This window comes from Pollicipes pollicipes, unplaced genomic scaffold, assembly GCF_011947565.3.
Source record: "Pollicipes pollicipes isolate AB1234 unplaced genomic scaffold, Ppol_2.1 Scaffold_6686;HRSCAF=7923_pilon_pilon_pilon, whole genome shotgun sequence".
In the NCBI taxonomy this organism is placed as follows: domain Eukaryota; kingdom Metazoa; phylum Arthropoda; class Thecostraca; order Pollicipedomorpha; family Pollicipedidae; genus Pollicipes; species Pollicipes pollicipes.
This window is the reverse complement of record NW_023596921.1, coordinates 9653080-9703899: the sequence shown is the minus strand read 5'-3', so window position 1 is coordinate 9703899 and position 50820 is coordinate 9653080. Positions and strand designations below refer to the sequence as shown.

The following is a 50820-nucleotide window of genomic DNA, read 5'->3' as shown; positions in this document are numbered from 1 at the left end:
GACCCAAATACCTCTGTTAGACGCAGACGCAAGTGGCGCTCTACGCCAGAATGGAGCAAGACATCTCATCAATCTGCTGTCGTTTGGGGATCACTTAATAATATTTCTGAGAGTAGCAGTTCTGGGCGTGAATTGCCATATGTAGTGCACTTTCCAGTATGTCTGTGTAATAAAGATGCATTTGAAATTATGACATTACGATGACCAATGAAATTCAGTGACACATAAAAACATACGATAATCCAAGAATTACAAAAGATGCTGGAAAACCTACATCAGGGTATTACACACGTCAAACTCATATAGGAGCTTCGTAATAAACATAAAGTATGCCCAATGCAACCACACAAAATATTATGGGCGTGAAATGCACTTTATAGTGCATTTCCCAGTATGGATGAGTAATGACATCTGTGACATCTCATCAATCTGCTGTGGTTTGGGGACGACCTAGGAATATTCTGAGTAGCAGTCATGGGCGTGAATTGAACTTAATAGTGCATTTCCCAGTATGGTTGTGTAATGAAGATGCCTTTCAAATCATAACCTTATGACGACTAAAAATTACAGAAGATGCTGGAAAACCTACATCAGGGTAACCTACATCAGGGTGCATCAGGGTACATCAGGGTACACATGCCAGACTGAATATCGGAGTTTCGTGAAAACATAAAGCATGTCCAATGCAACCAAACAAAATATTTATGGCACCCTGTCCATATTTCAAACACCAGGAGGGGGAGGGTCCATGTAAAAACTCCAATAGTAAAGGTAAAAACTCCAATAGAGTGAAGAGCACTTTGAAGAGCCTGCTTACCCTCAGCCATGTATCCGAACCGGTCACCCTCCAGCAGCAAGCTGTAGAAGGGTTGCTTGTGTCCGCGCTGAAGCCCGGAGCACACGCGACTATTTGCCGTCCAGTCCTGAAAAACACCACCGAGTCAGCACAATAACCCACACCGCACGGCCGTCGTCAGAGATGAGGACGGGGGGGGGAGGGGGGGGGGGGGCACTGAGACTTCGCAGGAATACCATTTAAGAGCTCACATGCGTCTAGCCACAACTGTAACAAGTTGATACATTTACGTGCCTATCACCGATGCATCGATTGGTTCTTCGAATCAAGCAGGGAATATGACCACTGCAACATACTTGTATGAAACCACAATAGATGTTTGCCATACAGCGAGGGCACACATTCAAAACGATGTATAGACAGACAGGACATTGCGAAATTACACCTGACCTCAGTACATACACAAAATACCAAAATATTACACACATCGCATATCCTCCATTACAGAAGAAACAACTTCGATGGTTGTGGGGGTTCGTATAGCACAAGTCACACAATGAAAGAATGATTATGCATGCGGTGATTGGCTTGCCCTGAGAGAAGCAACAACAGTACAAAGCAGTTCCTTTGAGTCCTCAGAAAATATTACCTCACTACACCAATTCTCAACACAATAGGACAAATGACCTCAGGCAGGGTCTGCCCTGTACGACAATCCCACTGGTACCGCTCCTACCTGTGAGATCTCGTAGCATGGTGAGCAGCCGTACACCACAGCCAGGCACCCGTCGCCGTACGTGACGACGTCACCCACACCAAAATGCCTCCGGTAGTCGCCCACTGCTCGGCCAGCCGCGCGGAGGTCCGCCTGAAACACGGATAAAGAGAATGAGGATATTGCACACAACACAAGGAGATAATGAGACATCAGGATTTAAAACGGGCATTGGGACGCTGGAAATAACTGAGAAGAACATGAGCTGAGAAGACAAAAACGAGAATCAGTAAGCCCAGAAACTAATAACGTGGGAAAATAGCACATCCATAAATGCTCGAAACAAGCGCCATGTAGGTTACTTATGAGGTGAGGACAACTCACTACAAACTAACTGAGAACGTTACTAACTGGGAAGTTAATAATACATTCCATAGATCAGACAACAGGTTGACAATATAATGGTGCACGAATGGGCTCAAAGGACAATAGCAGGAACGAATCCAGGGTCACATGTCTGCAGGAAATCCCACAACAAATCACAGAAAGTAAATGGAAGAAAACAACCGTACAGAAATGAATTTCTACGAAATGATTCAACCTGCATCACAAATTTACGATGCTTATGATGCTTATGTATGGGGTTAAACCTGTTTCACGAAACTATTTAACCTTACCAAATAGAGATAAAACTAACTTATAAGTGTGCAGGCATATCATTATACATAACAACACACCATGACACTCAACCGCGTAACTGGCGCACGCGTAAACCCGTTTCCACCTCCCACACATCAGCACATGCACATGAACAGCTCAGCATAGAATTAAGAGAAGCTACACGATTAACTCCCTACGTTGTCAATTTGATCAAATCCAGTTCATTCTTACCACTTTCTGCACTTCAGCCTCCTGTTCGTCTAGGGAGCGCACCAGCCGCTTGTATATCCTCTTGAAGTGTTTCATGAGCGCTTCCAGACCACGCCTCTCGTTCTCAGCCACGAGCGAGCCATTAGTCTCGACGAATTGCTGCAGGGAGGAAAAAACAGTGAAAACACGGTATCACTAATTACTCCTTATCATATCGCCATTTCTTTTGATTGCAACACCATGGGCGCAGCGCACAGCCCTCCATTGCAGGCCATTTACGAGCTGGAGATTTCTGGGAACCGAAAATGAGACCAGAACGTCATCTTGCATATTAAAAGTCACATGCGTATCTTACACATCCATCGTGCATTTTCATCGCGCACATAATAGTGACCCAGACGCATCTTTCCAACAATTGTTCAAAACACATGCCCAGCTCTAGCGTCATCCAAGACCACTGACCTGCAACAGGCGGCGCGTGTACATGGGCCGGGCACGAGCCATCGTCGACATCAGGTCAACGATTGCGGCCGTGTTCGGACGGCAGTCGCTGCGGGCCCAGCACGCCAGCGTCTCCAACGAGACCAGGTCGAAGCCGGTCCCTGGCCGGCGGGCATCCGGATGGACTGCGCCATTGATGAGGCGACGCAGCAGCTGTCAAAACACAATACACTGCGTTAGACAAGGATTGGTATCACAATCACACCGCCGGACACACGAGAGCGTACAGATACAAGGGCTCGTCACAAGCCGTCGCAAGACTGCTGGTTCTCATAGATTCATGTAAGAGCACAAAATCCTCAACCTGGGACTCCCGTGCGCCCAGTCTAAGAATGAGTCGGTCCCTGTTCAATTTGGTTTCTCTGCACAAATGAGTCATGCAAGAACTTTTTAAATAAAATGCTATACTTGTCAAATATAAACAAGTTCCATACGTAACAGGGCCTGTTGTCCAAGAATTTCAAAACATCCGATGCATTACGCACCCCTGCCCTGGGAAAGGGTTCCAGCATCTGGAGGTCCACTTCCCGGTGATCAGCATTCAGCTCCTCCAGCACCTGCTCCCAGGACAGCCGCATGCCGCGGCGGACAACGTCGATGAACAGGTACTCTTCACCGTCCCTGCCAGAGGAGATGCACGTCAGGCCACCACACACACTGTGTGAATTTCCACATGTGACACGTGAATAGGAATACGTCACTGTACAGCACAGATATTCGCAGTCACAAACAAACACGCATACAAGCACAGTGACAAACAAACAAGGCAAGACAAGTACAGTCAGTGCATGATTATGTTGAATTTACACAAAACGACAACACACTGTGAATGAATGCGATTCAGTTTATGCGATAAGAATGTTGTGTTTAAAGCATGCTACTGTGATTATGAATGGATGAAAATCAAGATGTCAAAACAGACAAGATGATACATATTCTCAGCAACGGAGAAAATGTGATAACGCTGATCACGCCGGTGATAATTCGGGTATTCTTGTCAGAAAACAGTTTGGAAAATAATCAAGGCTCCACTGAAGGAAAGGAAGAAGGTCATTAGCTAAATATGACATGTAACACAGTGCCACCACTTTTAATTGCTCACTTCACTTGAGTGCAGCACTGATCATGAATGACACACACATTCCACTCCAACAAAATATGCAACGTTTGTACGTGATGACGAGTTGTGTACACGTAACAGGTGTTTTCGACTATTGTGGTAGCAAATTTCAAGGTTTGGTATGATTATTATGTTGCAAAGGATGACTTATAATCGTCGACATCTATTTATCTTTCAATTTATTTTAGCACAGAGCAAGTTTCTCATCAGCCTCCCACACGGAAGGAATCCAATCGCCCATGAGGCTTACATTTCAACCAATTAGCGACATTCCTTATTAACAAATATCACAATTTACTGCAGCACCCAAAACACCCTGGCTTGCATATATTGTCTACACATTATGCACACCTGCCTTACATTGAAAACTTGCCCAGACATTCAGGCACACATGCCAGAGCTTTGTACCAAGATGTAGGGAAGAACGCTAGAAGTTCGCCAAACATGTGTGATCACGGCAGTTACAAAACATTAGTTAATTGCCAACGTGATAATTAGGCGAATAATAAGATGAACATGCTCCGTATGCATGTGATCAAATCATCCACAGCCAAATTCTATAGTTGTCAAATTCTTTGGGAATCACGATATTCTTAAGCAACATAAACATGATGTGCATAACATCACTGATTCACATCACATGATTAGCTCAAGGAAACATAGTTAAGTGCACAACTAATCACAGAAGTTCAAAATCTATGGCAATGAAATCAAAACCTATGGCAAAAAAATTCAAAAAATAGGCTATTAGATACCAATTGATAAAGCAGACCTGAAAAGACCTCCCAAAAACCCATGACCTGAACAACCAGTCTGTCCCAATGCCGTTGATAGTGCTAGAGGAACAGACTCATTTCCCACGCCCCCTTCGGCAATGCTTACGCTTTGTGCCAGCAGATCATCGAGCTGTGCGGTAACTGCACGTTGTGGAGATTGACGCCCAGCATGCCGGCTACAGAGGAGTACACTGTCCCCATTACAGTCTGCGTCCCGGATCCCGCAGAGTGGAGGTGGCGACGAAGGTACATAACCTGAAAAGGAATGGCAAGCCATTGAATGCGTTGCGCTCCATGCAACCCAATCACCTACAAATATTCAGAACGAAGAGCCCATCAGCCCATTCATTCATAAACGCAGCAATAGGCTCCAAAAGCACTGTTTACTGAGATGCACCAGTGCATAGCAAGAAAATGTAAACAACAGTAAATTAAACCACACTGACCCAGCCAAAACAACACATGTTGGTGACAACCGCATGAGCAAGCGCTTAATCATGGTTATCATAGTCAATCATCACCGTCACCGTTCGAGATTGTGCACACATCACAATAGCGTGTTCGGTGTTGCGCCATCTGAGAGGAGCACAGTAATACGCCTCAGGGCAAACGGACGGGAACGTATGGCTGACAGCATTGTTTTTCAAGTCACAGCCCACCATTGAGAACAACACGAAGAAAAACAGATCAGACATAGAAGTCTGCACATGTTCTGTACGTGACTTCACCCATTCAAACGTGCAAGGAACGAGGATTAATCTTCATTGCAATCCACTTACCAGCGAGCTCAGTTCGGAAGCCGATCCGTCCTCCGGTCCGCCCTCCTTCATCAGGGCCAGCTGGTCATACAGCACCACGTTCATCGCGTTCAGCAGCTTCAGCGTCTGGTCATCCGTCCACATCGTGGGTCCGAACGGGTTCTTCTTGCACGTAGTCCAGGCGGCGGCCGGGTGCTCGGGGAGCCGTCCACGCAGCTCATCCAACACCAAGCCGGCGATCTTGCTGTAGCAACTGCAGAGACCACGCCAGGTCAAGACTCGCACGTGCACATCCGAGTTCATCTTTGTTCCGGGGGAGGGGGGGGGGGCAAGAGACAGGGATACGAACGTTAAAAAGCTAAGACGTAAGAAATGGGAGAGATGAGTGCCTTGTGTGCCATCACCCTGACGGCGATATATAATATACGCGATCACGGCGATCACGCTGTTTGAACAGCACGGACAAATACCACATTCAGCACCAAAAAACAACAAGAAATTCGACCAAATCGCTTGTTAGAATGCATGTCAAATTCTGGTGACGCCTTTCTAGCAACGCACAACACATCGTGGTATTTGGCTGGAGCAAGTGATAAAGGGAAAGGTGGATTCGATAACCGTAGATAACATCCGCCTGCAATCGAGTGTCATCCGCACGAATGAACACAGAAAAGGGACTTGACATATGCAAGCTTGCTCCCATTAGCATGACCTTCATACACATCAGAAACACAACCGAGCTGGCAGAATGTTTGCGCGCAAGGCCTAGGATTCCATATGGAAATCGAACGATTCGAAAAGAGATAAAAGACTCACGTATGGAGATTGGACTCTCGGTTGTCGGTTTGCTCCGGAACCATCCAGAGGCTCATCAGATAGAAGGCTTCGGGCACGTTCAGATGCTGCACTGGCCGCTGCATGTACTCCCGGAACATGGGCAGCAGCACGACATCTCGCTGGATCTCGCGGAACAGCATCCGCGCGTAGTAGCGCACAGACAGGTCATCATCCCTGCCCAAAAGCGGATAGTGTTACACACGTGCCTCAGACAGCATTTTCTCGTTCCGAACGCAAAGTGCGACGTCCGGGGCTCAGTTACAAGTCAATGAGTTTAACTGCTGGAGCGAATAGGCTGGTTTGGTCTTTACATTAGCTACGTGATAACAGAATATACCATAAGTGCATGATGGTGATGGTGGATAAACCAGCCTGGTACGTGCGATATAGACAAACTGGCACGGTGCGATGATCGACGTTAAGTCACGAGCAAGGCATGGCAGTGGCCCTTGGGAGTAAGAAATTGAGCCATTCTTGGTGCCGTCTCACAGACATATCCGAGATACAACTGTCATTTAAGACTGAGATGAAAAGGCGAGACTGTCGTCAAGGATAGCACGGTCCCTCACAAATTACCGCCGGCGTTCCATACGACTCAATTATCGTTTGGAACGACAAGACGTTTCAGAAGCTTCGCAAATAACCATCATGGCGTGCAAGGAAATCTACACTTCAGTAACTGGGTGATCTTCACCATATCCTTTAAAATTGTGAAGTGGCACGTGACGGGTCAAGTGAAGTAGATACTACATGGCAGTGCTTCACATATGTGCCTTGCAATTTATGCTTGGCCAATTTTATAAATTTAAGCAAACTGCCGAGACCACAGCACACCGATTATGTAATCCAACTTACGGACGGTGTTGGCGCGAGTAGATGACCTCCAGAAGGGCATCCCGATCGAACAGGGTACCATGGACGGGCACCAGCTTGCGGAACTCCTCCATGGCGGGATCCGGCAGGCAGTCGACTGCGTAGCATCTGTCAGCCATCTTGGCTAGGGCTGTACGCAGGTGATGGCCAGCCGAGGCGCGGAACCTCGCAGTGCGCCGCCAGCTGCATCCGCACCGCTCAAACACGCGCAGCAAGGCAGGTCGGCACGAGGGCTGCACCAAGCGCGGGTACCTGCGAAAAAAGACAACGGCGTCGCCATTGAGGCGAAAACGGGGTTCGGGAGGAGGTCTACTAGATGAAAGACGTAGCTTAACATCGCTTTTGTCTCAGAAAATCTCGGCCAAGGCACTGTGCGCAGTGAGGGTGATTAAATCAATACCATCTTCACAAGGAATATGCAAAGAGCAGCAATCATATGCAAAGGAATATGCTTCTTAGGAATATGCTTCAAGGAATGTGCTTCACAATGAATATGCAAAGAAGCAAACAATCAAATAATGTTTTGCAAATTGCCAACCTCCCATACATTCGCCATGGCTAACTCTGAAAAGCAACTGAAAACAGGAATCTGACAAGGTGGGGGCATTGACGGAATTTAAAATCCTGAAATAGACTTGTGGTAGTATGCATGAATGCAACAGTTTGTAATATGATGAAGAAAGCAATGATACTGTGACTTCTATCAACATTATGCTGCATGAACCTGAGATAGTTTGGCCTTAGTCATCTAGATAACCTGACAGAGTGCCCCCCAGGATAGTGATAGATCAAGTGCTTTGAGCATCCCACTAGCAGGTTGAATATGCTGACAAGCATTTCAGAGATGGAAATAGTGACTTGGAGGGAAACTCTGTGGATCAATACAATGAAGATTGAATAAGAAGTGGTGGATGTCTTTGAAACATTACAGCGCATGTAGACCCTCTCTGGAAATGGGGGGAAATGAGGAGCATGATTTTGAGCACCTTGCCATAAGGTATGACACCATATGACTTTCAATATGCCATAATACCACCAATGAGTTTGCAAACAGCTGACTCATTTTCAGCCCCAGTCTCCATGTACTGCAACATTGGTTGACAGAAATTGCTAATACAGAACTGGATAAACAGTCCTAGGGCATAACTTGGTGATATGAAAAATTAGAAGAAAAGTCAACACTAAAGACTTAAGAGCAGCAAATTACATTTATGGGTACACTGTTGTACCTGAACCTAGATTATGAAAAAGACAGTGAACAAGCCTTTTAAAACAATAAAACAAAGGGAAAATGTCATCCACTTGTTGAGTTGGAGTTGCACTTATTGCATCCATCAACATTCTCTACCCGTTCACTGTTTCATCCATGTGACTGCTATTCATTGCTGATAGTTCAGGTTTTGCTTGAGGAAATAGTTTAGCATGATGCATGGAAAAAACAATGTCAAAAAATACTTTGCATCTTGTTGGAATGACTACACCATGATGCAATGAAAAATGAATGAAAACTGGCCCAAATGACATTGATGAGGAAGACCATAAGTGATGGCTATGACCAGGGGTGTCACTTTCTCAGTCATTTGGTAATCTGTGCTGTACAACTAACTTATAAGCTGCACAGCATTTCCAGACACTGCTTTTTAAACACATGCACTGTACCTAGCGCACACAGCATGCAACACACCCAAACTTAGTGTTGTATGTGAATTGCACATTTGGTAAATGGAAAGCATGTTTCTTCATGATGGTGACATTTGCCTGAAGAAAAAAACATCCAGGGCAAATGCAAGCTTGATATACCTTGTAAGAATTATCAATACAACATGTGTGACACTACCTCCCTTTGATTTGCATATGGTCTGACCTTCAATGTTTCTCTAACCTCACAAAAACTACACAATCAGAGAAGTGTATACACAAATAAGTACAACAAATCAAAAAGTCAATTTACATGCATTTATACATCCTATGCGGTGTCAGTTACATTTGCATAAAAAGGATGTACTGCTCACAACTGCCGGTACAGATACTGATGTAGCTGACATCCCTTCAAGCCACAACTATGGATGCATATGCATATACATATACATCAAACTGATGTACTTTTGTGTAATTGTTCTCATTGTGTTCCATCTGGCAATAATTATAACTGTCATTGACTTGTCAGCTGTAGGAGCACCCCACATCTTCAGTGATGGAAAGTTAACATTCTCAGCAAAATTACACCTTAACAAGACCACTCACCTGGACATAAAACCGAATCTCCATACTTTTTCTGAGGTATGGACATCGTGAAGCCTCCTGCATACTTGTGATACAGATACAAGGTCTTCCATACTCAGGAAACACAAGACATGTTCCAAAATTTCAGTTGGCAGGGAAAGCAGAGATTTCTCAACATCCTTGTCTTCGCTGACCAGATGCATCACTTTCTCCTCATTCGAGAACTCCATCGCATACATCAGCAGCATTCAACAATCACGTGCACTGTTTCAGATATCGAAAGAAGTCACCAAACTCAGCAGATTCAGCTTTGCACGGATGAACGTGTTGAATACAAACACGCGTCGGAGCGCCGGAATGGAAACGGAAGTCAAATGCGGCGGTTGGCGGTTAGAGACACACGGCACGTTGCGGACGAGGCCGTTCGAACCTTCCAATGAAAAGCGGTTATGTTAAACTGATGCGGCGTGGCTGAACCGGATGCAAATGTTCATGCGCGCTTTAACGGCACTCAGAGTCTCAATTCTATTTTAGTTGGAACGGAGAAAGGAACTGCAACGAAGGGAGTTACTTCATAGACTTTTACGTGGCCTAAGCCCAACAATGCTGATTTCAGCCCGCCCCCGCTCAAAATCTCTCCTAATCCTTGTTATGCTGGATTACTGGGCAGGAAAGGAATACCGGGCAACAAAAAAAACAATCGTATAACTCTGAGTATAGGTAGCAGGCTTCTTAAACACACCACTATTAGGATCATGTACATTTAGGGGTGGGACACTGTCGTTTTAGTTGTGGAACCAAAATCATGAACCTTGCCCATTCTATTTCCCAGATCCATTCCTCCACAGGTTTTCACCCCCTTTTTCGCTCGTTATGGTTATGGTCCTTTGCTTTCTTGCGTTAGTTTCGCTCGCGCAGCTTCTCTTGCATTTATTTCACGCAACAAAAAATTGGTGCCAGTGGACTTTTAACGCGTGGGCTTTTCTACGGATATATTAATGTTGGCGGACTAAAAACCACGCCATGCCGTTTACAGACTTTTCGGCTGAGTGCAACACAAGACGCACATAACTTTAATTCTGAGAGGTGCTTCTTGGGGTGTCCTGGACATATGTGCAGAATTTCAGCGCTGTAACAATTTGTATGATATCAAACAGACGCCCGTTTCTAAGCGAGGTTTATTCACAGACATTTCACAGCTCCTGGAAATGTGATGCTCGCCATGTTAGACTGATATTACAGACTCAATTTCGCGTGTCACATTCATGCAATTCACCGACATGAACGAGCCTTGGCTGCCAGCTTCGGCAAGTTACACCATTTACAAATATATCAGCCATAAAGTGCGACATTAAAATACAATCGCGCCGTTGAATCATCAATGTTCATCGTCGTTGAAAGCTTTTTCTTGGTAAACGTTCGCTAACCACGCAGATTTTGGCCAAATTTGGTTTCTTGATGGTGCACGCGCGTTGATAGAACAAAGCATCTCAAATAAAAAATCCCACTTCCACCTATTACATTCGAAATCACGCCCATACACAACCGTAAAAGTTCAAGGTCATAAAAATTGGGCACCCAAAAGCTTTCAGATTGGACAGCAACATACACCTCATGAAAATCCACCTAACCACCACATATAAAATCGAGGCGTTTAAACGTTTGTTTTCTAAAAGCCTTGAAAACTTGGAAATGACGTCCCTGCAGGCGTTAACATACAGACATTGCATGCCAGCTATAAGACAGCGAGACTCCTTCGATCAGCTTGAAATTTAGCACAAAAAAGCACATCATGTACGTGTACAGTTTTTGTTGAGTGGCAATTTGTGACATTTAAATTTACGCATTCTAGAGGCTTTCAAGCATGGGATGCATGACATATGCATGAAAACGACACCAGCAGCGTCGCAACATGAAACCAAGGCTAAGGAATGCTGCATCCTACAGGATGCATTTGTTCATTGTCTGTCACATGGCAGGTCATATTACATTTAATCATGCGAAATGTGACATGCAAATTAAATACTTCACATTTGAAGATCGTTTTTCCACCTTCGCAGACTCCTCTGATTGTCGCAAAATTTGGCACAAACATTCACCTCGCATGGCTCCATCCAGCTACCAAATATTATACCGTGTCATTTAAATGTTCGTGTTCCAGCAGCATCCAAACCTTGGAAATAACAACTTCGCACGTGTAACATGCATGCATTGCATGTCAGCGAAAAATAAAAAACTCCTTCCATCAGGACGAAATTTGGCAAAAAATGTATCAGGTACTTGCACGAATTTTCGTTTATTGGCAATTTGTGACGCTCAGATCTACGCATTTTGGGGGCTCTCAAACATAAAGATACATGACAGATACGTAGAACGGCACAAAGGCGTTGTAATATGCCGCAAAGCCCAAGGAAGTCAGGAAAATATATCCTGCCGGATGCATATCGCGTTGTCTCCCACATGACATGTCAAATGGCAATATGTTATTTTGAGTCTGGGAGATGCTACTTGGGGTGCCCTGAACATATGTGCAGTATTTCAGCGTTGTGGTAATTTGTATGATATCAGACGGACGGACGTATTTCACCGAGGTTTCTTCACAGACATCTCGCAGCTCCTGAAAATGTGACGCTGATAGTGTGAAATCGATATTACAGGCGCGCGTTCGCGTGTCACATTCAATCCACTCACCGAAAGAAATTATCCTTGGCTTCCAGATAGGAGAAGTAACACCATTTACGACAATATGAGTCACAAAGGGTGACATTGAAAAACACCCACGTTATTAAATGATGAAAGTTTAACGTCGTTCAAGGCTTTTTCTTAGTGAGCACTAGTTGACTGTACAGATTTCGTCAAAATTTGGTTTGTTGATAGAACAAAGCATCTCAAATAAAAATCACACGCTCCATCTGTAACATTCGATAATGCGTCCGCACAGAACCGTAAAAGTCTATGGTAAATACGCCCGTACAGAAACGTGAAATCGCCCGTACAAAACCGTCTCGGGAACTAAGAAAGCTAGAAACACCAACTTTACAGGATGTATTGGGCTGTACGTGAACTCACTTAGGATAAAGTTCGTGCTTACTAGGTCACGATCTTCGGGTCAAATAAGGTCAAACAATGTCAAATCCCAGGCTGGTCTCCAAAGTGCCCCAGGACTCTAGATAACTGTTTCTAAGCAAAAGGTCACATGCTCATCTAAGGTGAGTGACCTTGTTTGACATTTTAAAGGTCATGGTGACCAAGATAGTAAAAGATTGCTCTAAATTTTGCAGTTAAATAAGCGACAAAGATTACGCTAGACAGTGTGTTTCTAAAAACAAATCCTGACCCGGGTCATATTAGGTCAATGACATATTCTGACCTCTAAGAAATCCATGGAACATGTACAATGCAGTTGTTGCTATCAATAAGTTCGAAATGAGCACCAGAAACTACCCCATGCAGCAAGCCCTAGAGTAATACAACAGGTTGGCTATGACCTTAGTCTGGTCTGCGTACATGACATTAGGTCAACGTTATTTGCTCATCCAATATTTGTGTTGTCTAAGAAGGCATCTCCGGGATGTATGGCTTCGTCTAACACTCCGTTGTTGCATCAGATTGAAGGATTCCCTAGAAATGGACTTCGCTGAGACCATAGCCTGACTTTGACCTGTCATAGGTCAACGACCTTACTAAGGACATCTAATCTTTTATGTCATTCGATCCGCTATTCAATTGTCTACAGCTACGCAGAATTTGGGGAGGCTACGTCGCGCCGTTCGGAAACCATTTGGGACACACTCTCGGGGAGGGGGTCAATTTGACCAGGCCCCACCCGACCGCGTGCTAAATGTGGCACGCGAGTGTAAATGTATCAAATCAATTTAAGTTAGCGGACGTGAAAATGTGATAAAACAATGGTTTATCTTGGTTTGGTTCAAAGATAAGCTATTTGCTCGAGAAGAAACAACAGCCGCATTATGACCCAGCATCTCACTGCCGAAGTGGACGCCGCAAGTGCCCATAGATGGCGTTGCTCCAACGCTGCCTTGAGTTTTCCATTTGAACAAGCAACAACGATTACGCTAAGAAGCATGTTGCTAAAAAACATATTGTTGGTCTTGGTCACTTTAGATTGGCGACCTTTTGCAAGATATATAATGCGTTTCCTGCTATCAATCAACTCGAAATGAGCACAAAAAACTATCCCATACCGCAAACTTGGGGGAACAAAACAGGCTAGGTTTGACTTCGATCTGACTTTCATACCTGAACCTAGGTCAATGGAACTTGCTCATTCAATTGTTGTGTTGCCTAAAAAAGCTTTTCAGGGATGTACGGCTTCGTCTAACACACGGTTGTGGCATCAGACTAAACGATCCCCTAGAATTTAACAGTCTTTTTCAGGTAGCTCCGGGGCCTCCTCGCCGGGGAGCCTCGTGAGCGAGGATAGGGCGGGCTCATTCGCTAACCATTCACCACTCAACTTTTCTGTGGGCTGACCTACAAGACCACGCCTGTGAAGACAGCTGTAGCTGCAACAAGAGAATACAAATTTCGAGCGATCCCCATGGTTCAGTACGTGAACTCTGTGAGCAGTTTGCCGAGTGCATTTATGTGTGTTTGAGCCGTCGAGGCCGAACATTTTGATCACGTAATAGAACAGACCTAAATCAACACGACACGTCTTACCGTTATGGACTTTGGTGGCTAGGAAAACGGTGCAATGAATACTCTGTGTGTCAATCTGACGCCCTGAAATGAAAAGATTAGGTGAAGGTTTACAAAGTTTACACCCATATATGTGTTTGGGATATCAGTATTTTTTATCCGCAATGTTTCGTGTATCCAGAAATAGTGACCGATGTAGCATGTTAGCAACTTTGTCTTCACATGTACCAGCCGTTCATATTTTCTTCCGTTAAACATTGCGGTGCAAAATGGTTAACACAAAAGACTCATTTTCCAGAGCACCCCAGCGTAATGGCATATCTACGCGGCGGTTTTATACGTTCAGCAAGCTGGGTTTACATCAACGAAAACGTTATAAGGCTTATGCCTTTCTCTAAATTCAATATTTGTTTTTGGTCCGGTTACTTACATATTCAACTGCTACTGTTCTTTTTTTAATGTGATAAAAAATCAAGTTGAGGAAACCATCATGCTATGCTATTACCGCGGGTGGTCCAAGGCATGGCATAGAAACAGTGTCGTGTTGTTCGCTTTTTGTGCATTATCATTCGTGCTACAGGTGAATGAAATATGCAATGGCATATCAATCTTCCCTTGATATTTCAATGATGGTCGTCGTTTAGACCACCGTGGACCACTTAAGCCGCAAGCAGTGTACTGGATGTCAACCCGAGGATTGACTTGTACACAACACGGTGTCACTGAATTCGAACATAAAGCGTATACAACGCGGGGTCACTGAATTCATAGTGCGCAGTTACTGCAGTTCGTCATCTCGAGGGTCGGTAGAGCCTGATCCTTGCCCAAACCCCAAAGCCCGACGTTGACAGCTGGTGTGCTGCGGTTTGCAGCTCTCCCGCGTCCGATCGCCTCTCCTACGTACCCGTGACCAACGTACATCTGTGCGCCTCGCTCGCAATACCCAAGTGGCCAACGCCGTGTGTTTGTGCTTCTGTACCGTAACTGCGCATATGAGGGGGATCGCGACTGCAGCCCGACGCCTGATCCGGCTGGATCGGCGGCTCGGCCATGGTTACGATATGAAGTTCACGCCGCCCCGCCGGCCCCGACAAGGCCGCGCCGCTGTACTGCGGCCCTGCACCATGTGCCCAGGCTCCGGGCACGAGCGGAGCGAGGGAAGGGGCAGGGCAAAGGTGCGTCTAAGAAACGCCTTGCGAGAACCCTCACGTCCCCCTACTCCCGCCCACAGCGCGTTGACTCCACGGCTGGTAGCTGTGACGTGTTCGACAATGACCGACGAGCCGGCTCCAGTTGTCTGTACGGTAACAAACGATTCGCGTTCATCTTCCCGTAGACAGAACCACTACAATCAACGTCAACAGAGTATTTATTCATCGACTTGCTCTTTGACCTTCCATTAAAACACAATAAACAGCACGGACGGCACAGCGGGCGGGTGGGGTGAAAACGTAGTCACACCGCTTCAACAGGCGATCCACAAAATGTCAGCCAATAACGTCTTTTCTTTTGGACTGTTGAAGATCGTGAGCCAGAATATTGACGAACACAACCATCTCTTCTAGGCACCATAGCACACAGCCCGGGGCATCATAATTTCCATAACAGCCAGGCATCGCTGCATCGTTCGAATTCCGCCACGGGAGTTATCCGGGCGCCCGTCCGCCGTCAACGCGCCGGCGCCTGCCCCTCAGCGAAGTGGACATCCTGGCGCCCAGTGGCCGCGCCGGCCGCACACGTAGCAGCGACCGTAGCCGCCGTAGTAGGCGCCGGTGCCGTCCACGGAGGCGTCCGAGTCACCCGAGTCGCTCCAGCGTCGGTCGTGCGCCCACGCAGTGAAGCTGAAATCACTGTCGTTCTCGCTGGCCGTGTCGGCCGACTGCGAACTGGTGCCGTCCTCTGTACCCAGATCGCTGGCAGCCCCGCGACCGCCTTCGTCGCCCGAGTTAGAGCCCTGCACTGTGCCGCTGTCGGCCGAGGCGCCGCCATCCCGCTCGTCCGAGTCCCGAACGACGCCGCTCGACTCGGAGTCACTGCGGCTGTGCGACTCCGCCGAGTCGGAGCTGGGGTCGTGCGTCATCGCGTCCGAGTTCGAGCGATCTCCACCGCCGGCGGCTGACCCGGAGTCACGCCGCGAGCGGGAGTCTGCCGAGTCCGAGTCGCGGTCGGAATCGGAGTTGGCGTCGGTCCGGCTGGCGGCGGCGGAGCGCTCGCTGGCCGTCTCCTAGTCGTGCTCCGAGTGCCGCGGGCCGTCAGGACTGGCCGGTCCGCCGGCCAGGCCAGGGCCGAACCTCACTGCCTGTGCGGCAGGTAGTAGGCTATCACGTACAGAAGGGCGCGGTAAGTGTGAGCACAATACAACTGTTGACAGGGCAACACACGCATGCCAAGACAAGCACCGCGCCCACCAGCAAGCTGGGGCATACCCGTGGTACCTGCTCTACGCACATGACACACACTTACAGATTGGTGAACAGCGCAGGGCGCAAAAAGCAACAGCGACGGACGGCGGGGCCGGACAAGGAAAGGCCAGTTCATACGGGGAGCAGGCAAATGTGCGTATGGCCCGACCTGAGGGTGGGGGGACGCGGAGGTGTGGAGCTCTGGGTACGGAGGGGAACGCGAGGACAAGAGCGCCGGGTACAACCAGGAGGGCAGGCCCGCAGCGTCGGGCATGCCCTCTGCCCGGTTCAGGAAAAAGAAGATCGAAGCACAGCGCGAGGAGGAAACAGCAGGACCGGACCACCGGCGGGTCAGTATGACATTGCCAAAACGCCGGACAAGGACAGAAAGGACGTGAGTGCGGGCAGGAATACGGGCGGAGGCCTGGAGCTCAGGGCAGGCCGCCGTCGCCATTCCTCACTTACGCCACTTCACCTGTGTCGTCGAGGACGATGGGGCGGGTGGGGTTGGCGCCGGCCGCCAGCGCCGCCGTCAGCGCCGCCGCCAGCGTTTCGTTGTCGATGTTAGCCGGCTGGCGACCGGCTTGCGCGGACCGGGCCCGGCCGCGCGCCGCCGCCGCTGCCCCTGAAGCAAGGCAACGCCAGCTTGTCACAGCCGGAACAGGAATGATGCACAAGACGTATGAACACGCTTGTCGTGACTGTACGTGAAAAGAATGAAGCTCGAGTCTGAAAAGTGGACGCCTTAACGCTCACACAGCAAGCCCCTGATCACAATTGGTGGCGGCAGATCACACTAACCTCTGCCAGCCCGGCCGGCGGCGGCAGTGGCGCGCGTCTGGAGCGGCGTGGCGCCACGGAAACCACCGCGATTGGCCTGCTGCTGCCGCTGCTGCCGCTGTTGCTGCTGCTGCTGCTGCTGCTGCTGCTGCTGCTGCTGCTGCTGCTGCTGCTGCTGCCTCCGCTGCCGCTGTTGCTGTTGTTGTTGTTGTTGTTGTTGTTGCTGCTGCTGCTGTTGTCGCTGCCGCCACTGCTGCTGTTGCTGTTGCCGCTGCCGATGTTGCTGCTGCAGCTGCTGGCGCTGCTGCTGGTGCTGCTGGCGACGTCTGGCGGCGTGACCTCCGCGCGCTGCTGGCGCCGGCCGTGCCGCCGCCGCCGCTGTTACAGGCACGATCACGTCAAAATCACCGAGTCACTTCTGCCGACGACCATCAGGATATGACGAGTAAGCACACGCACAACGCACATCTACTAGCACGAAAACACGGCTGCACCCACCTACACACCACCCCAAACACTTCACACACAGCTACACCCAAGCACAACCGCATCCAGTCATTAAACTTGCCAATGTGCGACGACTACAAACGTCTATGCGGTTAAGTGAACGGCGACCGATGAAGTCATTGCCCCCGACCCGATCCGACGCGACCCGACCAATGAACACGTCCTCCCACGACGCCCGGGTGGAGCGCGGCGCACTCACCGCTCGCCTCGCGCTCGTGGCGCACGGTGGCGCGGTGCTCGGCCGCCTGGCCGCCCAGGCGCGCCACCATGCCGTCGATGAAGTTGTCCAGCACGAGACTGCGCGTACGTGATGCCACTGGCTCGCGGCAGATAGGGCAGCTGGGGCGATGCTTGGTCCACTCGTTGATACACGACGCGCAAAACGTGTGCGTACAGTTCAGCGTGAGCGCCTGCCGGAGACGGCGGCGGCGGCGGCGTTGAGCGCTGGCGTCCCGACGCAGACACCCCTATATAGTTGATCGAACGGCTGGGCCCACCTGTGTCTACCGCCCTTTCCTTGATGCAGGTCCTATAATCGACGTAAGACTGCGACACCAGGGACGCCAAAGACCCTGCATTTCACGCGTCGTGAAATCATAGAAATATTGTGGTTTCGAACAGACAGCGGGCCGATGCCGGGGTTGGCCGTGGCGGTGCGGCGTCACGGCAGCTGACTCACGTTGAAGAAGAGCTCGGAGCAGACACTGCACGTGAGCTCGGCGTCCATGAGCTGGTCGAAGCCGTCCAGCACCGACTGGCGGGCGGCCAGCTGCTTGCCGCAGGCCGCCTCGTTCTCGCGCTCCTGGCGGCCGGGGCGGGCTGTCAGCGGACGCACCGCGGACACCGCCGGCAGCCAAGGGAGAGGGAGGGGCGCCCGCCGGTGATCGGGCGCGGCAGCAGTCGGCGCATCGGGTACACACCCTCTCCCCCCCCCCCCCCCCATCGTTCGGCGCACACATCCACCTGCCACACCAGGGCAGGGGGACGACGACGACCCACACGTGAGCAGGCGCGGCATACTGCCAGCCAACGCTACACCGTACGTCGCGGATCTAGAGAAGGCAGCATGGCGGCGAGGCGCCACTCTGCAGGGCACTCACGCACGCTCTGACGGCGTGACACGCACAGCATCCGCCGGCCGTCACTTGCTGGGGGGCGTGCACCCCGACAGCCCCGCAGGCCCGGGCGGCGCCGCCGTCTGACCGGGTCGGTATCGAAGCCCCTAATGTTTGTAATGACTAATGTATCGCCACGCCTAATGTATCAAAACCGCTAGTGCTTCATAACGCCTAATGTACGTAGCACCTAATGTGTCATAACCCCTAAGGTATCGTAGCTCCTAATGTATCACAACACCTAATGTATCGCAACTCCTAATGCATCGTAACTCCCAATGTGTCATTAGGCCTAACGTATTGTAATCCCTAATACTCGTAGCCTCTAATATAACACAACCCCTAATATATCATATTCCCTAATGTATCATAACACCTAGTGTATCATAATCCCTAATGTGTCGTAGGACCCAATGTATCGTAATTCCTAACGATCGCAACCTCTAATGTAACACAACTCCTAATATATCATGACACCTAATGTATCGTGAGACCAAGTGTATCATAACCCCTAATGTTCGTAACTCCTAAATCAGCTGACTGCAATGGGTTTGTCGCACACGATTCTGACCCACACAGCTGGGCGATGTGCAGTCTACTAAAGTCTACCGAACATCATCGTGCTGCCATCTCTCGGCGAGTGCTAGGGTGGTACCGTATATTGGAACATTCTCACACAGCATGACCGCCCGAAAATACAGTAATGGCGAGTCCGATCGGTCAAATAGAACCGTAAAACTATCGCCGGCTCTCAAGCAGGGTAATCAACGCGCACAGCGGCCGTGGTTTCGTAAAGTAAATTGGGAGGAGGGCCCAAACAGCAAAAACTGACTCAACCTACCACGAAAAAACACCAACAAACAATTTTTTATCCGGATTTGGACCTCTCTTTTCGAACTTCGTCGTGGATTGAACCCAAGCGGGTGGGAGGGGGCTGAACTCAGTGAAACCACGTATCGGAAGTTGCAGTCGTATTTCCGCAACAATACGAGGGAGGAACTTGCCCTATGTCAACAACGCATATGACACACATATGTTGCACACCGCCATAGCATTGGCTGGCGACAGACCGCCTTGCGGTCGATGCTGTAACCCATTGACTGCGCATCACCTGCTTGCCGCTTGCCGCCAACTTGCTGCAACGCAGGTGCGGATTGTCGGACACCATGTCCAGAGTCGCCCATTGCACAAAACATACACTCTTCTATTGTCATGTCCAATGCAATAATCACCAAACCATTCAACGAATGCTATGCGTTGCCGTCGTTGCAGTCGTCAGCGCGGTGTTTCGTGCCGTCGTCGCAGTCTCTCCAGCGCAAACCATTTTCCTGATACCTATTTCGTTTTGTTGTGGGAGACACCGTAGCGCGGTGTGCTGCGCAGGATGGCCCCTGAAAATGGCGATATTTGGTTCCCCAGATTACTGCTCCCCAACGTGAGCGACGATGATTTTTCATGTAAGCAGAGTTTACTACTAAAAATAACTGATTTTATGTTAAGTCATTTGCCGAGGTTGATAATAACGAACGCAGCTATGCCGAATAGCAGCGCAGAAATGCACTACACACGCACTTTCTCGGGGTGCTTGTATGGGAAACGTTTACGTGAGGCCTCTTGCATGGAGTGCTTGCCTGAAAGCAGACTTGACTTAGTCTTCATACGGTCACAATTACGACATCAAACCATCAATGGTGCCATTTATGAGCGTAATCAATCAGAACGTTTATATTTCGTGAGAAAAAGTCCGTCCCGGTGACTCAGTTGGTTAAAGGCCCGCCTTCCGCTCACCCACCCCCGGCAGGGTGGGTTCGAGTCGCTCTAGGGCGCTCGCTATATGCCCTTGACAAGTATGGCTTGCGGGCGGTGGCAGCGGTCGCGTTAAAGGTCAGTTGACGTCAGAGGGCAGGACGGACCGTGCCGAACATTGCGGCACGTTAAGCTTTCGGCACTAAATTCTGTCGTCTGGAATTGCACGATCGGGTGGTGGGGGTCAGGGCTCACACAACAAACACTGCTTAGCGTGAGCGCTGATCCCAGAAATCCATCCACTCAAAGGGTTCGTATCAAATTCATAAAAAAGGAAATGAAGCGTTGTTGATTTCACCAGGACTATGCTAACAAGCTTATCATTGTCATGATCAGACAGACTGGAGCATAGTAGCTGTCATCGGTCGATGTGAGAATACGATATCATCTCGATAGTAATTTCTTGTTCTAAAGCGGTTAGTTTCCGATCCATTTCACTCATTAAAGGGTGAGTATGGGTCGTTTTAGGCACTCGCTGTTTGCCCCCGAAATGGATGGATTGTGGGTGATGGCAACAAAAGCAGTCAAGGATGAATAGGTGCGATTAATAAAAATATATGCAATAAAGAATAAAACATCACATTCTTGGCAAACACTGCCAGCCCAGTTTGAAAAAGACTGCTGTCACTTCCTTTTTATGACAGAATTCGAAAACTTGGTTTGCTCCTGTTGCCTGCGAAAGTGCTCAGAGAAATAAAGAAGAGTTTGTCTTTGCCATGTCCATCGTATGGAACTACCAATAATCGTGGCAAGGAAATCATCGCCGTAGATTTTAGCAAAATTGTTCGTGAAGCACGAACTGAACATTACGAGCCCATGTGATACAATGCCTACTTTCCTAAAAATGATGATTCTGGAGCAGCACCAGATGATTGACAGAAGCCTCTGATTGTTGTGCCAGCTTGCTGGCAGACATAATGCTTCTGGGCGGCCAGCAGCACTGCTCAAACAGCCATCCAGAGCAGAGTAGCTGCGTTCTCAGCAGCAGCTCATCAGTTCAACAGCGGAGCACCTCCCCAGCTAACGAAGGGCTGAAGTTGATGTCCATCCCGCTGCCATCGATATCCGCAACAGCGAGCTTCATCCCGCCGGAGAAAATACGCAAAAAGAGCCGCAAGCTGAAAACACCAACAACGCATCATTCGCATATTGCAAACAAGTACGGCAGAAGAAACAGTCGAGAGATATCGCAAATGTATTGTTGCACAAGAAAAAAGTCACGCAGGCCCAGGACATCGTCTAAAGCCTTTTCAATGAGGGAAGGGAGACTTCTTACCCATACATAAATAAGCCTTACATGACGCTTTACACAATGACTGGAACCGACTTTTTTAATTGAGGTTCATTTTACTATAGGAGGGGTTCCCACGTCACTAAGTGGCCAAGGATGCACAATATTGGAGGGATTTTCGCCCTCCAAGCAACATGGCGCTGTCCTGCGAATGGACCGGTCGTATCAAAAAGAACAAATCAATAAAAGAGAGTCCTGCCACACGACAGCACAGTGCACGAAACGGAAATGATATTGCACAATGCACACTCACCAATGCGCCCAGCACGCTCACAAAAACACTTCCAGGAGCCGTCCTCCCCATGCGCCAACTTGTCTGGACGGGGAGGGGGGGGGCGGAGGGGGGGGGGGGGGGGGGGCAGCCACCTCTCCGCAACGGGACGGGCCAAACAACCCCCGGCCGCTAGCCGCCAGCATAACAACCGGGACGCCGGGGCGAGGACGATATGACCAAGCATAGGCGAGGGAACGATCGCGTTACTAGGGGGGGGGGGCCTCGGGGGATAGAGTCCACTTCCCAACAACTGAGATAATTCAGCACTAGGCTTGCGGCGGTACATGGAAAGAAACGACTCAAATGCCTCCGACCCCCTCCCCCATTCTTGACAACTGCCCTCGCTCCTGCGACCAAGAAGGGGCACGGGGTGGGTCAGCGTTGGCAGAAGCGAGGACGAGTTCTGGCGGCGTCAGGCACGGCGGGATGCCATCGATGGGAAGGCGGGTCTGGACAGGTTGACTGCCGGCGTCGCCGGTGTGGCGTCAGCGAGCGGCGCCGTCTGCCACTTCCTTGGTTCGTGCAAGAAGCATCCCTTGTTCATGAGGGAGTCCCCATGCTCAACAGCATGTATACAAAGAGCAGTGCCGCTCAACTCCAAGTTGAAATCACACCTTAATTGCAGTAGTTTCGAATCAAGCCACAACAGTACGAACTAGCAGGCACTGACCGCCAGTCGTATGCTGCTGTTGCAGGCAACACTAGCGTTGAAAACCTGTTATCGATCACCGCGAAGACAAGGATTTTAGGACAAACATGCGCTTGGAAAAAGGGGTTGTGGAATCTCACCCAACAAATGTGCGTGATACGCGTGATGTAAAGTGCGTTTGGTAAAATAACGTGCGAAAAGGCTAGTACCAAAGACCTCGTCAGCAAATGTTTGTATGGCTTAAAGAACGCCTGAAAATTTTTGTTTTGGCAAAATGTTGACGGGGAGGCAAAAGCTCCTAGGCAAAGGGTTTGCATGCGTTAAGTGAAATATAAAATTTATCTCAGACACTCTTGAGCACGTTAGTACTGGCAACATAAACTTGCTTGACAAAAACACGCACGTGAAAATTTCTAAGCATCAGTGACACAGCATCGGTTGCTTGCATGCAAAGCACTCGCATGAGGACGTTAGGACGATAAAAGGACGAGGACGATAAAAGCATCGCCGAATATCAAATTATTCACGCCATCTCTCCGATGTCGCTTGAATACTGCCTGTGAAGGATGGCTCCGCCTCTCAGTCGTGGAATAAAGCCTGGCTATTGTTAAGCGGTGAGTGTCTTATGTTATCGGTTTTCTCCTTACACGCCTAAGGGAAGTTTGACAATGATCTATGATTAACTTTGGTCGCTAAGTGTGCACTTGGGTCTCGCAGCAGTTTTGATTTATTTATTTATATCCATCCAATCGATGGCTGTACGTGAACAAACACAATCCTAAAATATAAACCAATCAGCGGGAACGAAAGGACGAATGCACTGACATATGTGGCAATTAACTGCACGCTATATACATGGCCATTATTTTGGTTGCTAGGTAACGTAGACATCATTTTGGTTGTTAGGTGACGTAGAATAGTCACATTTCCCTAGAGCCTAGTGCAGCCGATTGACGCGACAGAATACTTGTTCCTCATCTCAGTATATAGTAGGCCGACATGAATTGGTGCGTATGAACTGACCAGCTATATCTTACGTCTAAGCCCGTACACCCGCAGTCCTCAGCTGAATGAAAAAAAATCGGCATAATGGCCGCCGCCATCGCTGGGTTTGCAATCTGCTGTCAGCGCTGACAAGCGACATTCTCGAAAAGCCATTGGCTAGAACCAACGATACCTGCTCAATGATGTCGATGTGTTAAGTAATGAATATTGTTTGGGGAATACCCGATAGTTTCGTTCTTTCATACAAACGAGAAAAAAATTGGGACTGCGGCTATGTCTCGTTAGGTGGACGAATTTGTAGAAACCAACGGCACCAAAAGTTGTAAATCAAAATTAGCTACCACTCAACGTGCTCAGTCAAAAACTCTTACTTGACTAGACACGCTCCCTTGATATATCCGGTGTCCTGTTCAAGCATTATGGTTTGGAAAATATTCGTCGGCCTCAGAAAATCCTTATGAGAAGTCCCAAAAGCCGAAAAAAACGTTTGTCCAAACGTCGTTTAGGTGTAAGGATGAGCTTGGCGACGGCGAAGGACTGTGAATTCCTGGACTAAGTTTCGCACAAAACATGACGTGGTGCTCTTTTATCTTTATTCACCGTTGCACGACTTTCCGTTTCGGGCCGATTCTAGATTTCGAAACACGGAGTAAGTGTTCATGTGCTTTAACGCGCTATCTATGCTTTGTTGCGGTTTTGAGCTGTAGCAAACCTTTTGCCTTCTTGTGTGACCATGTTAGGGGTTTCATGGAAAATCAAATAACGCACATTTTTAGCGTTAGCAGGATACATGGCATGTGACATGCAACCATAGGATGCAATAATTTAAGTTAAAATGGACTTATCCCATTGTCAGGCGACGGCGTCAGTATTGCTGTCGGACGCACTGCATCCTTGGGGACTGTCTGACCTGAACATGTTCATGCACACATCAGACATCTGAATTTCAATATTCGTGTGTGCACTCATGTGAAACTGACTTTGTCGATGAAAACTTTTGAGGACGAATGTTCCTGTGTCCACATCAAACATCTGCAAAAAAAAAACCTTAGCGCCAGTAGTTTTTTAGACAAGCTTCACCCTTGGCAAACAAACTAACGGACTTATCCATACGAACGTTTACGGTGCAAACAGTGTCGTGCTGAACTTTTTCAGACTTCTGTTTTGGCGAGCAATGCTTTTCTGTAAGGTTCTTTTCACAATACGAAACTGATGCCGTACGAAGCCTATCTTGACGAACTTTACGCCACTTGTAACTTGTAACTTGTAACTTGCCAAGAACTGTCGCACGGCCTTTTCTTTACGTGCCTTTGTCCGCAAGCAGAGATAACACTCCTCGGGTGTCATCTAGTGCCTGTGTCAGTAACTGCTGAGCTCAAAAGTACGCTTAGAAAAAGATCGCACGGCAATTTTTCTTGAGATTAAGTTTGTATGCCTTAGTTCATTAGAACGACATAGGTATGCTAAAGAGCTCGCCATGCAAAAAGTGCATCGTGCAAAGGCTACAAAAGATGCAGGTTGTGTGAAGAAACAGTCGCCGGGAAACTATCGTAACGAACATATTCTGGACCGAAAAGTTCGTGGAGAAAAGGTCGTATGCGCTGTTTAAAGGTCACTACCCCTCAGCGGTAGAAAATCGTTGGAAATATTCACAAGTTGTCACGTAAAGTTGTAGTGTTAGCAATGTGTTTGTACGCATATGTAATCCCACACACATAGACGCACATGCATACGCACACGCACGCGCACACGCACACGCACGCACAGATATATGTCATATATATATATATATATATATATATATATATATATATATATATATATATGACATCCATACACATGCGCTTCTCAGGGACATATTCTCAGGGACATGTTATGTGTTGTTGATCTATACAATCAACACATAATATGATTGACACCAGCATTTCTCAAATCCTAGCTCAATAACTACTGAAACATTACCCCAGGTAGTAAAATGAGCCCACTCCCATGTAATGAGTTATTAAAACCGGGCCTAGGCCGACAGCACAGACTATCTGCACCAGCACCCACCATGCTACCAGATGTTCTGAAGCATTATCAGTTTTGATACATAAGGCATTATTATACATTAGTGGTTACAAACATTAGGGCTTCTGATATTCACCCACTTATCATGCCATGCTTTTTGTCCAGCTTGGTAAGTTTTAGCCATGTTATATGCTAGGGGCATCACTTTTGAAAATTGGCTGGAAGTTCACCTGGCAGTGCCTAACTGATATGCCCCCAAGACCCGATTTTTCCACACATTTTGAGCACATGAGTTTGCTTCTTTGATGTTAGAACTTAATTTTTTTTGATGACTTATAATTGTTTCCATGGGAGGAATGACTTCCCATTTCAAGTTAACATGAGGCTGGGGGGGGGGGGGGGTTGTCAAAAAACAATTCAATGCAACGGGTTACTGAAACTGGGCGTATGCCAAAAGCACAGACTGTATGCACCAGCATCCACCATTCAGCCATGGAAGAACTGTGACAAGCATGACTGAGATTCAGATCATTCATCAGCCATGATCATTCAGCCATGCAAGAACTGTGACAAGTGTGATTCAGGTTCAAATGCTGATCAACCATTTCCCTGTCTTCAACTCAGATTCAAACAATGATTAACCATTTCCGTCTTCAAGCTGTCTCACTTTCGTGTCACCCTCTACTTCTCTTTATGAGCTTCAAACAAGGAGTGCTGAGAACAGATTTCAGCCATGCAAGAACTGTGACAAGCATGGCTGAGGTTCAAATACTGATCATTCAGCCGTGCAAGAACTGTGACAAGCGTGACTCAGGTTCAAATACTGATGAACCAGCTCCCTGCCTTCCAGCTACCTCACTTCCATGTCACCATCTACTTTTCCTTATGCGCATCAAACAATGGGCGCTGAGAACGGATTTTTCATCAATTCATTCTTATATTCTATTACTCCGTTACACTTCTCAGAGCCCATCAGCCTGGAAAGCACAAAAATGAGCATGACAAAAATCAAGAATGAGTTTTCGGACACCGCCCACCTTGCCTCGCCTTCCAGTACTGTATGCGCCACAAACGCCCGCATAATCTGGTAGACTTCAGTGGAAGTTCAGATGCGGTCGAAAGGGTTGAAAATCGCCCGCCCTCGCCAGCGTCGTCAGCTGATATTAGGGGTTACGATACGTTAGGGGTTATGACACACTAGGTGTTTTGACACATTAGGCGTTATGATACATTAGGAGTTGCGATACATTAGAGGTTATGAACGTTAGGCGTTATGATACGTTAGGCGCTATGAAACATTAGTGGTTATGATGCACTAGGCGTTCCGATACATTAGGTGTTGTGATATATTAGGAGTTGCAATACATTAGGAGTTATGAAACATTAGATGATCTGATACACTAGGCCTAATGAGGGGCTAATTAGGTGTAGTGCCACATTAGGGGCTATGATATATTAGAGGTTATGCACATTAGGCCTTGTGATACGTTAGGAGTAACGAACATTAGGGGTTATGATACATTATGGGTTATGATATATTAGAGGTTATGAACATTAGGCCTTGTGATACATTAGGTGTTTCGAACATTAGGTGTTGTGATACATTAGGGGTTACGAACATTAGGTGCTGCGATAATCCCCCGTCTGACCCACCGTCGCGGCTAGCTGGGTCTCGAGCAGCTCACGCTTGGCGTCGAGCGCGCCCAGCTGGGTCTCGGTGGCGGCGCAGCGGGCCTGCATGTCGGCCGCCGTCTGCTGACGCTCCTTGTTAGTGGCCACCAGCTCCTCTGCCGCCACAGAAACGCAGGGGCGTCGTCACAGACGGGCGGGGCTCAAGTCACAGTTGCACGACGCGGGGAGATGGTCGCAGTTATCATTGCCAGGCTCCATTGCCAGACATCTGCCATTCTTCACTGGCGGATGTCGCGCTCCATCGTGTAGCGCACGGCAATTCACACAATTACAGGATGAAAAGTAATAGAAATTTAGGCTTTCGGGTGCTTCGATACGGGGTGAAACGGATATTGGGCGGTGATCCCATTCACACGGGGGATAAAGATACGACCACACATTCCCGCGTCTTTCGCGATATTTTTTTGGCTTCATCCTAGACGCAACCAGAGCCGTCAAAGGCCACCGAACAGAAACACCAACATACGCTACCAGTAATTCAATGACGTAAGCCACAGCCCGACCGTAACAAACTGCAGCTCCAACTACAACCAACTGCATATCCGACTACAACCAACCGCACCTCCGACTACAACCAAATGTACCTTCGACTACAACCAGCTGCACAAATGTGATCGACCCATTATTTCACTTTAAGACAACATGGGTTCACGGACATTCACAGACGGATGGCGGTCCGTCTGTCGCGTGCAGGACAGCTTCGCCCGACAAGTCCGGTGCCGTGCCCGCTCCCACGGCTGCCACTGTCAGCCAGAGGCCCGGCACTGCGGCCACATCCCCGTCCTGTCTGTCACAGCGCTCCCGTCGGTATTCTGTGCGCTGCCCGTGTGTTTCTTTTTTTGCAAACATCCTATTTTGTACTTCCGCGTCGACTGTTGCATCGCGGGAGTCGATCCGGAGTGATTTTCCTTTGCTTGACCGGATAAAATGGGCAGGTTTGACATAAAATACTCGACGCAAATTATAACCAGCACGCCAGCCTCCCTAGCAGCCGTGTAGCCCAGACGTCTTAGTACATGCGAGCATGTAAAAAACGCGGCAGTAACACGGGTTGTTTTTCTCTTTCTCAGTGAGGCAATCCATCACAACATGCACTTCGTCCCTCTTCATTTTCACGCTGCACTTGGCTGTCGTACAGTCTTCGGCCATAGTTAGTTGCCCTCCCCGTCTGAGGTATAACACCCATCCTGGCGCCGCACAAACCGCGCCAAAACGCCCCAGGACAGCACCGTGACACCGAGACAGTGCGAACTGGTCACCCATGCCGGTCGTAGTCAGCCCCACCTCTGCACGGATAAACGTGATGTGCGACTGCTGGAGGGAAAGCTGCTCTTGCGGTCACCGCACCGCCCCGGCGCCACGTGCGTGCTTTCCCTGCCGGCTTCAGCCCAGGAACCGACCCAGGGCTTCCACGGAGGCTGGCTGGCGCACCCACATAAAACTTTTGAAAGTTTAAGATTTATTTGGCACCTGTCCTCACGAGCCTTAAGAACACATTCGCGCCGGAGCGGACACTGCGACACGAGCAGGAAGCACCCGAGCGCACCACAAGCCGAACGGGTCCGCTCCGAGGCCCCACGCCGGGGCGCCGGTCATCACCGGGCGCTGGCGCGACGCCGGCGCCGGCAGGGCCCGCAGAACCACTGGATCACGTCAAGACTGCGCCGCTGAGGCGCGCTCAGGTGTGCACAGCTCAGGTGGTGCCACTCCTCGCAGCGGTCACAGGCCACGCACGCCGTGCCCTCGCACTCGTCACCGCACGCGCCGCACGGGTAGTCGGCCGCGCCGCCGCCAGAGGCGCCACCACCGCCGGCCGAGGAGCGCGCTTTAGCGGCGCGCCAGCTCGCCGTCCGGCCGCCACGTGCTGGCGGCGGGGCGCCGCGCAGGGCGCGAGGACGGCCGACCCCAGTGCCACCTACCGACAACGGGCATCCGCTCAGAGCCGGCAGCTTTCGCTGGGCGCCTGCCTCCCGATCTGAACGTGTGTTTCCAATCCGTATCAGCGCGCTAGAAATGTCTGGCGTCACATGTGCAGACGAACATGTGACGTCACCCACGGTGGAGCACGACGCTCGGCAAATTGTGGGATGTTGCTAGGTTGCGTGCGTCAAGCAACTTGCAAAACAAAATGAGCCCAACTCTAGGTCAGGAGTTCTATGGACAGTCCGCCAAGCGCTCAAGACGACACACTAGTTGAATTCATGCGAAATCCCTTTAGATGGCCAAGGCCGAGCCACCTTGATGACCGCCTACCAGCAGGTAATAACGAGCTATGATATGAACTGCCAATACAATGCGAATGCGTCGAAGTACTGCGTGGACTACGAGCACCTCACTTGAACCAAGACGACGAATCAGCAATATATGCAACTGAACGCGACGTAAAGCGGCGGGGGTTTCAGTGGATGGTGGTCTCGTAGATGAGGTACCCGTGGAAAATGTTGCCGCAAACCCGTGACGCGGCCTTTCTGACGGGCTGGCCGTTTAGGCGCCATGCGAAGTAACCCGGGGCTCAGTCTGCTCCTTTTCTGCACCCTCCCCACTTCATGCATACCAACTTTCCTCACTTGCATACGTCATGCGAATGAATTGCATTTCAGAACTCTACCTTGTTTTATATATTCTGGTTGTTGTTTGATATTATGCATGCATAATTAATGTTATGCATACTTAATGTCACATTATTTTTATAAATTTAGGTATTGGTTAATATTATGCATGACGTGCCCAAGCTACAGCATGTGACGAAGGTAACATGGGAACGTCCGCATAGAGCAGTCTTCTATCACATCACTGTCGGAAGCAACGGCCCTAGCCGGCAGAAGAACCTAACAGAATGACCACACTTCTCCTAGCTGTGTTCGCCGGCCATGTGTAGCCACTCTCCTGATTTTCAGGGGTCTCATATCAACTATATGTTGATGGAAGAAGGAGACAAATAATACCGAGAGACAAGGCATGGATGGAGCGAAATTACGTGGTTTCCGACTAAGCGTTGCCCCTATTTAAGATATTCCCGCTTCTTTGCTTGGAGGCAGATTCGTTAAATCCACCACCCGAAAAAATGTGTGTCTTATCCTGCCCACGACTAACCGGCTGGCTTGACATGTGAAGAAGCTAGCATGACAAAGTCACTTAGTATTTACAGGATAATGTTTGGTATAGGACGCTCATGATCCTGATAGTGATGTGTTTTGGTACCTTCTACCCATACTTATAGTTAAGATAATCGTTTCGTATTTATTTGGCTTAGTATTTATTCTCTGCTCATATGCTCATATGTATGGGTGTAGGAACGGGGGGGGGGGGGGAAGCAAGGGGGCCATGGCCCATCACTTTTCAAGGTAAGGGGCCAGCAGTGTTAACGGCCCCCTCCCACTTTTCAGATTTAGGTTGTATTTAGCTTACCTTTACATCACATTGAACTTGCATGTAACTTACTTATGTAATCATCCATCTTCTTCTAGATACGTCATTTTTTCGTTCGCTCATTGGCCTATGGAGACTGCAACGCCGGGCGGCGAGGCTGCTGCTGTGACTTGCGAGCGCGCATGTTCAAAATCACATCACATAATTTTACCAGTTTTTATCAATTTGACTGAATCTTGAGCATTTTAAGGTGGACATGGATTAGCCATGTTAATGGAAATCTGGGACCCCGATTTCATCTACAATCTGCGTTCAGTTAGTTCTCAATACCTCTGAAGAACACAGATAAATATGGAACTGGAGTCTATGTGGCAATTATTGGGCCGCCTGCTGCGTATGTTGTTGTGTCAATGGGGGCTCCTGTGCTGATCCGGGCCAACGACGTGGTTCAGAAGGCCTCCCGTGTCATGGAGGAGAACAATGTGATATGATGCATCCTTCTAAGAGCCTCCGGAACGACCGGGAGATGCCGCCCCGTATCGTCAGAATGACAGCCAGAAGTCACTTCGCAATGGGACGGAATGGCCTTTCAGCCCTTGATCGGAAACGGTAATGTGCCCCTGGGCTCTACTTAAGGGGTCCCTCGCACGGAAGGAATTAAGGGTCTCAATACTGTTGATAAGAGTGGGGGTCTCATTATTGTTGAATACAGAGGGTCGAAATGAGTAAAAAAAAAAAACGAACAAGGCTTGCCTGAGGCTTGCTTGCTTGCCATGCTTGCCTGAGAACGTTCATTTTTCAGAGTGGATTAGTGAAACAAATGACATCAAAGGTTTGAATATGCCCGCCCGCGACCTCGAGAGCAAGGCCTGGGTTGCAGCTTCCTTAAAACCGAACGGCGTCGGCCATTGCAAGTGCCACCAGACCACGGACACCATGTTTATCTGTCTAGAAGGCAGATTGATAGTTACAGAAACACGAAAAATGGAGGTTGTTCCTTCACTTTTCTATTTCCATCACCAGATTCTAGCCCACTTCGCGGTGCTTTAATTGACAATCCGTTCTTATCATCAGTCTTAAAATCGCACACGTCAAATATGCGCCCAGACTGGCTTCTAAATGTCAGATTTGACGTCCTGAAGCGTTCAAAAGTACTTCTTTTAGAAGCGTCATCACTTTCGTCCACGCGTTGGTCACTGTCCAGCATTAGCTGCTATGCCGACGCTGCGCAGCCTATGGAAACTGCAACGCCTGGCGAGAAGGTTTTTGTTACTAAGATTTGCGAGCGCGCATGCTCCATACTACGTCATATAACTTGCATCATCAATCGATTTAGGTGTTTAAAGTCAATTATTTCAGAATCGTCATCATTTTCGTCCACCGGTGGATTACGGCTAAGAGTTAATCGATAGGCTAACGCTCCGCGGACTACGGAGACTACAACGTCTGGTGTCGTGGTTTTCGTTGATAAGATCTGCGAGCGCGCATGTTAAAAAAAGATACATGAATTGCATCACTAATCGATGCTGACTGAGTGCTGAACAATTCCAGACAATCATGGCTTGGGCATTCTAATTCACATTGTTAACCCTTCTATCTGCAATCAAATTTTCATCTTCAAATTCGATCGAACATATCGATGTACAATCTACCTTCACGATGCCCTTAGAACTATGCCCTTCACGATGCCCATAGTAGAACTCAGTTAAACAATTCTGACAAAGCCTCTTTAATCGGTTTAGAAATCGTCCACTAAACCATTGCAAATCAAGAGCATTAGTGATTTATTCCTTGTGGTCGTTCAATGCCTGATTTCTGCAGTTTATTGACTTCAAGATGCAAACGCATAAATCTCACGTAACGTCTAGCTTCTTTTCTGAACACAAGGTAAAAACAACAAGAAAACAAAGAAAACCGTGTTTATTGTTAACAAGTAAGCTATACCCGATTTTTTTTGGGGGGGGGAGCACCATAAGAGGGTTTTTTGGCAGCCCTGTGTTCCACCTTGGCAAGGCTCTGGCTACGCCCCTGCCTACACCCGAAAGCAAGTCAAGTCGGCTACGCTGAATGATGATCAGTTCAATATCTGTTGGACCAATGCATACCTAAGTCAGGCAGCTTCGCGTAAACTTTTTTCTGCGGTAGTGTGGTGTGAGGGAAGATCATTCGGAAAGAGATATTGGTGCAGGTGTCCAGCATATGTTTTGCATATCAATTAGCGGTAACGCTGATCCAGAAACATGCAACAAAGCAGCCATGCGATCAATTCACAGTCAATCACGCGAGAGACAGCCGGGTCAGGGCAGCGGCCGCCGACAGCGGACAGAAGCTGGTCCCAGATATAGCATATATGACAGAGTGTTCATTCTCTGGCTTGGTTTTGAAATGAGAGTTTCCAGTTTCATGCCCTTTTCACGTTGTTGTTGGCAGTTTCAAGCTTCCGATATTGTCTGTGCCTGAAATGCTGCCACAGGTGTTATTTCTTAAAGAGCAGCCAGCGAAATGACGGCGCGTGAAAAATCTATCGTATTGTGAGTCATTGATTCACTTCCAAAATTCTCACCAGCCTATGTCCAGGCGGTATTTTGGCATCTACGCTGCGGGGGTAAATGCCTCCTCAATGACCCAAAATGCCTACCCGCTCACAGAACTCCGCCTTCTCCGGAAAGACAATGTTAAAATGAACAAATGGTGTTGTGAAGCTGGATAGCCTTCTTTGCCTAATGACGTAGATGAGCAGGGGCGGATCCAAAGGGGGTGGGGAGCACTGGGCCATCCCCATCTCTTGGGTCCAGAAGGGGCCCATTGGCTACGGGGGCCCATAGCCGGCCAAACAGGTGCAGTTTTTTAAACACAGAACGCAACAGAACTGGATATCTCTGGATTTCAAGACGGCCAAGAACAGTTGTAAGCGAAAATGAAGGGCCTATGAGAAGTCAAAAAATCATTTAAAGATTGGGAAAGTCGTGAACTGGAAATTTTAAGCCTCCTTACAATGTCTAGGGGCCCAATGCTGTTTCTGGGACACACATGTGCTCACTTGGAGGATTTCCATACTTGAGGAGCATTCCACGTTGCCCTTTGTTTCTTCGCATTTGCTCGGGTGGCCCTGCGCTGTTGTTGGGGCCCTTCCTGCTAGTGTGCCCGGGCACTCTTGCCAATCACGATCCCTTCCATGTGTTCTTTCCATTCGCCAGGAAGGCTCTTTTAATTCGCCAGGCGCTTTTAATTCTCTGGCACTTGCGTAGGGCTCTGCACTCTTGTTAGGGGCCCACCTGATGGCATGCTTGGGCACACCAGTCGTTCGGAGACCCTTCACACTTGGCCTTGGGTGCTTCTTTTCTTAATGGGGGGGGGGGGGGCTACACTTTTGGAGGGGGCCTATCTGATAATCTGATGGGGCACATTCAGTAGTTCGGAGGCCCTCTACATTGGGCCTTGGGCATGTGCTATTTGAACGGGGCCCTACGCACTTGTCGGGGGCCCCCTCTGTTCGCCTCTGCGGCCACGTTGGATTGCTCTGGGGACCCTGCGCATTGGTTCTTGGTGCTCGAGCTTAGGGCCCTCTGCTCCCATCGGGGTCATCTGGTAACCTGTTAGGGTACACTCCATCTTTCGGAGGCCCTCGCACCAGGTTTTAGGTCCTTCTTTTTTGAATGGAGGACATTACACTCCTGTCCGGGCCCCTTCTGATAAGATGCTCGGGTCCATTCGATCGTGCGGGGCCTCTACGTGCGGTTTTGGGTACTTCCTTTTTGAATGGAGGGCCTCTCGCCTTTTTCGGAAGCCCTATCTGTTGACCTACTCTGGTGTACTCAATTATTCAAGGCCCTCTACATCGTGCCGTGGATATTTCATATTTGAACGGAAGGCCCTGCGCTGTTGCCGGGGTCCCATCTGTTAACATGCGTGGGCACACTCGAATATCTGGGGGTCCTCCACATTGTGTGCTTTGGGCACTTCGTATCTGAAAGGAGGCCCCTACGTACTTGTCGAGGACCCCATCTGTCCGCCGCTTCCACCACACTGCATTGTCCAGGGACCCTGCACATTGGGTCTTGGTGTGTGAATTTAGGGCCCTACACTCCTGTTTGGGCCACCTAATAATCTACTCGGGTGTACTCCATCTTTCGGGGCCCTCCGCACTGGATTTTGGGTACTTCTTATTTGAAAAGAGCTGTTCTACGTTCTCTTTGGGCCCTTTCTGATAAGCTGTTCGGACACATTCTATCATTCTGGGGCCGTTCACATAAGGTCTTCGGTTCTTTCCATTGGAATGGAAGGCCCTACGCTCTTGTTGGGAGCCCTATTTGTCAACCTACTCTGGCACACTCGATAGTTCAGGGGCGTTGTTTCAAGTTCTCTTGTGTCTTGCAGGGTGTCTTGACCTGTACGTGAACTCACTTAGGTCAAAGTGTGAGCCTCCTTGGACATAACCTTTCGGCCAAATAACGTCAAACAAGTTCAAATTCTAGGTTGGTTACCAAAGTGCCTCCAGAACTGTTTCTAAGCAAAAGGTGAAAGGCCCATTTGAGGTCATTGACCTTGTTTGAGTTTTTGAAGGTATTAGTGACCAAAATCATACAACACTGCTCTGAGTTTTGCATTGGAATCAACGACAAATGTTACGCTAGGCAGTATGTTGATAACAACAAATGTCGATCCGGGTCATCTTAGGTCCATGACCTTTTCTGACATCTAAGAAGTCAATGGAAAATGCATATTGCGGTTCCTGCTGTCAATAAATTCGAAATGGGCACCACAAACTATCCCATACAGTAAACCCTACAGCAATAAATCAGGTTGGTTTTGACTTTGGTCTGGCCTTCATACCTAACCATACGTCAACACAATTTGCTTATTCAATATTTGTAGTGCCTAAGAAAGCATCTCAGAAATGTATACCTTTTTTCAAACACTCCGTTACTGTATCAGATTGAACGATTCTTTACAAAATGCCTTCGATAAAACCACGGCCTGACTTTGACCTGCCAAAGGTCAGCAACCTTACAAGGCATATCTAATTGTTCATGAGAAACGATCCGCTATTCAATTGTCTACAACTACGCAAAATCTGGCGCCGCTACGCCGCACCGTTCGGAAACCATTCTGGAAAAAACTTTGGGGGTGTCAATTTGACCCCACACCCGAGCGCGTGTTAAACGTTCGCGTAGGATTTCGCACCAAAGAAATCTCCCTGGCGACGCTCTACTTCAGTGGAGCTAAGCTCAGCTCAGTGGAGCAGTGGAGCGGGTACTTCTACCCTCCGTAGGTGACGTCGGCCAAGGAGAGGCACGCTAAAGGCACGCAAACAGGTGCCTTTATAAAACGGTGATGCAATCTGCGAGGTCTCCATCTATGATTTCTGTGGCTATGCAAATAAGGTTTAAAAGGATGTGAAGTGCTTATAAATACAAACACACACACACACACTGGTGTGTGTATGTTATATATATATATATATATATATATATATATATATATATATATATATATATATATATAGATGATATATCTAGTAGATAACCAAACATAAGGCATGAAATCCAAGAAAATCTTCGACCTGCACCCTAATGATGACTCCCAGCAATCTGCCCCCCCCCCAAACCTTTTAGGAAATCGATACTCATGCTTTTAAGTGACCTTTTTTCATCATGTTTCATGCTTCGTTCAATGTATTCAATGTGGAACATTTCCTTTAAGAACGAAATCCCTGAGCGGAAATACGGGCACTACGCTGCGGCAGGCAACCTGGAGCATTTACTGAACTCCTAAGTGTCCAAAGTGCCCCTGGCCGGTCAGGGAGTCCATCGAGCAGCCAGGAGGGCTTTTGGGCGATGAAAGTGGTCAAAGTGGTCAGTGGTCCCAGTGGTCAAAAATGCGCTGAGAGGTTAAGAAGACCCTAAGTGTCCATAGGGTTCAAAAGATGACTAAATCCCTCCGGCGAAGAAGCCCTCAATAGCCGAAGAAGCGCTTAGTTGACGAAAAGGACCCACTGCAGTCAGCCCAGGTCAGGACAGGCTACCCCAGTCAGCTGTCAATAAAAGCAAAAGTCTTTATTCTGCTAATCGAAAGACATGTCATACAACAGCTGCCACCAACAAGTAAAGTGTACTCATAACTAATCTGTTAAAAATTATGCCATGTTTGGGGACTCCTGCTTGTTGAATATAACCGAAGCCCACCATAATGCTCTTAAAAATCTATGCAAAAAGGATGAAAAGCGATCCGTAGCAGAGTAAGGTTGCATATGTCATAGTTACGGTGTCCGTGTTCTCTTATTGCCAAGAAACCAGCCTATTCAAAGCCGTCTTTCATTCATCCCAGAACACATCGCAACAATTTAGCAGTATATTTGGCATGATCATATACATTGTTACAAATATTGCAGGGCATGGTTCCATGTCAGGTACACAAAGCCCGAAGTCGTTCTTTTGTAAAACGGCGCTACCAGTAGCACCTGGTACCTGCCAGTTACCAACGGTAAATGTAGACACACAGAACGTAATCAGCGGGACATATCAAAGCACACAGCTTGACAAGATATCACAGCTATGAAAGCAATAGCCAATTACCACCTAAGGCATGACAATGCACACATTTCAAACCTCAACAATTGACTTAATATCAATGCTTAGCTATCACACAGCCCAAAATTCCATGCAGAGTACGAAATCAGTCGTCACCTACCAATCATTTGATACATCTAAATGTACATATGGCACACGCACACACTTCTAAAGCTGGCATCACATACACAACCGATGGCACAGAATGCTATCACATACAAAAGAAGGCACAGCAAACCATGACAATGTACTTGCGACCCTGAGTGCGTAGGATAACCGGCGCCAATGCAGCACGAGCAATCAAACAAAAAGACCACGGACTGGTTGCATGCCAAACACCTACACGGGCATACACGCATATGTACAGCCATACAGAGTACCTGAGGCAGCTGAGGTATTCAGTAACACCAGTGAGCTATTCTTCACAGCCCAAACATAGCCATAAGTGGTTCAACGGATCACCGTCAGCGGTCACAGCTCAACCATCAGTGTCCTCATCATCTGAGTTCTCGGGGAGGATCGCTGGCCAAACGCCCATCCACACTGTAGGGGGTGACGGTCTCCATTCCTCCTCTTCATCTCCAACGTCGTCCTCCCATTCGCTGTCGCTGCCATCTGTCGAAGACTCGACGAAGCTCGCTTTCGTCTCATGCTCACACAGCGTCCCCGGGAAGCGAATAGCCAGCGGAGCGATCGGCGCATACCGTTCCCCGTCGAACCGGGTGAAGAAGCGACCCACTTCCTGATGGCTGATTGGCTGGGGATCCGGGGACAGCTGGAGCTCCTCTGCAATGATCCAAACACCTCTGTTAGATGCAGACACAAGTGACGCTCTACACCAGAATTGTTGTTGATTGGTGTTTTCGGGCGCGCCGACTGCAGCGGTCATTTGTCGCCCATTGACCTACGTCAAAATGGGAGCAAGACATCTCATCAATCTGCTGTGGTTTGGGGACGACCTACGAAAACTTCTGAGTAGCAGCTTTGGGCGTGAATAGCACTATATAGCGCATTTCCCAGTATGGTTGTGTAGTGAAGATGCATTTGAAATTATGACATTATGATGACTAAAAATTATAAAAGATGTTGAAAAACCTACATCAGGGTATCACACATGTCAGACTCATATAGGAGCTTCGTAGTAAACATAAAGTATGTCCAATGCAGCCAAAACAAAATGTTTATGGCACCCTATCCATATTTCAAATACCAGGAGCAGGAGGGGTCCATGTAAAAACTCCAATACAGTGAAGAACACTTTGAAGAGCTTGCTTACCCTCAGCCATGTATCCGAACCGGTCAACCTCCAGCAGCAAGCTGTAGAAGGGTTGCTTGTGTCCGCGCTGAAGCCCGGAGCAGGCGCGACTATTTGCCGTCCAGTCCTGAAAACAACACCACCGAGTCAGCACAATAACTCACACCGCACGGCTGTCGTCAGTGTTGAGGGCGAGGCGGCACCGTGGGACTTCGCAGGAATACTAGTTAAGAGCTCGCATGCATCTAGCGACAACTGTAACAAATTGTTACATCTAAGTACCTATCACTGATGACTGCTTCTTCGATCAAGCAAGGGTGAAATCCATGATAGCAGAATGGGACCACTGTAACATACCTGTATGGGACCGCAATGGATATTTGCCACACAGCGAGGGCATACAATGAAAACGAAGCAAAGGCAGACAGGACATTGCAAAATTACAGTTGACCTCGGCAGATACACAAAACAACGAAATATTACATACATCCCATATCCTACATTTGAGAAAAAATTTGATGGTTGTGAAGTTCGTATGGCACAATGAAACCATCATTATGCATGTGGTGATTGGCTTACTGTGAGAGAAGTAACAACATTACGAAAAAGGTTCTTTGAATCCTCAGAAAATAACACTTCACTACACCAATTCTCAACACAATGGGACAAATGAGCTCAGGCAGGGTCTGCCATGTACGACAGTTCCACTGGTGTCGCTCCTACCTGTGAGATCTCGTAGTATGGTGAGCAGCCGTACACCACAGCCAGGCACCCGTCGCCGTACGTGACGACGTCACCCACACCAAACTGCCTCCGGTAGTCGCCCACTGCTCGGCCAGCCGCGCGGAGGTCCGCCTGAAACACGGATAAAGACAATGAGGGTATTGCACACAACACTACGAGATAATGGGACATCAGGATTTAAAATGGTCGTTGGGACGCGGGAAATAACTGAGAAGACAATGACCTGAGAAGGCAAAAACGAACATCAGTACGCCCAGAAACTAGCAACATGGGAAAATAGCACATCCATAAATGCTCGAACAAGCGCCATGTAGATTACTTATGAGGTGAGGACAACTCACTGCAAACTAACTGAGAACGTTACTAACCGAGAGGTTAATAATACATTCCAAAGATCAGAAACAGGTTGACAATATAATGGTGCACAAATGGTCACAAAGGGCCATAGCAGGAACGAATCCATCGTCACATGTCTGCAGGAAATTGCACAACAAATGACAGAAAGTAAATGGAAGAAAACAACCGTACAGAAATGAATTTATACGAAATGAATAAACCTGCATCACACCTTTACAATGCTTATGATGCTTATGCATGGGGTTAAACCTGTTTCACATAGCTATTTAACCCTACCAAATAGAGATACAGCCAACTTATAAGTGTGCAGGCATATCATTATACATAACACCACACCATGACACTCAACTGCGTAACTGACAGGCGCACAAACCTGTTTCCACCTCCCACACATCAGCACATGCACATGAACGACTCAGCATAGAATTAAGAGAAGCTATACGATTAACTCCCTACATTGTCAATTTGATCAAATCCAGTGCATTCTTACCAATTCCTGCACTTCAGCCTCCTGTTCGTCTAGGGAGCGCACCAGCCGCTTGTACATCCTCTTGAAGTGCTTCATGAGCGCTTCCAGGCCACGCCTTTCGTTCTCAGCCACAAGCGAGCCATTAGTCTCGACGAATTGCTGCAGAGAGAGAAAAAAACAGTGAAAATAAGGTAGCACTAATTATTCCTCATTACATTACCATTTCCTTTTCAACACCACCATGGGCGTAACGCGCAGCCTTCGAGGACACGCCATTTACGAGCTGGAGAATTTTGTGAACCGAAGACGAGACCAGAACGTCACCTTGCATATTAAAAGTCACATGCGTATCTTACACATCCATCGTGCACATGCATCGCGCACATAATAGTGACCCAGACGCATCTTTCCAACAATTGTTGAAAACACATGCCCAGCTCTAGCGTCATCCAAGACCACTGACCTGCAACAGGCGGCGCGTGTACATGGGCCGGGCACGAGCCATCGTCGACATCAGGTCCACGATTGCGGCCGTGTTCGGACGGCAGTCGCTGCGGGCCCAGCACGCCAGCGTCTCCAACGAGACCAGGTCGAAGCCGGTCCCTGGCCGGCGGGCGTCCGGATGGACTGCGCCATTGATGAGACGATACAGCAGCTGCCAAAAAACAATACACTGCGTTAGACAAGGATTGGTATCACAATCACACCGCCGGACACTGGAGAGCGTACAGACACAAGGGCTCGTTACAAGCCGTCGCAAGACTGCTGGTTCTCATAGATTCACGAAAGAGCACAAAATCCTCAACCTGGGACTCCCGTGCGCCCAGTCTAAGAATGAGTCAGTCCCTGTTCAATTTGGTTTCTCTGCACAAATGAGTCATGCAAGAACTTTTTAAATAAAATGGCATACTTGTCAAATATAAACAAGTTCCATACGTAACAGGGCCTGTTGTCCAAGAATTTCAAAACATCCGATGCATTACGCACCCCTGCCCTGGGAAAGGGTTCCAGCATCTGGAGGTCCACTTCCCGGTGATCAGCATTCAGCTCCTCCAGCACCTGCTCCCAGGACAGCCGCATGCCGCGGCGGACAACGTCGATGAACAGGTACTCTTCACCGTCCCTGCCAGAGGAGATGCACGTCAGGCCACCACACACACTGTGTGAATTTCCACATGTGACACGTGAATAGGAATACGTCACTGTACAGCACAGATATTCGCAGTCACAAACAAACACGCATACAAGCACAGTGACAAACAAACAAGGCAAGACAAGTACAGTCAGTGCATGATTATGTTGAATTTACAGAAAACGACAACACACTGTGAATGAATGCGATTCAGTTTATGCGATAAGAATGTTGTGTTTAAAGCATGCTACTGTGATTATGAATGGATGAAAATCAAGATGTCAAACAAGACAAGATGATACATATTCTCAGCAACGGAGAAAATGTGATAAGGCTGATCACGCCGGCGATAATTCGGGTATTCTTGTCAGAAAACAGTTTGGAAAGTAATCAAGGCTCCACTGAAGGAAAGGAAGGTCATTAGCTAAATATGACATGTAACACAGTGCCATCACTTTTAATTGCTCACTTCACTTGAGTGCAGCACTGATCATGAATGACAAACACATTCCACTCCAACAAAATATGCAACGTTTGTACGTGATGACGAGTTGTGTACACGTAACAGGTGTTTTCCACTATTATGGTAGCAAATTTCAAGGTTTGGTATGATTATTACATTGCAAAGGATGACTTATAATCGTCGACACCTATTTATCTTTCAATTTATTTTAGCACAGAGCAAGTTTCTCATCAGCCTCCCACACGGAAGGAATCCAATCGCCCATGAGGCTTACATTTCAACCAATTAGCGACATTCCTTATTAACAAATATCACAATTTACTGCAGCACCCAAAACACCCTGGCTTGCATATACTGCCTATACATTACGCACACCTGCCTTACATTGAAAACCTGCCCAGACATTCAGGCATACATGCCAGAGCTTTGTACCAAGATGTAAGGAAGAACGCTAGAAGTTCGCCAAACATGTGTGACCACGGCAGTTACAAAACATTAGTTAATTGCCAACGTGATAATTAGGCGAATAATAAGATGAACATGCTCCGTATGCATGTGATCAAATCATCCACAGCCAAATTCTATAGTTGTCAAATTCTTTGGGAATCACGATATTCTTAAGCAACATAAACATGATGTGCATAACATCACTGATTCACATCACGTGATTAGCTCAAGGAAACATAGTTAAGTGCACAACTAATCACAGAAGTTCAAAATCTATGGCAATAAAATCGAAACCTATGACAAAAAAAATTCAAAAAATAGGCTATTAGATACCAATTGATAAAGCAGACCTGAAAAGACCTCCCAAAAACCCATGACCTGAACAACCAGTCTGTCCCAATGCCGTTGATAGTGCTAGAGGAACAGACTCATTTCCCACGCCCCCTTCGGCAATGCTTACGCTTTGTGCCAGCAGATCATCGAGCTGTGCGGTAACTGCACGTTGTGGAGATTGACGCCCAGCATGCCGGCTACAGAGGAGTACACTGTCCCCATTACAGTCTGCGTCCCGGATCCCGCAGAGTGGAGGTGGCGACGAAGATACATAACCTGAAAAGGAATGGCAAGCCATTGAATGCGTTGCGCTCCATGCAACCCAATCACCTACACATATTCAGAACGAAGAGCCCATCAGCCCATTCATTCATAAACGCAGCAATAGGCTCCAAAAGCACTGTTTACTGAGATGCACCAGCGCATAGCAAGCAAATGTAAACAACAATAAATTAAACCACACTGACCCAGCCAAAACAACACATGTTGGTGACAACCGCATGAGCAAGCGCTTAATCATGGTTATCATAGTCAATCATCACCGTCACCGTTCGAGATTGTGCACGCATCACAATAGCGTGTTCGGTGTTGCGCCATCTGAGAGGAGCACAGTAATACGCCTCAGGGCAAACGGACGGGAACGTATGGCTGACAGCATTGTTTTGCAAGTCACAGCCCACCATTGAGAACAACACGAAGAAAAACAGATCAGACATAGAAGTCTGCACATGTTCTGTACGTGACTTCACCCATTCAAACGTGCAAGGAACGAGGATTAATCTTCATTGCAATCCACTTACCAGCGAGCTCAGTTCGGAAGCCGATCCGTTCTCCGGTCCGCCCTCCTTCATCAGGGCCAGCTGGTCATACAGCACGACGTTCATCGCGTTCAGAAGCTTCAGCGTCTGGTCATCCGTCCACATCGTGGGTCCGAACGGGTTCTTCTTGCACGTAGTCCAGGCGGCGGCCGGGTGCTCGGGGAGCCGTCCACGCAGCTCATCCAACACCAAGCCGGCGATCTTGCTGTAGCAACTGCAGAGGCCACACCAGGTCAAGACTCGCACGTGCACATCCGAGTTCATCTTTGTTCTGGGGGAGGGGGGGGGGGGGGCAAGAGACAGGGATACGAACGTTAAAAAGCTAAGATGTAAGCAATGGGAGAGATGAGTGCCTTGTGTGCCATCGCCCAGACGGCGATATATAATATACGCGATCACGGCGATCACGCTGTTTGAACAGCACGGACAAATACCACATTCAGCACCAAAAAACAACAACAAGAAATTCGACCAAATCGCTTGTTAGAATCCATGTCAAATTCTGGTGACGCCTTTCTAGCAAAGCACAACACATCGTGGTATTTGGCTGGAGCAAGTAATAAAGGGAAAGGTGGATTCCATAACCGTAGACAACATCAGCCTGCAATCGAGTGTCATCCGCACGAATGAACACAGAAAAGGGACTTGACATATGCAAACTTGCACCCATTAGCATGACCTTCATACACACCAGAAACACAACCGAGCTGGCAGAATGTTTGCGCGCAAGGCCTAGGATTCCATATGGAAATCGAACGATTCGAAAAGAGATAAAAGACTCACGTATGGAGATTGGACTTTCGGTTGTCGGTTTGCTCCGGAACCATCCAGAGGCTCATCAGATAGAAGGCTTCGGGCACGTTCAGATGCTGCACTGGCCGCTGCATGTACTCCCGGAACATGGGCAGCAGCACGACGTCTCGCTGGATCTCACGGAACAGCATCCGCGCGTAGTAGCGCACGGACAGGTCATCATCCCTGCCAAAAAGCGGGTAGTGTTACACACGTGCCTCAGACGGCATTTTCTCGTTCCGAAGGCAAAGTGCGACGTCCGGGGCTTAGTTACAAGTTAATGAGTTTAACTGCTGGAGCGAATAGGCTGGATTGGTCTTTACATAAGCTACGTGATAACAGAACATACGATAAGTGCATGATGGTGATGGTGGATAAACCAGCCTGGAACGTGCGATATAGACAAGCTGGCACGGTGCGATGATCGACGTTAAGTCACGAGCAAGGCATGGCAGTGGCCCTTGGGAGTAAGAAATTGAGCCATTCCTGGTGGCGTCTCACAGACATATCCGAGATACAACTGTCATTTAAAACTGAGATGAAAAGGCGAGACCGTCGTCAAGGACAGCACGGTCCCTCACAAATTACCGCCGGCGTTCCCTACGACTCAATTATCGTTTGGAACGACAAGACGTTTCAGAAGCTTCGCAAATAACCAGCATGGCGTGCAAAGAAATCTACACTTCAGTAACTGGGTGATCTTCACCATATCCTTTAAAATTGTGAAGTGGCACGTGACGGGTGAAGTGAAGTAGATTCTACATGGCAGTGCTTCACATATGTGCATTGCAATTTATGCTTGGCCAATTTTATCGATCTAAGAAAACTGCCGAGACCACAGCACACCGATTATGTAATCCAACTTACGGACGGTGTTGGCGCGAGTAGATGACCTCCAGAAGGGCATCCCGGTTCAACAGGGTACCATGGACGGGCACCAGCTTGCGGAACTCCTCCATGGCGGGGTCCGGCAGGCAGTCGATTGTGTAGCATCTGTCAGCCATCTTGGCTAGGGCTGTACGCAGGTGATGGCCAGCCGAGGCGCGGAACCTCGCAGTGCGCCGCCAGCTGCATCCGCACCGCTCAAATACGCGCAGCAATGCAGGTTGGCACGAGGGCTGCACCAAGCGCGGGTACCTGCGAAAAAGGACAACGGCGTCGCCATTGAGGCGAAAAGGGGGTTCGGGAGGAGGTCTACTAGATGAAAGACGTGGCTTAACATCGCTTTTGTCTCAGAAAATCTCGGCCAAGGCACTGTGCGCAGTGAGGGTGATTAAATCAATATCATCTTCACAAGGAATATGCAAAGAGCAGAGAAGCATACAATCAAATAATGTTTTGCAAATTGCCAACCTCCCATACATTCGCCATGGCTAACACTGAAAAGCAAGTGAAAACAGGAATCTGACAAGGTGGGGGCATTGACCGAAATTAAAATCCTGAAATAGACTTGTGGTAGTATGCATGAATGCAACAGTTTGTAATATCATGAAGAAAGCAATGATAATGTTACTTCTATCAACATTATGCTGCATGAACCTGAGATAGTCTGGCCTCAGTCATCTAGATAACCTGACAGAGTGCCCCCCAGGATAGTGATAGATCAAATGCTTTGAGCATCCCACTAGCAGGTTGAATATGCTGACAAGCATTTCAGAGATGGAAATAGTGACTTGGAGGGAAACTCTGTGGATCAATACAATGAAGATTGAATAAAGAAGTGGTAGATGTCTTTGAAACATTGCAGCGCATGTAGACCCTCTCTGGAAATGGCGAGAAATAAGGAGCATGATTTTGAGCACCTTGCCATCAAGTATGACACCATATGACTTTCAATATGCCATAATACCACCAATGAGTTTGCAAACAGCTGACTCATTTTCAGCCCCAGTCTCCATGCACTGCAGCATTGGTTGACAGAAATTGTTAATGCAAAACTAGATAAACAGTCCTAGGGCATAATTTGGTGATATGAAAAATTAGAAAAAAAGTCAACACTAAAGACTTAAGAGCAGCAAACTACACTTATGGGTACATTGTTGCACCTGAACCTAGACTATGGAAAAGACAGTGAACAAGCTTTTTAAAACAATAAAACAAAGGCAAAATGTTATCCACTTGTTGAGTTGGAGTTGCACTTATTGCATCCATCAACATTCTCTACCCATTCACTGTTTCATCCATGTGACTGCTATTGGTTGCTGATAGTTCAGGTTTTGCATAAGGAAATAGTTAAGCATGATGCATGGAAAAAACAATGTCAAAAAATACTTTGCATCTTGTTGGAGTGACTACACCATGATGCAATGAAAAATGAATGAAAACTGGCCCAAATGACGTTGATGAGGAACGCCATAAGTGATGGCTATGACCAGGGGTGTCACTATCTCAGTCATTTGGTAATTTGTGCTTCACAACTAACTTATAGGCTGCACTGCATTTCCAGGCACTGCTTTTAAACACATGCACTGCACCTAGCGCACACAGCATGCAACACACCCAAACTTAGTGTTGTATGTGAATTGCACATTTGGTAAATGGAAAGCATGTTTCTTCATGATGGTGGCATTTGCCTGATGAAAAAATCATCCCGGGCAAATACAAGCTTGATATATCTTGTAAGAATTATCAATACAACATGTGTGACACTTTACCTCCCTTTGATTTGTATATGGTCTGACCTTCAATGTTTCTCTAACCTCACAAAAACTACACAATCTGAGAAATGTATACACAAATAAGTACAAAAAAATCACAAAGTCAATTTACATACATTTATACCTACTATGCAGTGTCAGTTAAGTTTGCATAAAAAGGATGTACTGCTCACAACTGCTGGTACAGATACTGATGTAGCTGACATCCCTTCAAGCCACAATTATGGATGCATATGCATATACACATACATCAAACTGATGTACTTTCATGTAATTGTTCTTGTTGTGTTCCATCTGGTAATAATTATAACTGCCATTGACTTGTGAGCTGTAGGAGTACCCCAAATCTTCAGTGTTGGAAAGTTAACATTCTCAGCAAAATTACACCTTAACAAGACCACTCACCTGGACTTAAATCCGAATTTCCATACTTTTTCTGAGGTATGGACATCGTGAAGCCTCCTGCATACTTGTGATACAGATACAAGGTCTTCTATACTCAGGAAACACAAGACATGTTCCAAAATTTCAGTTGGCAGGGAAAGCAGAGATTTCTCAACATCCTTGTCTTCGCTGACCAGATGCATCACTTTCTCCTCATTCGAGAACTCCATCGCATCCATCAGCAGCATTCAACAATCACGTGCACTGTTTCAGATATCGAAAGTAGTCACCAAACTCAGCACATTCAGCTTTGCACGGATGAACGTGTTGAATACAAACACGCGTCGGAGCGCCGGAATGGAAACGGAAGTCAAATGCGGCGGTTGGCGGTTAGAGATCTGCGGCACGTTGCGGACGAGGCCGTTCATACCTTCCAATGAAAAGCGGTGATGTTAAACTGACGCGGCGTGGCTGAACCGGATGCAAATGTTCATGCGCGCTGGAACGGCACTCAGAGTCTCAATTCTATTTTAGTTGGAACGGGGAAAGGAACTGTAGCCAAGGGAGTTATTTCATAGACTTTTACGTGGCCTAAGCCCAGCAATGCTGATTTCAGCCCGCCCCGCTCAAAATCTCTCCTAATCCTTGTTATGCTGGATTACGGGGCAGGAAAGGAATACTGGGCAACAAAAAAACAATCGTATAACTCTGAGTATAGGTAGCAGGCTTCTTAAACACACCACTACTAGGATCATGTATATTTAGGGATGGGACACTGTCGTTTTCGTTGTGGAACCAAAATCATGAACCTTGCCCATGATATTTGCCAGAGCTATTCCTCCATAGGTTTTCAACCCCTTTTTGGCTGGTTATGGTTATGGTCCTTTGCTTTCGTGCGTTAGTTTCGCTCGCGCAGCTTCTCTTGCATTTATTTCACGCAACAAAAATATTGGTGCCAGTGAACTTTTGACGCGTGGGCTTTTCTACGAATATATTAATGTTGGCGGGCTAAAAACCACGCCATGCCGTTTACAGACTTTTCGGCTGAGTGCAACACAAGACGCACATAACTTTAATTCTGAGAGGTGCTACTTGGGATGTCCCGGACATATGTGCAGAATTTCAGCGCTGTAACAATTTGTATGATATCAAACAGACGCCCGTATCTAAGCGAGGTTTATTCACAGACATTTCACAGCTGCTGGAAATGTGATGCTCGCCATGCTAGACTGATATTACAGATTCAATTTCGCGTGTCCCATTCATTCAATTCACCGATATGAACGACACTTGGCTGCCAGATTCGGCAAGTTACACCATTTACAAATATATCAGCCACAAAGTGCGACATTAAAATACAATCGCGTCGTTGAATCATCAATGCTCATCGTCGTTGAAAGCTTTTTCTTGGTAAACGTTCGCCAACCACGCAGATTTTGGCCAAATATGGTTTGTTGATAGTGCACTTGGTAGAACAAAGCATCTCAAATAAAAAATCCCACTTCCACCTATCACATTCGAAATCACGCCCATACACAACCGTAAAAGTTCAAGGTCATAAAAATTGGGTACCCCAAAAGCTTTCAGATTGGACAGCAACATACACCTCATGAAAATCCACCTAACCACCACATATAAGATCGTGGCGTTTAAACGTTTGTTTTCGAGAAGCCTTGAAAACTTGGAAATGACGTCCCTGCACGCGTTAACATACAGGCATTGCATGCCAGCTATAAAACAGCGAGACTCCTTCGATCAGCTTGAAATTTAGCACAAAAAATCACATCATGTACGTGTACAGTTTTTGTTGAGTGGCAATTTGTGACATTTAAATTTACGCATTATAGAGGCTTTCAAGCATGGGATGTATGACATATGCATGAAAACGACACCAGCAGCGTCGCAACATGAAACCAAGGCTAAGGAATGCTGCATCCTACAGGATGCATCTGTTCATTGTCTGTCACATGACACGTCATATTACATTTAATCATGCAAAGGGTGACATGCAAATTAAATACGTCACATTTGAAGATCGTTTTTCCACCTTCGCAGACTACTCTGATTGTCGCAAAATTTGGCACAAACATTCACTTCGCATGGCTCCATCCAGCCACCAAATATTATACCGTGGCATTCAAATGTTCGTGTTCCAGCAGCATCCAAACCTTGGAAATAACAACCTCGCACGTGTAACATGCATGCATTGCATATCAGCGAAAAATAAAAACTCCTTCCATCAGGACGAAATTGGGCAAAAAATGTATCATGTACTTGCACAAATTTTCGTATATTGGCAAGTTGTGACGCTCAGATCTACGCATTTTGGAGGCTCTCAAACATAAAGATACATGACAGATACATAAAACGGCACAAAGCCGTTGTAATATGCTGCAAAGCCAAAGGAAGTCAGCAAAATACATCCTACCGGATGCATTTCGCGTTGTCTCCCACATGACATGTCAAATGACAATATGTCATTATGAGTCTGGGAGATGCTACTTGGGGTGCCCTGGCCATATGTGCAGTATTTCAGCGTTGTGACAATTTGTATGATATCAGACGGACGTCCGTATTCCACCGAGGTTTCTTCACAGACATCTCACAGCTCCTGAAAATGTGACGCTGGTAGTGTGAAATCCATATTACAGATGCGCGTTCGCGTGTCACATTCAATCCACTCACCGAAAGAAATGATCCTTGGCTTCCTGATAGGAGAAGTAACACCATTTACGACAATATGAGTCACAAAGAGCGACATTGAAAAACACCCACGTTATTAAATGATGAAAGTTTAACGTCGTTCAAGGCTTTTTCTTAGTGAGCACTCGTTGACTGTACAAATTTCGTCAAAATTTGGTTTGTTGATAGAACGAAGCATCTCAAACACAAATCACACTCTCCATCTGTAACATTCGAAACTGCGCCCGTACAGAACTGTAAAAGTCTATGCTAAATACAGAAACGTGAAATCGCCCGTACAAAACCGTCTCGGTAACTAAGAAGCCTAGAAACACCAAATTTACAGGATGCATTGAGCTGTACGTAAACTCGCTTAGGAAAAAGTTCGTGGTTACTAGGTCACGACCTTCTGGTCAAATAAGGTCAAACAATGTAAAATCCCAGGCTGGTCTCCAAAGTGCCCCAGGGCCCTAGATAACTGTTCCTAAGCAAAAGGTCACATGTTCATCTAACGTCAGGGACCTTGTTTGACATTTTGAAGGTCATGGTGGCCAAGATAATAGAAGACTGCTCTGAATTTTGCAGTTAAATAAGCGACAAAGATTACGTTAGGCAGTGTGTTTCTAAAGGCGAAAGCTGACCGGGTCATTTGAGGTCAATGACTATTCTGACCTCTAAAGTCCATGG

The 50820-nt window shown here is 47.6% G+C and overlaps 2 protein-coding genes across 2 annotated transcripts; both read right to left on the bottom strand.

The window, feature by feature from the left end:
• Nucleotides 1-2381: 2381 nt before the first annotated feature.
• LOC119107429 (uncharacterized) lies at nucleotides 2382-7320 on the bottom strand. Its single transcript, XM_037230864.1, has 7 exons — nucleotides 7229-7320; nucleotides 6353-6547; nucleotides 5558-5789; nucleotides 4885-5033; nucleotides 3368-3503; nucleotides 2844-3035; nucleotides 2382-2540 (listed from the first exon to the last, which is right to left on the bottom strand). The coding sequence occupies exons 1-7, from the start codon at nucleotides 7318-7320 to the stop codon at nucleotides 2382-2384; spliced, it is 1155 nt and encodes a 384-aa protein (XP_037086759.1).
• A 30295-nt stretch (nucleotides 7321-37615) lies between these two features.
• Nucleotides 37616-43061, bottom strand: LOC119108644 (F-box only protein 21-like). Its single transcript, XM_037232259.1, has 7 exons — nucleotides 42928-43061; nucleotides 41413-41548; nucleotides 40889-41080; nucleotides 40447-40584; nucleotides 39579-39710; nucleotides 38877-38982; nucleotides 37616-38386 (listed from the first exon to the last, which is right to left on the bottom strand). Exons 1-7 carry the CDS (start codon nucleotides 43020-43022, stop codon nucleotides 38079-38081), a joined length of 1107 nt encoding a protein of 368 aa, XP_037088154.1. The 5' UTR covers nucleotides 43023-43061; the 3' UTR covers nucleotides 37616-38078.
• Between the last annotated feature and the right edge of the window lie 7759 nt (nucleotides 43062-50820).

Excerpts from the sequence above, each read along its gene's own strand:
- LOC119107429 (XM_037230864.1), bottom strand. The coding sequence starts at position 7,320 with ATGGAGGAGTTCCGCAAGCTGGTGCCCGTCCATGGTACCCTGTTCGAT. Across the intron at positions 3,504-4,884 it reads ATGATCTGCTGGCACAAAGC|GGACGGTGAAGAGTACCTGT; the intron begins GTAAGCATTGCC and ends CTCCTCTGGCAG. Across the intron at positions 2,541-2,843 it reads ACACGCGCCGCCTGTTGCAG|CAATTCGTCGAGACTAATGG; the intron begins GTCAGTGGTCTT and ends TCCTCCCTGCAG.
- LOC119108644 (XM_037232259.1), bottom strand. The coding sequence starts at position 43,022 with ATGGGGACAGTGTACTCCTCTGTAGCCGGCATGCTGGGCGTCAATCTC. Across the intron at positions 41,081-41,412 it reads AACCCTTTCCCAGGGCAGGG|CTGCTGTATCGTCTCATCAA; the intron begins GTGCGTAATGCA and ends GTTTTTTGGCAG. Across the intron at positions 40,585-40,888 it reads ACACGCGCCGCCTGTTGCAG|CAATTCGTCGAGACTAATGG; the intron begins GTCAGTGGTCTT and ends CTCTCTCTGCAG.